General features: G+C 40.7%; 6 protein-coding genes across 8 annotated transcripts; 4 read left to right on the forward strand and 2 right to left on the reverse strand.

Annotated features, from left to right (window-relative positions):
* Positions 1–340: 340 nt before the first annotated feature.
* camk1gb (calcium/calmodulin-dependent protein kinase IGb) lies at positions 341–7848 on the forward strand. Of its 2 annotated transcripts, none has more exons than XM_042004399.1 (13): positions 341–471; positions 1987–2098; positions 3655–3780; positions 3868–3942; positions 4025–4163; positions 4751–4874; positions 4983–5058; positions 5140–5252; positions 5332–5410; positions 5493–5580; positions 6866–7215; positions 7292–7387; positions 7469–7848. In XM_042004399.1, the coding sequence occupies exons 1-12, from the start codon at positions 348–350 to the stop codon at positions 7347–7349; spliced, it is 1464 nt and encodes a 487-aa protein (XP_041860333.1). In that variant the 5' UTR covers positions 341–347; the 3' UTR covers positions 7350–7387; positions 7469–7848. The 2 variants fall into 2 exon arrangements, with proteins under 2 accessions (XP_041860333.1, XP_041860334.1); XM_042004400.1 differs by lacking the exon at positions 341–471 and adding an exon at positions 538–611.
* A 7419-nt stretch (positions 7849–15267) lies between these two features.
* On the forward strand, positions 15268–16331 carry g0s2 (G0/G1 switch 2). 2 transcript variants are annotated; one of them, XM_042004425.1, is made up of 2 exons: positions 15268–15515; positions 15646–16331. In XM_042004425.1, exons 1-2 carry the CDS (start codon positions 15467–15469, stop codon positions 16017–16019), a joined length of 423 nt encoding a protein of 140 aa, XP_041860359.1. In that variant the 5' UTR covers positions 15268–15466; the 3' UTR covers positions 16020–16331. The 2 variants fall into 2 exon arrangements, with proteins under 2 accessions (XP_041860359.1, XP_041860360.1); XM_042004426.1 differs by having other exon boundaries at positions 15306–15515; positions 15649–16331.
* Positions 16332–17202: 871 nt separating this feature from the next.
* taf8 (TAF8 RNA polymerase II, TATA box binding protein (TBP)-associated factor) lies at positions 17203–26551 on the forward strand. The gene is made up of 8 exons (XM_042004415.1): positions 17203–17357; positions 18936–19095; positions 21936–22034; positions 22112–22174; positions 24141–24265; positions 24586–24733; positions 24819–24961; positions 26096–26551. The coding sequence occupies exons 1-8, from the start codon at positions 17310–17312 to the stop codon at positions 26234–26236; spliced, it is 927 nt and encodes a 308-aa protein (XP_041860349.1). The 5' UTR covers positions 17203–17309; the 3' UTR covers positions 26237–26551.
* Positions 26503–29646, reverse strand: LOC121651945 (protein pitchfork-like). Its single transcript, XM_042004424.1, has 5 exons — positions 29386–29646; positions 28460–28555; positions 28253–28389; positions 28067–28184; positions 26503–26636 (listed from the first exon to the last, which is right to left on the reverse strand). Exons 1-5 carry the CDS (start codon positions 29533–29535, stop codon positions 26598–26600), a joined length of 540 nt encoding a protein of 179 aa, XP_041860358.1. The 5' UTR covers positions 29536–29646; the 3' UTR covers positions 26503–26597.
* Positions 29647–32774: 3128 nt separating this feature from the next.
* LOC121651934 (V-type proton ATPase subunit S1-like) lies at positions 32775–40282 on the reverse strand. The gene is made up of 10 exons (XM_042004407.1): positions 39982–40282; positions 39172–39292; positions 38890–38964; positions 38614–38807; positions 38487–38524; positions 38313–38398; positions 36529–36761; positions 36407–36442; positions 33688–33925; positions 32775–33604 (listed from the first exon to the last, which is right to left on the reverse strand). The coding sequence occupies exons 1-10, from the start codon at positions 40101–40103 to the stop codon at positions 33392–33394; spliced, it is 1356 nt and encodes a 451-aa protein (XP_041860341.1). The 5' UTR covers positions 40104–40282; the 3' UTR covers positions 32775–33391.
* Positions 40283–40951: 669 nt separating this feature from the next.
* gdi1 (GDP dissociation inhibitor 1) lies at positions 40952–50904 on the forward strand. The gene is made up of 11 exons (XM_042004408.1): positions 40952–41243; positions 42093–42200; positions 42326–42425; positions 42590–42724; positions 42826–43024; positions 46670–46801; positions 46894–46993; positions 47074–47245; positions 47625–47769; positions 47874–47928; positions 50751–50904. Exons 1-11 carry the CDS (start codon positions 41199–41201, stop codon positions 50901–50903), a joined length of 1344 nt encoding a protein of 447 aa, XP_041860342.1. The 5' UTR covers positions 40952–41198; the 3' UTR covers position 50904.
* The last annotated feature ends 1507 nt before the right edge of the window (positions 50905–52411 follow it).

The raw sequence follows: 52411 nt of genomic DNA on the forward strand, positions 1-52411 counted from the left end.
TTTCAACAGAGTCTTTTCTTTCTAATCGATGAATTTAAAATAAATATGTAATTCAGCTGAACAGCAGTGACACTGACACTGGGAAAAACGGGGGGAAGCTTTCAGGACAATGTTCTCCTTCACCTGCAGCTCTTTCCTCATTTATCGGTTTCTGTTTTCACAGATTTGTTGTTGTTTGTGTTATTTAACTTGTCTTCAAGGTAAAACAACCTAAAATAAAAAAACATGTCTTCTAATTGCTCGCGGATATAAATGTTTTCCCTCATATTTCTGCGTGGGACAGACCACACCTGTGCCAATATGAATGACGCAGCTCGGTAGCTAAGCCCCGCCCCTCCGACGCATCCATGGCTGTAATCTCCGACCTGACAGCGGTTATTTGTTCTGTTCCAGACGAACTAATCTGTCCAGACGCCGGTGAGCTTTTGGCAGGAGAGTCCGAGCAGAGCTCGTGCAGCGCAGAGTCTCTCGGTAAGTCTGCGAGATGCTGAATGAAGAGACTGTTTGTGATGTTAGATGGTGAAGCTGCGGTCTGCGGGTGGTTGCTGTCAGAGCAGATCTTCTCTTTCTGTTAGGATCAGAATTGTTTTTGGGTTTGGACTCAGCTGCAGGTAAGATCAGAGCAGAATCTCTTTTAAAAAAACATCATCTCGGTGCTCTGACAGCTCCGATCACTGCTGCAGGTTCAACTTTGGTGTCAGATTCTCATGTTGGGCGGATTTAAATTCATTAATTATGTGGGAAAAATGAAAAGTGAATCTCTGAGATGTGCTTCCTTTCTGCATGGTACTTGGCTGGCTGTTTATGATGGTGAGGATTTCTGCCATGAAATCTGCTCCACTTTAACCAGGAATTAATGTTCACCTGAACTTTATTTACCAGGAAATTTTATAAAGTGTCACAGTTCTGTAAACAATTAACAACTTAAATGGAAGTGAATTTATGTGAAGCCAAGAAGTGCATTGTAGTGTCTCTGATGCCCCTCTTCCTGTGACAGGTGGTCTTTGGAGATGAAAAGCTGCATTCACCTGGAAAAAAAATCACAGCTTGCCTTAAAAAAATGAAACAAACTTATTTTTTTAATAATTGGCCACCACATTTAAACCATGTAGACACATCTCTTACACCAAGTACTTAGTTTCTTTTTTATTATTATTATTTATTCATTCATTATTCTTCAGTGTTTTTTGTTACTCATGTTAAGTTTTGATGTCGGCATGTTTGTTTGTATTCAAACATAAAACTAAAGCTTTTTCCCTTCTCATCTGTCCAAAGGATCTTAACGTTTTTACCGTCACCGTCATGTGTTGAATCATTGTAGAAAAAGTTAAGACTTTTAGTTTTTCAGTAATCTCCAGAACCTGTTTTCTGAGAAAGGGTCAGGATCCAGATCAGGTCTTAATCCATTATATAAGAGAAAAGAGGGCAGGAAACCAAACTGGGTAACCTGTTCAGTTTAAGTGTTCTTAATCCTGCTTCAGTTTTATTATTGGATCAGTCATTCAGTCCTGATCCCTGATCCATTCACATCTTCAGGACACGCTTTTATTTTTACTATCAGATTTAATTCCTCAAACTGTTTTCTTAGAAATAAAACCTACAAGTATTTGAAGTTAAAATTCCCCTCACTTTAAACTTTTTGTGACATCTAAGATGGAAAAGCTGAAGCACAGCAGTCTGGGCCTGGTTCGAGCCCGGACCAGGTCTGGACCAAACCTAGACCAGGTCTGTCTTTACCGTCTGCCAGACACAGACCAGTCTGGCCTCCTGCAGACTCACCAACCTTCAGACCTGCTTTGTCATAACTTCAATAATCCCAAATGACTGTCTGGCTGAGATTATGATGAGGAGCCGGGACATGAAGCCCAGATTATGTTTTGCTCTGGCGTTCTTCCATGCAGCACTCGGACGCTGGAAACAAAGCGGTTTGTTGGGTTTTTGGTGACTCCTGTGTTTGTGTGTTCTGTTTCTCCTTCGCTCTAAAAGAAATCCCTGCTGGAGCAGCTGCAGAAATGGGTCGTCAGGAGTCCGACTTTATCTGGAAGAAGAACACAGAAAACATCCAGGAGGTTTTTGACCTAATGGAAGAGTTGGGAACGTAAGTACATTTAACTCCTGAGTCTGGTTGAGAATATTTTACACAGCTGGACAGATTGATAATCTGCTTATCTAATCTAGTTTTAGTGAAGTTGCAGCAAGATTGCCTTGATTATAGTTAATCTGATTTTCCTGAGAAAGAAAACTTAAAAGAAAAATCCATAAAAATTAACTATAAAATTCCAAAACTAATCTGATCACAGACTTATTCATCTCCTGTTTTTCTGACATGTTAACAACAAAACAAAACATTCAGTGATAAAATAAATAAGATAAATAAATAAAATGAATCAATAATTTCACCTGTGGAAGGAGGAAAACTGATGGAAACTAGCTGTGGATCATAAATCTGACCAGCTGTCGTTTTTGATGATGCTCTGATTTTATGTACAGTTTCGTGCTCAGCCTGATTTTTTTTCCACATCGGTGGTAAAACATCAGCAGGTCTGTTAACATTTATGTGCTGTCAGCATGGAAACTGCTGAAGATGCTGCTCATTGGTGATGCTTGGAGGCGACCAGGATCCCTGAGGACTGAACATGATCTGATGTGCGCTTCAGTTAGATTGAAGCAATTATCTTTATTTCCCCAAACACCTGAAAACAAAGATGTGACTTTCAAGGCAGATTAGGTGAAGACATGAGGAACTCTGGGTTTTTCAGTGGAAGAAGGAGTCTGGATGATGCTGGATGTTTTCTGAATCATCTTTCCTGGTTCCATCGCTGTAAACAGAAGAGAATCCAGGAGGAAACCAAACACAGCTGCTCCCTCCGGCAACATCACACACAACATAAACGAACCCCCTGGGTTTCATGGTAATAAAGGCCCAGCTGAAGAACACAGGAAGGAACGGAGCCTGATGAGCTGTGAGGATGTGATTGGATAGTCAATTCTGTCTGGATATGATGGTAAATAATAATAAATAAAAATGTGACATCAAACAGTCAACTGGGACGTAGAACTGGAAACGGCTGCAGTCTAAAGCAGTTGTGTTGTTGTTTATCCAGCAGACATGTGTGTCACCTTCTGAAAAGATATCTCATGTCTGTCACGCCTGTCTGAGACCTGACCTGGACAGTATCTGACCGTTAATGCCGTACATGCTCAGTGTCTACACACAGAGGGCTCAGCCAGCAACAGTTTCCGTTGCGTCAGGGATAAAGATGCTAATCCAGCTGGTGGAACAACTATTCCCAGACCGCGCTGAAGATAGCGTGAGCCCAGGACAGCAGTGGGCAGAATAATAAGCTCCTGGCAAGTGAACAGTTAATCCTCAGAGATCCTGTCAGGTCTTCCAAGACCTTCACCTTCGGGAAGCTTCATTCCTTGGTGATGCAACGAGGCTGCATGAAATCCTTTTTTCTTGTTTAGAGTTAATGTAAAATCTCATATTTCAAACATCAGGGGTGTTCTTATGGAGGCTGGAAACATCTTAACAATATGAGCTATGAAGTGGATGAAGGCTTTGATTGCCTCAGAAACACATGATCCTCTCAGGTAAACAGGTTCAGGACAAATATCATCACTCATGGTTTCCTTCATGTTTTTTCTGAACAGAGGGGCGTTCTCAGAGGTTTACATGGTGAGGGAGAAGAAGACCGGAAAGACTTTTGCCATGAAGTGTGTGAAGAAGAAGAAGAAGAGAGACATCAACCTGGAGAATGAGATCGCCGTGCTGAGAAGGTATCTCTTCCTCATCTTTCATGTCTCTGTGTTTGGTTGTTGGGTGAAACATCGGATCAAAACCTCTTCTTTTTTTTTTCCTAACAGGATCAAACATGAGAATGTCATTGGGATGGAGGATTTCTACGAAAGTCAAACTCATTACTATCTCATCATGCAGCTGTGAGTTTCCACACTTATCATAATATCTGATAATCAGAAAGGATAAGATCAGATTTTAACGGAGGTTCTGTCTCTGTTTCAGTGTTTCTGGTGGAGAACTCTTCGACCGGATTCTGGACCGGGGGATGTATTCAGAGAAGGATGCCAGCAGAGTGATTCAGCAGGTGCTGCAGGCCGTCAGCTATCTGCACCAAAACGGCATCGTGCATCGTGACCTGAAGGTAGGACTCAAAGTGGCTCCATGAAGGAGCTTTTATAAAAATAAATTAAACTAAATAAAACAAAAAATCCCATGTAAAGGCAAAGATTTAATCATTTTTTTCACTGTATTTTTCTGGCTGCTGGGAAAGTACAGGTCTTTTTTACATTAATTTTTTTACAGTGTGGGGCTGTGTGAAGCCTCTTCTTTTGGGTTTAAAGAAGCTGGGAGGAGAGCTGAGCTAGCAGCTAAAAATCAGGACAGTCGAAGAAATTTTTATCTTTTGAAAACAATTTAAATCTTATGAAGTTGAAGCTTTTACAAATTATATTTTGTTGAGTAACTTTTGCATCCACTGGTTGTTTTCTTGCTCAGTGTGGCCACCGGTCAGCGGTTGGTGACTCACCTAACATGGCGTTCCTCTCTTTAGTAGTGTGTAAATATCCACCAGTTTCACACCTCTCCTTGATATACAGGCTGTAAAACTATTGATTTTATTTTTACCAGGATTAAATCATGCTGTTCCTTTAGCAGGATCAATACTGTTATTGATCTAAAGATTTGAGTAAAGTTGAGTAAAGTGCTCTCCTGTCTGTTTGCCCCATGCAGCCGGAGAACATCCTGTATTACAGTCAGGACGAAGACTCCAAGATCATGATCAGTGACTTTGGTCTGTCAAAGATGGCCGACAATGGGATCATGTCGACAGCTTGTGGCACTCCGGGATATGTCGGTAAGGAAACTGCTGTCTCTAGCTGATGATGTCTGGAAACTGACCAGTTAGGAAACTTTGGATCACATTGTTTAAACTTTTGGCTTCAACCTTTATTTTGACTTTTAGCTCCTGAAGTTCTTGCACAGAAGCCATACAGCAAGGCAGTAGACTGCTGGTCAATTGGAGTTATAGCCTACATCTTGTAAGTATCTGCTCCCAATATGGCACCATTATCACAGCACCGTTGACAATATATTAGTTAACGATGACCTTTTTATTGCAGACTCTGTGGATACCCCCCTTTTTATGAAGACACTGAAACCAGACTCTTTGCTAAGATCATGAAGGCTCAGTATGAGTTTGACTCACCCTTCTGGGATGATATATCTGAATCTGGTAATTATACAGAGCATAAACACAGACAGGTTCAGTATTTACAGAACGCAGTCTGATGTCTTTTTATTCATATCTGCAGCAAAGGACTTTATACGTAACATGATGCAGAAGAATCCCAACATGCGCTACACCACGGAGCAGGCGCTCAGACATCCCTGGTGAGCTTTGTGAAGAACTTTACAGATCATCACTGCACTGGTAAATATATTTCAAATTAACATCTACATATTTCTGTTCCAGGATTATTGGGAAGACTGCACGGAGCCAGGACATCTACTATTCTGTCAGCGTTCAGATTCAGAAGAACTTTGCCCAGACCAAGTGGAAGGTCAGTCATGGCTGTGATCTGGAAAGCTCATTTATAAAAGATCTCCGGCAGATTAATTATGAATTGCTTTAAATCCTTTCTGATCAAGGCCATTCAATAAGAAGCTAATGGAACATTAGCACAGATGAGGAATTAACATCAAGTAGGGCTGAGCAATAAATCGAATTTGATTTTATTTAGATTGCAAATGATCACAAAAACAATGATATATATAAAAAAAATGCTTATTTTCAAAACAAATTTGCCATATTAAGCTCTTCTATTATGTCACGTATTGAAAATGGCAAAAATGACCAGAAGTAGACCTTCTGCCAACATGGCAATATTCAGCAAGTATTGAGACCTCCCTGGAGACTCTTTTTCAAAAAGTGACATCTTCTGGTGTTACTGGAGACTTTTGGAGACAGACATGAAAGCATGTTAAAAGCATGAAAGCATATAATTTTTAAGAAAATTATAAAGCAGAGATTCTTAGAGATGAACTATTGATATTTATTTATTGTGTAAAGAGTATTTTGTTCTGCATGGTTCTCCATTATGATAATGTTACTGTATATTGCTGTTTTTTACAGTTATTGAATAATTTTACATTTTATGTATTAATAAACTGTAAAATTGTATGCTGATTTTGGACCCCAGGAAGATTAGCAACCACAGTTGTGGAAGCTAATGGGGATCCAAACAAAATAAACAAAATAAACAAATGCATCATTCCTGCACTTCCCAATAAGCAGCAGTGCTGCCATAGTGCCTCAAGCACTCACAGGCCGGGTGTTGTGGAGAAATAAGCACCCATTACACCACAGTCCTTCCCAGCTACAGTTGAGCTGGATTTATAGGGCTGGCGAAGTTGATGCTGGTGAAATGCGCTCTTGCACTCGAGCGTAGGCTTACAACCTCATGTTTCAGTTTCTTTTCCAAATCTAAAGATGGCAATAGAACAGGAGATGTTCACCTCTGCGCCGCACGCAGATTGGAAATGAATTGCGGGAAGCTGCCACTGGCTGATCCGCCCTGGCTTACAGTCAGGTATTAATAATGTCTCATGACCAGTCCATGCAGTGGGCTGCAGGACCGCATAAGTTCTCGGAAGTTATCAGTTAAAGGCACAAGAGACAAGCAGGGGTGGTCCTGGTTTGTGTTGCACCATGGGCAAGTCTTGGTGCAATGATTAATCATGTAAAATAGTCATGATGTTCAACATCAACCGTGGTTATAATTTTTCCATAATCGAGCATCTCTAGCATGATGCCCTTAGATCTCAGCCTCTTCTCTGCATCCACAGCAAGCCTTCAATGCTGCTGTGGCCATCAACCACATGAAGAAGCTGCACCAGGCCCACACGGAGCTGGTCCTGAGGCGGGCCAGCGTCCCGGACATCAAAGTCGTTGACGTGTCCTCACCAACTAAAGTTCACAAATGTCTCGATGTGGACAAGTCACAGCCCAAGGAGACTGATGTCAACGGGAACCTAAAGGTGACGCATCACATGACCCTGCCATCAAGCCATGTGGACCTGAAGAACCACTGCAACCCACTGAAGGCCAGTCAGAGCCAGGTGGGTGGACACCATGCCCCCACCATCGCTGAACAGGGAAAACACGTCTACCACTCAGAACCTGCCAACCTGAACGGGTTTGTACTGCCGTCAGCTCACCTTCTGGCATTTCATCACGGGTCTGATTTCTCATGGAACCATTTCTCCTTCCAGGTACGCTAAAAACCAGAATGGGAAGATTTTACAGACGGGAGTTTGTTCCATCATGTGAAGGCTGCGTGAAGCTTTCCTGGAACAAAGATTTTATCGGTGAGTTCGATGTTACAACCCGTTTAAACCAGTTTCTGTTCCAACTTCTACTTCAGTGTCTGATCCAACTTGTGTTTGCAGATCAGAGCTGCTGATTTTCTCCCAGCATGCACCTGTCTGCGTCAGCAGATCCTCGGGTCTGACAGTAAGAGGTGGTTGACCCTTTGATGGAACCAACTGGTCTTCGTGGTTCAGTCCGTAGGACTTTTGTTTTGAAAATAGTGCCTGAAACTTCCAACAACCAGACTGAAGCACACACACGTTTAACTCGCATGCACGGCTCAACATTCTAGACCAGACCTGTCATTCAGAGGGGGATATGACGGGTCCGCTGACTCCTGGTCTGGATTCTGGGCTGAGTGAGGAAGTCCCTGATCTGGATCCGCATCCAGCTCAGTCCCTGATCTCTCATCTGATTGCGGCTTTAGATCCAGACCTCTGTTTATCTTCTCTTTTTTTTTTTTTTGTCCTTAGGAAGTTTTTGTTTTATTTGAGCATTTTTCTGTTTTCCTCTTTTTTTAATGATTGTTGCTTCAGAAACGAGTCTGGTCTAAAAATTAACTTGATCTTATTAAAGCGTTATTACAAAGCTGATTTTGATAGAATATATGAAAAACAAAATGGAAAAAATGCCCAGCTTCCTTTTTTTTTTTTTTGCTTTTGTTTTCTTCTTCTTTATTTTTGTTGAATTTTCCTCAATTATTTGCTTTTTTGTTTAAAAAAAAGTAAATAATAGAAGCATATGAGAGATGATTGCCAACGTGTAGGTCTCACAAGCCATCGATTCACAGTAGAATTAAAATATTATTTTTATCTGAAACAGATTATTTATCTGTAAGTGTTGCTTTTTTTGTTTGTCTCCCAGAATGTTTTTGTTGATGGATTAAACAGATATTGAACTTATCAGTGTATTACTCTGAGATCCTCCTGAATCTACGTTTGTTTTCACTTTTTTAATCCTGTTTCATTTTATTTACTTCTTTTTCTAAAGGGACAGGGCTGATTTTACGGTGATCAGTAAAACTTAACATATTTCTCAAAAATGAACAAACATCACAGAATCTATAACTATATTTAGTGATAGCTATTAGATTTTTAAAAATGGGGGCACCACAAAACAGTTATGTTTAGGGCAACCAAATGGCTAGCAGCGGCCCTGGGTAACAGGTTAAAGCAGCTGTGTAGTAATCCATCAACTTTTACTAAATTTACAAATGAATTCTTAGTTCAGTGAATCAAATAAAAATAAAACAGTTATAATCCAACTCATTTTTCATTATCAGTACATTCAATTTCCTCTTTCCTGTCATGTACTTGCAGTTACATTTTAATCCTCTTTTCTCCTTGTAGTACACAAGGTTTCCAGCATATTAACCTGATTATATGACCTGACTTAGTGTCCCCAATTAAACTGACCTCCAAGCCAATTACCTGCTGTACTTCATCGGCTTAGACGCCACACCAGCGTCCAGCAGGCAGGATTACTGAGATCAGACGGAGTCGGTTACAATGAGCCAGAGGGCCTGGCGTTAGAAGTTTCTGTTTTTAAAATCTTGAATGAGAGGTTGGGAGTCCTCATTGATGATTCAGAAACCATGTCTCTGTAACAATGGTAAGCAACTCAGGCTCAGCTTCATCATCATCAAAACCATTTGACATGATAACAAGGAAACAGTTTCTCATGTCTCAGTTCAGCGTGGCTGCTAAACAATGCATACGAAAGAGCAGAATTAAACCAGAATAAAATAACAAGAAACCAATTAAATAAATGTAGAAAATTTTAAAACTCTTTGTAAAACTCCCCGTAATAAATGTACAATACAGCAGAACATATGGGTGGAGCAGCATGAAAAGATGGTCGGTGCACAGCAACATCAGCAAACATCAGCAGCAGAGTGTCTGACGCATTCAGCTGCTCAGGAGAACAAAACAAAGTCATTTTGTTTCTGTGGTCCTGATTTAAGAGTTCTTGCAGCTTGTTATCAACTCGTGAGCTGAGCAGAACTTTTTTCTTTTGTAACATGTAAGAACTATTGTGTGAATGTTTATAAATATGAAGAGGGTGTGGTTAATGCAGGAAAGCATGAAACAAAAAGTTGTTGCTTCCATTTTTCCACTGATGTGAGAGCTTTAACAATCCTGAACCAATTATTTTGATGAACTGGTCGAGGTGGTCGAGAAAGTATGAAAATCTATACAACATGGAAGGATAAGGACACTGCCTCATGCACAACCCTGCCCTGCCACAGCAAAGATTCTCATTAAATATGAAATAACCGAGCCAACTGAACATTGTACATAACAACATGGATACCCTTCTGCATAAATCCCAACCCCATCACTTATTTAATTGTTTGTTTGTTTATGTCGTTTTCATTACCTTGAGAAGAACAACAAAGTTCTCTGTTCTTTCAGAGTGTCTAACAAGCTTTATCCATCCCTTTAGGCAGTGTTGTGCCTAAACGAGTTCATGTTGTGGTGAACGTGAACTGAACGTACCATGTGAGCATGCTCATTCTGACGTTTGTGAACGGCATTCTCTCACAGTTTCACTTTAGTCAAGAGAGAGACAGATTTCCATGGAGCCTTCCAGGTGAAATCCTGGCTAAGACACACTGTAAACAGGTCTTAATATATAGGTGGAATCTGGCAACACCAGCCACCACAGAGTAGCACCGCCCAATAGTCATGAAACTGCAAAGCATGGAGGCAAAATCCAATGAAGGCAGCAGCACCACCTCTGCCTCAATGATTAATATGGCATCTTCATGTGATCACTTCAAAGAATATTTTGAAAAGGTCAGCGATGATCTAGGAGGGAGAAATCTTGCCTTTTTGTGTAAATTTGGCCCGCCGCGTGTCAAGCAACTCCGGCAAACCTGAAACGGCGTCCTGAAATAAAGCCTTCCAAGGTATGTGAGCTACACCCCTCTAGGGATTAATGGGACTCTGGTGGAGAGGGTGTGCACATCACCAAGGATCTATCCTGGACTCTATACATAGATAGCCAGGTGAAGAAGGCAAGGCAGCACCTTTTCCCATCTCAGACAACTGAGGAAGTTCAGAGTCTCTCTGAAAATAATCCAGATCTACTCTGGAGTGGTGGAGAGTGTTCTGACTGGTAACATCACCCAGTGGTACGGGAACAGTACTGGTCGTGACCAGAGGGCCCTGCTGAGGCCAGCAGAGTTTACCATGAGTACAACACTCCCCATCCTCCAGGACATCTTCATGAGAAGAACAACTGCCGGAGCAAACAGGATCGTGACAGACCCTCATCATCCTAACAACGGTGTGTTGGACTGGCTGCGCTCCGGTCGGCGCCTAAAGCTCATTAGTCAAACACAGAGAGACTCAGGAGGAGCTTCTTTCCTCAGGCTGTCAGAACTGTGAACTCAACCCTGTATGACACTGGCCAGCGTCCTACCTTCTGCTGAAAAACATTATCATTTACTCGTGTCATTTTAAATATCTATCTATCTATCTATCTATCTATCTATCTATCTATCTATCTATCTATCTATCTATCTAGATATAGATATAGCTTCATAAACTTAACATATGCAAGACATATGGTCTTGTATGTCTTTTTTGTTTTATTTTATACTAATTCATTTGAGCTGAAAATTGCACCTTGAAGACCTTCTAGAACTTTTCTTTGAGCAAAGAAGTCAGAAAAAAATACATTCACTCTAAAATGTGTTTTTTGAGCTGTAAACAACACAGTATTGCTTATTTATGATGAAAACCACATATACTGTTGATAAAATTAGTCATTTTTTAAATTTCATTAAAAAACGAGATTTTGTAGGTTAAAAACTATTCAAAACGCCCCCATACAGGGTAAAACTAGATTATGTTTTTTGTGATGTAGAGCTGTACTTGGTGCTTCTCCACATCAAGAGAAAATTATAAAAACCCCACAGCCCCTCCCTCCAGATGCAGATAGACAGGTCCTCACCTTGCAGGCATAGAAAACCACGCCCACCAACGCATATGGAGGGATGTAACTTATCTGGTGTAGGTTTGCTAGTTTCAGACTTCTATTCTTTCACAGAGTTTCTAATTAAATATTCCTGCAATGGGACGGATTTGTGCTTCTGAGACTTTATTCTTTACCTGCTGATCCTCATCTGGCAACAGATAGCAGCTCAAATCGTAGCAGCAGCAACTTCCTGCAGCTGCCACAACCTGCCGCGAGTCTCCACACGTTTTCCTTCCTGGTTCTGGTTCTGCTGGAGGTTTTCCTTTCTGGTTTTGGTTCTGATGGAGGTTTTCCTTTGTGGTTTTGGTTTTGCTGGAGGTTTTCCTTCCTGGTTTTGGTTTTGGTGGAGGTTTTCCTTCCTGGTTTTGGTTTTGGTGGAGGTTTTCCTTCCTGGGTTTGGTTCTGCTGGAGGTTTTCCTTCCTGGTTCTGGTTCTGCTGGAGGTTTTCTTTTCTGGTTTTGGTTCTGATGGAAGTTTTCCTTCCTGGTTCTGGTTCTGATGGAGGTTTTCCTTTCTGGTTTTGGTTCTGATGGAGGTTTTCCTTCCTGGTTCTGGTTCTGCTGGAGGTTTTCCTTCCTGGTTTTGGTTTTGGTGGAGGTTTTCCTTCCTGGGTTTGGTTCTGCTGGAGGTTTTCCTTCCTGGTTCTGGTTCTGCTGGAGGTTTTCTTTTCTGGTTTTGGTTCTGATGGAGGTTTTCCTTCCTGGTTCTGGTTCTGCTGGAGGTTTTCCTTCCTGGTTTTGGTTTTGGTGGAGGTTTTCCTTCCTGGGTTTGGTTCTGCTGGAGGTTTTCCTTCCTGGTTCTGGTTCTGCTGGAGGTTTTCTTTTCTGGTTTTGGTTGTGATGGAGGTTTTCCTTCCTGGTTCTGGTTCTGCTGGAGGTTTTCCTTCCTGGTTCTGGTTCTGCTGGAGGTTTTCCTTCCTGGTTTTGGTTCTGATGAAGGTTTTCCTTCCTGATTCTGGTTCTGCTGGAAGTTTTCCTTCCTGGTTTTGGTTCTGCTGGAGGTTTTCTTTTCTGGTTTTGGTTCTGATGGAGGTTTTCCTTCCTGGTTCTGGTTCTGATGGAGGTTTTCCTTCCTGGTTTTGGTTCTGATGGAGGTTTTCCTTCCTGATTCTGGTTCTGCTGGAAGTTTTCCTTCCTGGTTTTGGTTCTGCTGGAGGTTTTCCTTCCTGGTTCTGGTTCTGCTGGAGGTTTTCCTTCCTGGTTTTGGTTCTGATGGAGGTTTTCCTTCCTGATTCTGGTTCTGCTGGAAGTTTTCCTTCCTGGTTTTGGTTCTGCTGGAAGTTTTCCTTCCTGGTTTTGGTTCTGCTGGAGGTTTTCTTTTCTGGTTTTGGTTCTGATGGAGGTTTTCCTTCCTGGTTCTGGTTCTGATGGAGGTTTTCCTTCCTGGTTTTGGTTCTGCTGGAGGTTTTCTTTTCTGGTTTTGGTTCTGATGGAGGTTTTCCTTCCTGATTCTGGTTCTGCTGGAAGTTTTCCTTCCTGGTTTTGGTTCTGCTGGAGGTTTTCCTTCCTGGTTTTGGTTCTGCTGGAGGTTTTCCTTCCTGGTTTTGGTTCTGATGGAGGTTTTCCTTCCTGGTTTTGGTTCTGATGAAGGTTTTCCTTTCCACTGTCTCCTCGTGCAGCTCAGGATGGATTTAATTAGAGAGAAGATTTTATGCAATCCATTGATTTCCTTAGCTAGGTCATTATTTTCATGAATTGGTTTATATGAACACAGTTATAATAGACTAATGTGGATCGTTTAATGGAATTTTTTATTGAAGTATAATTGGACTATAGTGAATTGGATTGTGGAGCTATACAAATTAAGTTTAACTGAATTATACTCACTTGCTCGTTTATGCACCTCTTTTTAGCCTCTATAAAGCTCTGTGTAGTGCCTTCTCATATATCTTTACTCTGTACAGATTTTTTTCTCTGCAAACACACTAATGAACAGATCTGGCACAACATGAGTTCATTACGTTATTTTAGAAACTCTATAAACTGTGTGCCTGCTCTTTTCTCCCCTGAGATCTGAATGAAAGACTTTTCACATTTATCCTCCATAAACACTCCTCACCCCTCTCATAGCTGACTTGGTGATGTGTCAGACAGACGATCTATTCAAGCACCAGAGCACAGAAATGTGGGCCAAAGGTCTCCAAACAGTCTCAACCTTTTCCCAGCAGCTGCCAACACAAATGCCAAGAAGTGAGTTGCTCAAAGTGGAACATTATTGACTGTGCAATCATGGTGATATTATGAAAGTCTGCAGTCCACATCAAGACAAACAGGGTAAGTATAATGTGTGTACTTGCTGTACCTCATATACATTTAGCAGATAGTAAAATAGACTGTAAGGATAACTTTACTCTGGGCAAACTAGTGTACTCAAGCAGTAATTTCAATGGTGGTAGATAGGACAAAAAGAAGAAAGCTCAAAAAGGTTCAAATTTATCTTGAGCTACAGTTACCAAGCAGAGTGCTCAGCAGGTTGATGAACCTGAACTCTGAGGATGGTGGGTGGAAGCAGGAATAAAAAAATGTTTGTTATTTCTTTGTTTGATATGGATTGCATGGGTAGTGTGGTGGTTAGCACCATAGTCTCATAGCAAGAAGGTCATTTGTTCAAGCCTCGGCTGGGGGGAGTTTGCAATGTCTCGTGTATGTGTTCTATCTGAGTACTCTGGCTTCCACCCACCGTCCAACGACATGAATGTTAGGCTAACTAGTTACTCGGTTCAAATAGGGCTGCAATCTAAAAGGTTTTCTGTGTATTCCTGCTTTAACACACCTGAATCAAATTAAAATGGCTGTAACAGCCTATCAAGTTCCGCACAATGACATCAATTTGAGTCAAGCGTGTTGGAGCAGGGATACATGAAAAACCTGCTGGACTGCGGCCCTCATAGGACCGAATTGAGTAGCCCTGATCTAAATTCTCTCTAGGAGTGAAGATGAGTGGTTGTGTGTCTCTGTGTTGGCCCTGAGATGGACTGGTGGCCTGTCCAGGGTGTACCCTGCCTCTCGCCTCTCCAGCAACCCTGTGACCCTGAAATTGAATAAGCGGTATAGTAAATGATGATGATTGACATAGTATTTGTAGGCCATTTACATCATCAATCAATACTACAATTTTGACCTCTGACTTTGTTTTTATTTGCATCACGAAGTTTATTGACGACTAGATGAATTCACAGCTAAAAATGTTCCTGTTTTCAGTGTCATTGCATCATTTTATGATTTGGTCTGATCAGTAAGGCAAAGCTGCAGAGCTCACTTCTCCCATAGTTCCTCTGGATAAATGTCCAACTGGACTAAATTATGCTGAGTTCACATTAAAGTGCATCATGCAGATGCTGATCATCTCTCACGTGCAGTCATTTTCATGACACGTCTTTCTGTGACAAAGATCAGAGACATTTCCCAACTCACCCGCCTGACTTCACGCATTTCTCTGGTGCAGATGTGGTCAAAGGGCAGAAGGTTTGAGAAGAAAATGCCTGCAGACACATGTACAGCGTTGTACCTGCGTCATTGCCAGACAGTCTGCAGGAGAGGAGCCGAAGCAGCTCTGGACTGAGTGATCAAGGTGTTTATCTCCTCGTGGAGGTTATCTGTCAGTGATCAATTAGGGTTATTCCATGTGTGACCCAGTCAAACAATCTTTATGGCCAATAAACAGGACTTTTCTCAGTTTCACACTCTGACTGGACACTGATCCGGCTCTCCTGAGGAACATCAATCACCAATCACAAGCCACACAGAGCTAACCATTCAGTCTCATTGATCAGCATTCAATAAAATATTAAATTCTTTATTCTTTTACACTTTCTCACATAATTACAGAGAATCAGTGACTGTGGGAACATCTTCATATTGTTTACAACATCTGCTGCATTACATCTATGATGTCGCATGCAGAGGATCACGTCTTAGTTTGTCTTTCACTTGTTGTCCTACAAACCAATGCCCTTTAACACAAACACAGACATGCTTATCTGGTTAAAAAAACACACAGAAAAAACAACAGCAGCCACATGAATATGCAAAGTGGGAGTTGACTCATCACTCCTGGTGTTTAAATATCAGAATCTACTGCTGCTGCTTTGCCTGATGGTTCAAACCTCTGGGAGAAAGTTCAGGATCTGCTCTGAGCTGCAGCGTGAGTATCTGCTCATCACTGTTATGGAAAGTCTGGTTTTACTTTAGCCAAAACACTGTGTTTTCTAAAGGAAATTAGTTTTTTCTTCTTTTTTGTTCCATTTTCTCAAAGTAAAAATGTTTTCTTTCAGCAGTCATCAAATATAAGAAGATGGAAAACAGTGACAACATCATCCTGTTTGCTAAGGAAATGCTGAGACAGGGGCCCAGCAGGAGCATGCTGAAGATCTACATGCTCGGCTCGACTCTGGCAATGCTCGGAATGGTTGGAGGGCTGGTGGAAATGGTTTTCCTGCCCTTTATGGACAGCCATGTCACTGAAGAGGAACAAGCCAAGTTTTTCCTGGAGAAGAAGAAGGAAAGGAAGCAGGTGTTGAAATTGCAGTCTACCTTGGTTCATACTGAAGCTGAAGCCATGCTGGGAGTGGTGTTGTCTGAGGCCAAGGCCAAACATCTGGGAACAGCTGTGCAGAGAAGCTCAGCCAACCGCCTCCATGCTTCTTAAAAACTCCCTCGTCAATGTAGACGGACACTGGTGGTGAAATGCCATATCTATGGTGAAGTGGTCCCTCTTAACCCATTAATTTATTTAAGATTTGATAAACATGCAGTTTGCCCCCACCCCCCTCCCCCTCCCCAATGGCAAAAGGGGAAAAAGTACAGATAGTCGAGTTCGATACACTGAAAACTGCAGAGACAGTAAAGTCGAGCTGCTGGGCAGCAGGTTTATAAATACAACATGGGATGGATTTGTTGGGAAAAATGTGTGTGTGTGGTTTGGTTCTTTTTGCACTTTAATAAACACATTTTTATGCGAGCAACTGACTCAGGCTGTGATTTTAATATTATCCCTTTAAGAAATTAAAGAAATGTTTCCATAACCACATAATACTTTCTCATAATTTTTTAAAATCAAACTTTTTTATTCCTTTTTATTTACTAATTATTTCCTTCCTTTCCATGAAGAAAAGAAAAGAGCATATTACAATAAAAAAAGAACATTTATCCTTTAAAAAAAATTATGTGTGACATAAGTGTGAGGTACATTAACATTACCTGTGTTTAATAATACCGATAAAACACCCACACTCAGATTTATGTGACTCTTTTTTTTATCAATCAAACATTATCACAGACTCAAGGTCCAGGATAGTAATAAAAAAAAAAAAAAAACAACAAAACAAACAAACAAACAAACAAAAAAACATAAATAACATAATGCAACACAACACTACATTTAAGTTAGTTTCTCACCAGAAGACAACTTTACAAATGTCTTCACAACTGTGGTTTGTATTGTATAAAATAAAACTTAGCATATTTAGACCCAAAATAATTTAATTAGGCAAATAAATACATATTTTAATTTTCTTTAAAAAGTCTAAAATTTTCCATAACCATAAACCATAAACACCAAAAAACAGAGAAGACCATCCGGTCTTCTTAAATACAGTAGAGTATGCTGGTGTTTCAGGCAGTATAAAGGTGTACAACGTGCCCTTTTCATACACCGAACTCTGTCTGGATAAATCATTAACACTGTGTCTTTGTCGCGATAGATGACCTACAAAGAGTTTTGTACACTCATTTTTAATCACGGGTGCTTTATTACAAATGACCACCAGAGGGCACTCACAAACGTGAGTGGGATAATTACAACTTCCGACCAGATGCGGAAGTGACGTAGTTTCTTTCCACTGTGTTTACTAATGGCGGCTAAATGCCCGTCGGATAAATCAAGTAGTGGTCGCCGTCAATCTCCTTAAGTCAAAGAGGAAAATAAAAAGAAGTGCTGATGGCGGATCCCGCGGTCGCGTCGGGAGGGTCGCTGAATTCAGGCGGAGTAAGAAGCTAATTTTACAGTCACCGTCCGCAGCAAACTGCGCCAGCTTCATGGTGTTTCAGCTAGCATTTCCAGCAGGCTGTGAACCATAAAGTGACATTTCTACCCATTAATTATTCAGTTAAAACAGTTATAAACTATATAAGAACCAGCTGGACTTTATTATGTAACGACTGTTTAACTAACGTGAGAGGTTAAACCATTTTATTGAACACTATCACCACAGTGATAGTTATATAAACCTAGGATCAGTTACTGAACTGAAGAAAAAAACACTGGACATAATTATATCAGCTTTTAAACAGTTTAAATGTGCTAAACATTTCTTTCTCTTTTAAATTAATGCATGAATACTAAGAATTGAGATTAGTCCAAAATTAACCCAATTGTAAATATTTTGACGACGCCTGAGTTAGCTTCCCAGTCGTGATTCAATTCAGCTTTATTTGTAAAGCGGTGATTCACAACAAAGTCACCCGATATGTAAAAAAACTAGCAGTTACTCTGCTTTTTGGGAACCTGCTCAAAAGCTACAATATTTTGGATGTTTTTATGACTAATAGAGTTTTTACATACAGACTACAGTTTGTGGGAGTAAAAGGTTATTACATTTAAAAACCCAGGAAAAACATCCAGCTAGCTTTGAATTCCGGCTGTCCTTTAGCAAAATAGAAAAATAATACTAATAACAAATAATACTAGAACAGTGGAAATAGATAACAGACCATTGCCCACTGACCAACTGGTTGTGACTACCGACACATGCCATAATCATGTTTGAACAGCAAAACAAACTAGACTTTTTCATTTTTTTCCATTCATATAATGAAAAGTTCAGTGAATGCCGTTGAACTAAACTCCGCTGTAAACCCAAACAGAGTCATACATAATTAGAAAACTGAAATTGTTGCAATTACATTGAAATTCAAATGTCCATCCATCCATCCATCCATTTTCTCGATGCTTATACGGGATCTTCCAGGGACTTTCCTTTCCCCAACCACAACCACATTTGCCAGAGTTTCCAGGGATCCCGGGGCATTCCTATGCCAGCATGGTGAATTCCCTCTCTTACATCCTTGGTTCCATGGGGTTTCCTCCTGAATGGACCTTCCCGAAACACCTCACCCAGAAGGCATCCTAACCAGATGCCCGAGCTACCTCATCTTGCTTTTCTGGATTTGGAGGAGCAGTGACTCCACTCTGAGCCCCTCCTGAATGACCTGGATGATGTTTCTCACCCTTTGTTTTTGCCTTGCTTTACAGGCTGGTCAGCCATCCTCCATAATGACACCTTGCTCATTATTTCTAGAAGCAAAGAAAGCCAACCAGGATGATTTAATCTGTTAGTTTGGCAGAAATAACTTTTCCTCTGTTGCACTTTCCCATAAAAACACAATTAATTAATTGTGGCATTTAGTACTATAATTAATTGTGAAATTAAGTAATCGCAACATCCCTAAAAATCAAATCAGAAGCTAACTTCATTGTTGTATTTCCACTGTAAATGTCAATCTAAAAGGTGACTTTCTAATTCAGATTAAGAAAAGGCATTTCATCATCTGTCTTGTCTTTCAGCGCAGCGTTGGAGCCAAAGCAGCATCCAGTCCGGCAGAGAACTACCTGTTGGCCCGCCGCCGCACGCTGCAGGTGGTTGTTAGCGCGCTCCTCACCGAGAGTGGCTTCGAGAGCGCAGAGAAGGCGGCGGTGGAGACGCTCACAGAGATGATGCAGAGCTGTATGTATGAACTACAGTAGAACCCAACCAATATGGATTTTTTAAAGCCAATTCCAATATTTGGCAGAATAAATTCTGATAACCAATTAAGCACCTGATTAATTTAAAAAATATATATGAATTTAATAACTTTTGATTTATTTTATTTTAAATTTTATCGTTATTTATTTTATTTTATTTAAATTTGCATTGTGATTCTTTTCTTTCTAAGGACGCATTAACATAGCTACCAGTTGTACTGATGAATTTATCTTTAGATTTAGGCCATAGGTAGGCCATATATATGTGTATATATATATATATATATATATATATATATATATGTATATGTATATATATACAGTGTGTGCAGAATTATTAGGCAAATGAGTATTTGATCACATCATCCTCTTTATGCATGTTGTTCTACTCCAACCGGTACAGGCTTGAAAGCCTACTACTAATTAAGCATATCAGGTGATGTGCATCTCTGTAATGAGAAGGGGTGTGGTCTAATGACATCAACACCCTATATCAGGTGTGCATAATTATTAGGCAACTTCCATTCTTTTGGCAAAATGGGTCAGAAGAGAGATTTGACGGACTCTGAAAAGTCAAAAATAGTGAGATGTCTTGCAGATGGATGCAGCACTCTTAAAATTGCCAAGCTTTTGAGGCGTGATCATCAAACAATCAAGCGTTTCATTCAAAATAGTCAACAGGGTCACAAGAAGCATGTTGAAAAAACAAGGCGCGAAATAACTGCCCATGAACTGAGGAAAATCAAGCGTGAAGCTGCCAAGATGCCGTTGGCCACCAGTTTTGCCATATTTCAGAGCTGCAACATCACTGGAGTGCCAAGAAGAACAAGGTGTGCAATACTCAGGGACATGGCCAAGGTAAGGAAGGCTGAAAAACGACCACCACTGAACAAGACACACAAGATAAAACGTCAAGACTGGGCCAAGAAATATCATAAGACTGATTTTTCTAAGGTTTTATGGACTGATGAAATGAGAGAGTCTTGATGGGCCAGATGGATGGGCCTGTGGCTGGATCAGTACAGGGCAGAGAGCTCCACTCCGACTCACACGCCAGCAAGGTGGAGGTGGGATACTGGTATGGGCTGGTATCATCAAAGATGAGCTTGTGGGACCTTTTCGGGTTGAGGATGGAGTCAAGCTCAACTCCCAGTCCTACTGCCAGTTTCTGGAAGACACCTTCTTCAAGCAGTGGTACAGGAAGAAGTCAGCATCGTTCAAGAAAAACATGATTTTCATGCAGGACAATGCTCCATCACACGCATCCAAGTACTCCACTGCGTGGCTGGCCAGAAAAGGTCTAAAAGAAGAAAAAATAATGACATGGCCTCCTTGTTCACCTGATCTTAACCCCATAGAGAACCTGTGGTCCCTCATCAAATGTGAGATCTACAGGGAGGGAAAACAGTACACCTCTCTGAACAGTGTCTGGGAGGCTGTGGTTGCTGCTGCACGCAATGTTGATCGTGAACAGATCAAGACACTGACAGAATCTATGGATGGCAGGCTTTTGAGTGTCCTTGCAAAGAAAGGTGGTTATATTGGTCACTGATTTGTTTTTGAATGCCAGAAATGTATATTTGTAAATTTTGAGTTGTTATATTGGTTTCCCTGGTGAAAATAAATAAGTTAAATGGGTATATATTTGGTTTTTGTTAAGTTGCCTAATAATTATGCACAGTAATAGTCACCTGCACACACAGATATCCTCCTAAGATACTAAAACTAAAAAAGCCCCACTCCAACTTCCAAAAATATTCAGCTTTGATATTTATGAGTCTTTTGTGTTCATTGCGAACATAGTTGTTGTTCTATAATAAAAATTAATCCTCAAAAATACAATTTGCCTAATAATTCTGCACACACTGTATATATATATGTGTATATGTCTGGAACTCATGTTACTCCACAACAACACTGTGTGTGTGTGTTGCTGTTACAGCCTGGGTTGCGTCCGAGTATTTTCTGACAAAAGTGATATGGCATCATGGCAGTTGCTGAAGACAGTAATCTTCATCAATTTAACTTTTCCCTCCTTTCTGCTTCACATCGCTCCTCCTAAATGCATCTCAACACGCAGCTGATGGCGAGATGAACACTCTCTAATATTTTGTACACTTGGGTTATTTCTGCAGTTACTTACTGGCTTTTAGGCTGTTAGCTAATGTTATGCTAGGTTGGCATAACCACAGCGATGTTCTTGCTAACATAAACAGACAGGCAATAACTTACGCTAGGTTAGCAATGCAGTGTAAATAAAAAGCATGACCGACGTAACAAAGCACATGTCATGACACATGGCAAACAGAGTTAAACTGAAACTGGAGACGTGCTGAGTCATTATAAATTTCACAACGTTGTTATGAACGTATCTGTTGTCAGGCTCCCACCCCTGTAGTGCTGCCTGGCTGTAGCTACTGCTGTAAGTTACTGACAGCGGTGTGGACTGAGGCTTGAATAGAGTCAGGGCTCCATCTAGTGGACAAGCGGTGCAACAACATCATCAGCACAACTCCCGACATTTAACAGTATTTACTGTTTTATGAGTTATTAGGAATATATCAGCATTTAATCGCCTAAACTCTGGCCGATTATGGTTATTTTAAAAAGGGCTATAATCGGCCAATTTAATTGGTCAAGCTTTAAACTATAACTCTTCATTTTCCTTCCTCACAGGAAGACAACACTTTTCCAGTGTGTGAGCAGATATTTTTAAACTACAGCTGGTCTGTTTCTTTGTTGTAAATAAATCAATTAATTGAGAATTCTCTGAAATCCTAAGGTTTCTCTCTTTTTTTTTTCTTTTTTTTTTTTTTTTAGATATAACTGAAATAGGTCGATGTGCTAAAGCATATTGTGAACACACAGCCAGGAGTATCCCAACCCTGTCAGACACGGTGGTGACCCTCATCGAGATGGGTAAGCTCACAAAAACACCAACATGTGGATTATATACTGTAAAACTCAGAGATTTAAACGTTTTTGTGTCACTGAAGGTTTCAATGTGGACACCCTGCCTGTGTACGCCAAACGATCTCAGAGGATGGTCATAACTGCCCGTAAGCGGAAATCTACTCCTTATTTCTAACTTTGTCCATCTGGGTTGCAAAATTGATGCTGATAGTTTTTATACATAAACTGGTTTAACCCTTAAAACTCTGCGAGATCCCAGGGAGATCATCACACCGTCAGAAGTTTCTCAGGAATGGTAGTGTGTAAAGCTGGATTTATACTCACACAGCATCTGTGTAAGGTCTGTTACGGCGTCACCACCTGTGCTCCGTGTAGGTCACGAAGGCTTGACTCGCAACTCTTCCAGACCCGACGTGGACCCTGCTTGCAGCACGGTTACGTGGTTGTGAAAACAGATTTCTGTGTTTCTGAAGTGTCTCGCTGAATTTGTGCGGTAGAGAGAAACTGCAACACGGTGCTGTAACCCTACGCTCAAGTGTAAGAGCACATTTCACTAGCGTCAGCTACGCCGGCCCTACCATATGCAGATCCTTTAGGTGATCTATGGAAGTTTACCAGGCATTTATACCCCAGCCAAGAGGTTTACAATCCAGCCACAAAATGTAGTGTTTATGTAGAGACTATCTGGTAAATCCACAATGATCCATGATAACACCATTATTTATCACATTTTAATCATAAAAAACATCGCTGTTACTACTATGTTGCTAAGAGACCTTTATTATGACCCAGAAATGATGATGAAGCCACTTCCTGTCAAACATTCCACCAATCAGAGAGCTTAAATTGGCGGTAATGTCCAGTCAGACGCAGCCAGTGTGTCTGAATAGAACAAAAATAATGCTCCTCTATGGCTGGAATAAAGCCAAGAAGATGTTTTTGATGCACGGTGGCACCAAAATGCAGCTGATTTGGAGTTGGCTTTGTGAGGATAGAAGGTAAAAAGTAACAGAAATAACTGGAAATGGGGCGGGGGACAATGCTGGAGGAAAAAGTGTAAATATGTAAATAGTTTGTTTCAATTACAATATTTTTTTCCTGCAAGCCAAGACTTAAGACAATAATATGCAGATGAGAAAAGACTTGGTCACCACTGAATGTGTATTATTGATTTGTTTTTGGTTTACACGCTACCATTCCTGAGAAATTTTGGTTCCTAAAGGCAGGACTAAAACCTGGTTGAGGTCTGCAGGATTGTTGCCATGGGGATGGCTGTGGTGTGGGTGGCTAACGGCCCTGCACTGCAGCCCAAATGGCTGTGGTGTAGGCCCCAGCCTGCCCGGACCTGGGCTGTCCCATGGTAGCAGCCTCTGAGGTCATGGTGGCTCCTGGTGTGGACGGATCCCCAAAATATAGTTTCCTCACCTCACTGTAGTGTCAAGCCAGATTATATTCTGATTTTGTCTTTGTCTCCTCTGCCTTTTTTTCTACTTTCCTTTTTGGTTCTCTTTATTATTCTCCTTTTTTCTATCATCGCCGGTCAGGTCCAGCAAGATTACATCAATTCCATAATACAAAATAAATAAATAAGATATAGATAAATAGATGAAAAGAATCAGATTATCAAGAGGAGCATAAAGCTCCCCTTGGCAAAGCAAATTTGTTCGGCAGAACACAGCAGCCAGACCATCATTCTGCTGCTACCGTGCTGGACAGGACAAGTTAGAAAAGAGAAGAAAAAAAATGAGTGTGTGTGTGTGTGAGAAAGAGAGAGAAAGAGTAGGTGTGAGTAGGGGTGATTTTTAATTGCTGTTTTATATTCTTTTTATTTGCAAACATTGTTTTGTGTGCATTTTATTATGTAAAGCACTTTCTGCTACTTATGTATGAAATGTGCTTTATAAATAAAATTTTATTTGATTATTTATTTAAGACTTTATTAATCCCACAACTGGAAAATCTGTGTGTTACTACAAAAAAAACAGAGTTAAAAAAAAAGCAGATTAAGAAATATTAAATACAAATACAAGATTGGAGTGTTTGGAGTTTTAATGGTTAAATATGTAATTTGGTTCTCGACTGGTTTCTCATGGTTGTTCATGTGGATTTCAGCTCCCGTCACCAACGCACCCGTGACTCCTAAATCGTTGTCAGCTGGGCAGAAGCGCACGCATCCACCGCACATTCCCAGCTACTTCCCAGAGTTCCCAGACCCCCACACCTACATCAAAACACCCGTGAGTAGGAACCTGACAACGCTCTGGTTTTCAAAATAAGTAGCCCCTGGGCAAACCCATGATTGATGGATTTATATAATGGTTTGTTATTGTTTACATAAAGGTAAATAGACGTTAGCAGACATAAAGAACACACACAAAAGATTAGAAACAACACAACTGCTCTTGCACAAACAATTCTAAATTTAACAGCCCCACTTGGCTCGTTACCATGGTTACCATAAACCGCAGGTGAACGATGCCCTAGAAGACGTACCGGTTCCTTTGGGAGGAATCTTGACTACACGCTAACTCTGGAAGGTGTGTTTTCCTTCATGCAGACTTTCAGGGAGCCGGTGTCAGAATACCAGGTGGTGCGAGAGAAGGCGGCAACCCAGAGGAGAGACGTGGAACGAGCCCTCACACGATTCATGGCCAAGACCGGAGAAACTCAGAGCCTCTTCAAAGACGACGTCACTGCCTTCCCATGTAAGTCATCCTCACAGAACGACCTCTGTCCAAGTTCAGCTACATCCCCACCATCCCCCCATAACACAACCTTTTTTTCTCTTAGTGATCGCAGCGCGGCCAAGCGTCATCCCGTACCTGAGCGCCCTCTTACCCTCGGAGCTGGAACTGCAGAGTCTGGAGGAAACTGACTCATCTGAGCAGGATGACCAGACGGACGGCGAGAACGTGGCAGGAAACATCATCACGGTGAGTCCTCCCTTCTGACAAGCACGATAAAAGTCCTGTGTTACTACCTGTCCGGATCATTCTCATTTTCTCACAGCATAAAAAATTAATCCTTCAATAAAAAAGCATTGTAGAGATTTCCAGACCCGCTGGCGCTGCTCTATGCTTTCAGTTTAAATCCTGGCTAAATCTGCTGGAGGTTGTTTATGAAAAGTTGTGAAGTAAATTTGCTTTCGTACAAACATGAGAAATTTGTGTTTCAGTGTTTGGATCTGATCCACCCAGTACGCAGAAGCAGTTATGTGGGGAATATTTATTCTATCCATCCATCCATTCATTATCTGCCGCTTATCAGGAGTTGGGTTGCGGGGGCAGCTGCCTAAGCAGGGAAACCCAGACTGTCCTCTCCCCGGCCACATTCACCAGCTCATCCGGGGGGATCCCGAGGCGTTCCCAGGCCATCCGCGAGATTTAGTCCATCCAGAGTGTCCTGGGTCTGCCCCGGGGCCTCTTTACAGTGGGACGTGCCCGGAACACCTCACCAGGGAGGCGTCCAGGAGGCATCCTAGCCAGATGCCCGAGCCACCTGGTCTGGCTCCTCTCGATGTGGAGGAGCAGCAGCTCTACTCTGAGTCCCTCCCGGATCACCAAGCTTCTCACCTTATCTCTAAGGGAGAGCCCGGCCACCCTGCAGAGAAAACTTATTTCGGTCGCTTGTACTCACGATCTTGTTCTTTCGGTCACTACCCACCTTTTCCGGCTGAGGAATATTTATTCTCAGATTTAAAAACAGCATTTTGTTTACATTTCTCCCTCTGCTGGTTGGACAGAGTGGCACGAACATGATCTCAGATCTTCTGTTTTCACCAACATGAATTAACTCCAACAATTTGATTTTCATAACTGAAGAAATCAGCTCGTCCAGCTTCAGAATTACATAAGCCTCATTTAGTTTTTTTTGCTCTGTGTTCAGCCCATATATACATTATATATATATATATATATATATATATATATATATATATATATATATATATTTTTGGATGTTTATGCATCTTATTGTTTTTGCTATTAATTTTTTGCTGTTACTAAGCTATGTACAGTCCATGTATATATACTTTACCATGTTTATGTCTCCCTGTTTATTATTTTCAGGATGATCCAGGCGCTGACAAAGAGAACTCCATGCTTCCTCCCAGCGGCGTCGTTCCGTCTTCCAAGGCCAGCGAGGAGAACATGATTGACAACCCGTACCTCCGGCCGGTCAAGAAACCCAAAGTGAGGAGGAAGAAATGAGTCTGGATCTGCTGGAGCCAACAGACTCATGTTTACCTCAGCAGTTGGTGCTGGACTCCACAGAGAGGAGTGGAACCTACTGGGATCACAGGGCTGGACCAGTAGGACCAGTGCTGCTGACTGACATCTGTCAAACAGGACTGGGTTACCTTCGCAGAACTTTCTCACATTGTATATAATTAGTCTGAAGTCATTTTGTTGAACATGCAGAACATACAGGACCTGCAGGAGGAAAAAAAAAGTTTGTTTTTTACTTTTTTTTTTATTTGAGTTTGTTTCTGTTTTATTGAGCAGTAAAATAAGATAAAAACAGGGCTTGGTGTCGCTGTGGTCAGTGATAGTATAAACTCAGGTAGGCCAGTCAGCTTCTCTGTTTCAGGAAGTCCCTCTCACTGGTCAGCTGAGGAGAAAACCAAAAACAACACAAGAATTCAGTCAGATTTACCCAGAAAATGATGGCAAGTGTTTTCAACAGCAGCTGCAGGAATGTATGGAGGCTGGGAGCGGTCGTATTCACGTTTTCACATGATAACAGGGTCATTTGTCTGGAGAAAACTAACTTTGTTCTCTCAAGGTAACCAGAAAAATGATCTGATTGTTACGAGAAAACGGTCCCGTTAATCTCGAGATAAGAAAATTAACTTATGCTGCTGTAACTATTAAAAAAGGGACAATAATCGAGCTACTCTGCTTCCGCAGAGATGAAATCTAAAGAAATCTGAGATCTCTTTTCCTTCTCTTACTCCTTCATTAAAATGCTCATCAATGGCTTTAACATCATTCTGATTAATTCCAAAATCAGAAATGGTCTTTAGGGAATCCTAACTTCTCAAACTCATCTTAATGTTGGTTTTGACTAATATATTTAGGTTTTCAGAACTATGTTTACATTAAATGGGATCCATAAGTATACTAAATTAAAATAACCATTGGCTCTTAAAGTAGTAATCTTGGGTAAAATTAAGGCTAAATTTATAAAAGCTAAATTGTTTTAAAAGGACAATTCATCTTTAATTAAGTATGTGGTCATAATGAAGACTTAGTGTGATAACTGTATTCAACAGTATTTAAGGCACATTGATCAGATTTTCCCCCAAAAAATCCCAGAGACGATCACCGTGGTGGTACTGAAGGAATAAAAAGATCAAATTCCTGGTAAGTGGTGACTTTGTGGTTCACAGTCACTACAGTCATTTTTTCAAATTAGCTTCCTGGTTTTAATGGAAACAATTTATTTACTTTGCATCTATTTCTGAGATTCTGTTTAAAAAAAAAAAAAAAAAAAAATGGATTCTGTTTTTTTTTTCTAGATTTCTGAGACTTATCTGTTTTATGGACTGATAATATATTTAATTTTTTAAAAACTATGTTTTTCCAAATTTTAGTATAATTAAAAAGAAAATATTTTCTAAATTAAAAAAAGCAGCATGGTTTTTCTGAATTTATGAGACTATTCGTTTTTAAAGACGTTTTTAATTTTGTACAAGAATAATTTTTTTCTTAAGTTATTAAATACATTTAAAAAGTAAATAAAATATTTTCCAAAATTAATATAATAATTCAGCCCCCACCACCCTCCGAAAAAAACATGTTTGCGTTTTCTGAATTTATGACTATTAAAATTAATTAAACTGAAACAAAAAAAAAAATATTTCGAAAAATTAGCTTTGGTTTGTCGAAATTTAAGTTTTGTTTTCTTTGTTTTTCTAATTAGCTACATAATTTTAGTTCCCAACAAGTTTTTTTTTCTGAATTTTATAAGTTTTTTAGATATAAAAATATTTGTATTTCAAGTTAATGAGAAGAAGTAGGACGTCTGGCTTCCCTCACCTTCCCCCTCAGGGACTTCTTCTCTAAGGGAGGCAGCTTAGACCAGTCCGGCCTACCAAAGCACATGGGCCAGCTCACTTTCTTGTGGGTCACTTCATGGACATAGAAGACCGCTGGGCTGCGTCATAGATAAAACATCAGCTCGGTTCGGTTGTGTTTCGGTTCGGTTGTGTCTCAGTTTCTCACCCTGGAGTCTCCTCAGCTGTTCGTGGAACACGTATGAATCTCCGTGCAGTTGATCCGAAAGGTGTTTTTCCAGGAGGAGGAACTGTGGACCGGTTCTGGTCCGGCTGGTACTGCTGTGGCGAAGGGGTCACCGCCTGCTGAGGGACATGACATGTTATACGGGTTTCTGGTCCTGTTTTATTAGACCATAATGCACTAAAAACGGACCTTTGTAGGTATGAAGCGGGCCGCAGTGTTGGCACAGGAGCCATACCCCCTCTGACTGCCAGGTTTGTTCTGGAGGGCTTGAATGATGGTTCCAAACTGAAGAAAGGGGATCTATGACAAACTTTCTGCATATGAAACCCAAACTTCGTTCATGAGGAGAGGGAAACACAATGGCGGCTTGAACGTTACTTTTCTGAGGCGTTCAAGAGTTTGACTTTGCAGTTTCATTAAAAGCACTCAAATTACCCAGATTTAGCGCAATGAAACCTGCCGTGTTTACACATGGTTTTTACTGATATTCTGGAGTCGAAACTCGACATCTGCCAGTCAAAAATAATTCTTTAAAATATTATGGTGTCACTTCTGAGAGTTTTAGGCCATAAAATTACACGACCCTGTAGACCAGTGGTTCCCTGCCCATTTTCCTTTAAGACCCCCTTAATACAACTACCAAAAAGTCGTAACCCCAACATATCCAGGTTACATAGATAACTAAATTTTATTCTTGAAAATTACCATAAACTTCATAAATAATAAATAAAGTGTTTTAGTGGATTCGGTTCACCTCTGTAACAAAGCACCTATGATCGAGATAATGCTGATTTTAGATTTTAAATATGGTATGGGTAATACTATTTGTTGTGTATGCATTAATGCGTTAAAATGACTTCCATAGATTAATCTATTTGCATTAACTCATTAATTTTTAAAGCCCTAATAAATGTCCCAAATAATGACCTTGGGACTCTCTGGAGGTCGGGACCCCCAGTTTGGTAAAAGGCTGCATTAGACAAAGTGCAAGCTAAAGACAGTTTATTGAGAGCTTAAGGTACATTTATCTCTTTATATTTACAATGTCCATGTTCAATAAAGTTATTTGGGAGAGGGAAAAAAAACTTTGCTTGTGAATGTTTCCTCACACCAACCTCATGGTTGTTGTAGCAGCCCGGACCCAGATGAGGAGCGTCCGGCCGAGAGAGCTGGTTCCCCATCCGGTCTGGAGCATTCTGGACTGGAAATATTCTTCTCTTCTGGGAGCTGCCAAAAACAACTCTGCCAGGAGGGGTTGGTTTCATAATGGGGAAAAACAAAATAGAAAAGAAACAGAAGAAGAAGAAGAAGAAGAAAATAATAAAACGGAACAGAAGCTTCGCCTAGACCCGTTTTCAGTTGCTGTAACCATGGCAACACTAAGCGTTTCCTGGTTGACGTCATTCTGCTGAAACGAAAAGGTTTAAGTTAAACACAAACGTTTAACATTTTCAGTGTTTTTTAATCAAGTTTTATTTTTTAAATCAGTAAAACAAGTTATTCTGCTATAATGAATACACTTCAAACCACAGCCGTAGACCCAAAATATCTCAGAAATATGAAATAACGGGGCACCCCATATATTGACAATGAAATTATTACAAATATTCAGTCCAAAATAGCCTTTACCTTGGTAAACCTTAGATAGCTAGGTGCAAGTAAATGCAGCACGTGATGTACTTTCATTTGTTCTACATTAACATAAACCAGGGGTGTCAAACATACAGCCGGAGACCCAAAACCGGCACACCAAAGGGTCCTATCTGGCCAGTGGGATAAATTTGGTATGTGAAAATGACAGACAAGACATTATCTTTTTCTAATTTAAAGTAACTAATTTCTACCTGTATGTATGTATGTATGTATGTATGTATGTATGTATATATATATATATATATATACACACACACATACATACATACATGCAAAGTGAGATATTTCAGGCATTTATTTGTTACCATCTTGATGATTATGGCTTACAGCTGATTTTTACAACCCTGCAGGGTCCAGGGGGAAAAGGGATGGCAACACAAACTATCAGACAGTTATGTACAATGAAAGCAAAATTATTTACAGAGATATGCATAAATAACAAAGGAATCACTCCATTCACTTAGTAAACAAAAAGGCATCCAAATATCCTATTGCTTTGAACAAAAGTACTCAACACAAATCAACCTGTGACAGGAGCAAAAAGCCCACAATGGCAGTTAGCAACAACAAAGGAAACAAAAAGACAAAGATCTGTAATTCTACAGCAAACAAGCTCCAAGACAGCAACCCAGTCCTCAGTGGTAAACTGAGCTGTAATCCCGCTCAGTTCCTATCCACATTGGCAAACTGTGCCCTAATCTGACACAACTGCCCAGAATCAAGATGAACAGGCGCTTATGAAGCAAGGAGTCTTCATGACTGGCCAATCACAGAGGAGACGGAGCTGCCGGCAACCAATCCTGGAGATGGAGGACGGAGCACAGATTCAGCAGCCAACCACCTGTAAGCACTAGCAGTCAATTTACATAAAGACTGACAGGCACAGGGCGGTCACATTTATGAAAACCCAAAAATCAAAATGTCAGAAAATTAGAATGGAGTGAAAAGGTTCAATGTTGTGCCCTCTAAGTGCCACACTCTAATCAGCTTATTAATCCAAGGCACCTGCAAAGGACTCCTGAGCATTTAAATGGTCTCTCAGTCTATTTCAGTAGAATTCACAATCATGGAGAGAAATCAAGAGCAGAAAACCATCACTGACACCCTCCACGAGGAGGGAAAGCCTCAAAAGGTAATTTCAAAGGACGAGGGATGCTCCCGAAGTGCTGCATCAAAGCACATTGGTAAAAAGTTGAGTGGAAGGGAAGGGAAAAGTGTGGAAGGAAAAGGTGGAACAACCAGCAAGGATGACGGCAGCCTGGAGAGGATCATCAGGAAAAGGCCATTCAAAATGTGGGGGAGCTTCACAAGGAGTGGACTGAGGCTGGAATTAGTGCTTCCAGAGCCACCACACACAGACGGATCCTGGACCTGGACTTCACGTCGTAGTCCTCTTGTCAAGCTGCTTCTGAACAAAACACGTCAGAAGCATCTACCTGGGCTACAGAAAAATGAACTGGTCTGTTGAGCAGTGGTCCAAAGTGGTCTTTTCTGATGACAGCAAATTCTGAGTCTCATTTGAAAATCCAGGTCTCATAGTCTGGAGGAAGACTGGAGACGCAACAATCCAAGACACTTAAAGAGCAATGTGAGGTTTCCACAGTCGGTGGTGATGCGCGAGCCATGTCATCTGCTGCCGTTGGTCCACTGGGCTTCATTAAATACAGTCAACGCTGCGTCTACCAGGAGATTTCAGGAGGTTCCTTCAGCAGAAAAGCTTTTTGGAGATTCTGACTTTATTTTCCAGCAGGACTTGGCACCTGTTCACACTTCCACAAGCACCAAAACCTGGTTCAGTGACCATGGGATTACTGTGCTTGATTGGCCAGCAAACTCTCCTAATCTGAACCCCGTAGATTAGAACATCTATGAGTCATTGCCAAGAGAAAGATGAGACACATGAGCAACGCAGAAGAGTCAAAGGTCACTATTGAAGTATCCTTGTCTTCCAGTACACCCTGGCTGGCAGGGCCACAGGCGGACAACATCCATGCAACGCTGCTTAGAGTCAGTAATTCATGCAAAAGGGGCTCAAACCAAGTACTGAGCTCATATCCATGACTAAACTCTTCAGTTGGTCAACACTTCTGTATTCAATACCTTTTATTTAATTCCATGTAATATTCTAATTTTCTAAGATTATGATTTTGGGGTTTTCGTAAGCTGTAAACCACGATCATCAAAATTATAACAAATAAAAGCTCGAAATATCTCACTGTGCATGTATACATATATATATATGATATATATTTTGAGGTGAGTTAGTTCAGGTGGCCCATACATACATTTAAAATAACTTCTCATTACTCTGATCATAGTGTGAAATACTGGATTTTTCACTTCCAGATACCTGGGAATAAATGCTTTGGAGTTAGCTGATACATTGTGGTCTGGAAGTTGTGATAAACGTGTAAATGATAAACAATGTTGAAATAGCACTTAATTTTCTCTAGAAATTTCAGGTTATTCATGTTTTCTTAAAGGATAGTGAATTAAATATAAATATCTGACACTTGTTCTTTGCACAAAAATAAAGAATTTTTTCCCCATTATTTATAGATTATACTGTTATTTTACTGGTCTGCTCCACTGGAGATCAGATTGCACTGAATGTGGAACCTGAGCTAAGATGAGTTTGACTCTCGGGATCTACACCATGATGCAGTATTCATACAGCATCACCTCACCGTCTACATGGTGATGGTACCCGTCTGTCCAAACTGTTTATACTTGATGAAGAGGATCAACATGTGACAACTGAAGTTAAATAGCCTTTTCATAAGGTCTCATTTACATGTGTCACCCTTTTCCTGGTGTTCTCCCCAGTATTACAGATTAGAATTCACCTCTATTCAGGAAATAGTTTTTATTCAATCATCAGGTGGAAATAGATTTATTTGTAAATTAAAGGTGTACATGCAAACTGCACATCAACATGTCTGACAGTCACTTCAACAGCTGATGATCCTCAGACTTCAGGTCATCTTAAGTTATTCACACAAATCCTGGTACACAAATAAATTATTTTATTCCACTTTTAACTCCTGTGACTGAGCTGTCATTAGTAAACGCAGCAGGAAGCATTAAACTGATTCAATGTTACAGGCGAACAGTGTTAACAGGCACTTTCTTAACAGGCACCAGCAGTTGTTGGGAGAAGTTCCAACGTAAAGAATGAGGGGAAACAATCATTTGGAGAAAAAGGCATTCTTTGGTAAGAATGGTAATAATTTTAAAATCAGCAGTAAATGGTTCGATCTACAAACACAGGCACTAAAATCATAAAATCAATGTTGGCACATGTGAAAATATCAGCATCCAAACACCTGGAAGGAGTTCGGTAAAGGAATCACAGAAGAAATGTCCACATTTAGAAGGAATAAGGCAAAAACCTTAAAAACAAGGGGGTCCAAAAACAACCTAATGGCACTTATAGACACCGGAGTGTGTTTGAGAGTTCGGACAGCTTCACTCCGACTGAGGCACAGAAATGGACGGACCTTTTGGATCATCGAATCGATCCATGGTGTTCAGCTGCAGGATCATGTGAAGTCCATACACAAAGATGAGCGTCATGAGCAGCGCCGTGAGCAGGCCCATCCAGATCCCTGCCGTGAAGAAGCTGGCACAGTCGCTCGCATAAGAGAAGTTAGTTCCGTTGGCCAAACCAAAGCCCTGAATCTGGAACAGAAACAATGAAAACATGTAAGAAGTGAACATTGGACCAGCCTGGCTGCAGCAGCAGCAGCAGGAACACTGGTTACCTGGAAGTCGATGAAGCTGAGCCTCCACCCAGATGAGTTCTGACTGGTGGGGTCCGGGACCAGCAGGGCGTCCTGGAAGCTGCTGACGGACTTGCAGTGGAAGGAATACTCTGCAGGGGCGTAGATGCTGCGCCTCCCAGTAAAGGATGCAGCCAAGCCGTTCGCCTGCAGCTGCACAGAGTCCAGGCTGAACCAGTTTCGAGCAGACACCGGATAGAAACGCTGACTCATGAAGAAACTGCAGAAGGACATTCAGTGTTTTCATGAACATAAAAGAGTAGCATTTACTTTTAAAACTGGAAAAGAGTGTAAACCATCATGACACAAGAGCTGGATTGTTAACATCTGCCTCTGGGAGCTTTAAAACACAGATGACCAAAGATCATGACATCGATTCATTCTTTTAAGAAACATACAATTCTGCTCTTTACTGAGAATTAGCTGTGGGCTAACCTGATTGGCTAGCCCACAGCGCCGTATCTGCCTCATAGGAAGCTACAATCAGAGGACTGTTGTCACTTCTGAGTTTAAAGAGAAAAGACTCTGATGGGTTCAATATCTGAAAGAAATGTTGTTCCTGCTACTTTCACTCTGATTCCCAGTTCTCTCATATCCTCTCCAGTGAAACCTGCATCATGACTACAGTACAGTACGAACACAGTCTATTTGTAAGTAAATGGACTGAAAGCTGTGGCAGCCTACCAGAGGCTCCAATCTAGCCCACAGTAAACGTATAAACATCATAGATATTAACTGTAATAGTTTAATAAGAGTAACTAATTCCTAAGGTGTCCACGTAAGGTTTAAAAATGTCCTCTTTAAATGTGACGCATTTCCAAAGCAAGGGAATAAGGTTTTTATTAGTTATAGATAATTAAGGTGTTATTTTACAGGTCCGCCTCACTGGAAATCAGATTGTGCTGACTGTAGGGGTGTGCGGATCAATACTCTGGAGTCGATACTTTGATATCAGCCAGACAAAATATCAGATTTGATTCTTTTTTGAGTATCGAGACACCACTGCTGACACAAAACATGCCATCTGCTTTCACTTCTGAGAGTTTTAGCCACTAAAATTGCGTGTGAGGCCCAGCCACAGTGTATTCCTCCTGTGTCACATGATTACGATAGCCTATCAGATGTCTCAAAAATGCTGCAGCTGTTTTGTTTTGATATTTCCATGTTTTAATGCAAGTTATGCATTATGTTTCATTTTATTTCTCATATTACTATTACATTATTATACATTTTATTTTCCATTTAATCATTAATTTAATCTTTTTGGTTTAATTTACTCATCCGTATAATTTTTTTATTGTTTTAAAAACATTTATTTTAAATATCGATGATGTTCTTGAGTTTATTGAATTTATATAAATTTCATACTGCTTGTGCAATAAAGATATTTATGCACACTGTAAAATCGTGATTTTCTTTCAGGGGTCAAGAAGTATTATTATCTGTATTGATAAAATAATGTACCATGAACTAATGGTATTGACAGGTAAATGTTGGTATCATGCATCCCTAGGTGAACGTGGCCCCTGTAGACTACAACTCCTTTCTCCGTTCACATCACCACTCCACCAACATTGTGACTTTAATTCTTCAGTAAATTCTGTCCAATAATTTTAGCTTCCAGCAGTGGTTGTTGGTGCTGATCGGCAGCGAGAACAAGCAACAGTAAAAACTATGTTTATTCCTCTTTAGAAATACTTGTTTACATTTCCCATGCAAATCTTAATGAAGTCTGAAAACAATTCATTAAAAATGTCCCTCTTTAGCTTCCCTCCAAACCTATCATAACATGAACTCTTAGCATCACTAAACCCTGTGTTCCAGGACTTTAAAAAGGACCAGAACGTTCCGTCCTTGTCTCATGTGCAGTGGATACACACCACAGCTGACCAAACAGAGGAAAATAAATAACACCTGATTGGCTGAAACATCAGCAGCTCCAAACATAATGTGAAAATTTCCTCTTCCAGAAAACATGGATTTTTGAGAGATTTTTCTTTACTAGTTTGGAAGCTGTGCTTCCTGTGTGGTTTCTCCTTGAACTTCTAACAGTTTTTTATTATTTGTTATGATGACCTACCAAAACCTTTTCATTTTTCCGAACCAACCAGAGCAGCTGACTGAGCTTTCTTAGACCAAATAATAAGAGGAGAAAACACTGTAGATGGTCAGGCAGGAGGGAGATTTTTATAGAAAGTTTAAACCATTTCTACCCTGCAGCAAACTAAGGGATAGGACATACTTGCTGTTGGCAACACGTCCGCATCATGGCTGCCTAGCGTTCATTCTAGGGATGGGTGATCGATACTCTGGAGTCAATAATACGATATCAGCCAGTCAAAATATCGGATTTGATACTTTTTTGAGTATTGAGATACCACTCTGCTGACAGAAAATATGCCATTTGTCTTCACTTTTGAGAGTTTCAGACAATAAAACTGCATGTGAGGCCCAGCCACAGTGTATCCCTTCTGTGTCACATGATTATAGTAGCCTGTCAGATGTCCTAATGATGCGGCTGCTGTTAGTGATGAGGTTTTGTTTTTGTTCTTTCTTTCTGCATTAAACCAGGTGTTATCATGAAAGCTCAGAATTTAATAGATCCGATTTAAACACAATGGCGGATTGTTCGTTGCACAGTGACAACCAGCAAAGGAAATACCTAAATCAATCATTATGGGATGAGTAGTTCTGCTCTTACCTCAGAACGTAGCCCGATGCATAATTCAGCACAAGCCTGTAGTGAGAGAAAAGAATCTTATGGTGAATTACTTTTTATATACTTTTTTATTTAAATTTTTCATCATAAACCAACCATCTTACACTGAGTTAGTGCCATTACACAGGGATCCTGTCAAAGAAGGGGTTTGTGCAGCAAGGTCAATCCAGTTTGAGGAGGGGGACCCAGAGAGGCTGATGTTGAGATTCTGGGCCCACAGCATTATACAAGGGCTACCAGACTGATTAAACATGATGGGCGGCTTCACTTCCAGTTCTACCGTCTGCAGTAAAGACCGGCCCACCGGCTGGCTCGGCACAGACGTTTCTGAAATGACCTGGAAAACAATACAGGTGATTATGTCCTCACAAGCAGGAGTGTTTGACCTCCAACTGGTCACAGTCACAGCAAAAACAAACAAATCATCTGGTTCTCAGCAGGTGGTAAAAATGAAGCCATAATATTAACATGACAGTTTACAGCAGGTTATTTATTCAATACATCTAAAATAGGAGTTATGAAAAACTGCATCCACCTCCTGATCCAGCAGAAAGAACTGAATGAATGGTTTTTGTGTGACGTTAGCAGCGAACTGGACCGGGGATCTTTGCAGCTGGTTTGTCTTTAAGTTCTTTGTCAGTAATATATTTCATGACTTTTATTAATTCCAGAGGGTGTTTTTGGTGGTTTCTGCTTGAAAATGACATACCCATAATGACTGATTATTTCTCTGTAAACCCAAACTGTGTAAACCACGTTGGTATGAAAATAAAGCTAAGACTGATGAGATTTCATCAGCGGTGAAAGCATCTGTATGCCGCTGTGTTAAAGTCACTGAGGATGGAACATAGGGAAACTACATTTTCTTTTGAACATTATAGATATAACCCCTTTAATCATCTGATGCAGTAGAGAAAACTCTGGAAAGACAAAATGTGGACATTATCTGTGCAAGGATTCATGGAGCTGAAGTTAAACAGAGCAAAGTTACAGAGGTTTTAGTAAATAGATACAGCAGCTAGATGATTTCCAGTCAATTTAAGCTCTCTGATTGGTGGAAAGTTTGACAGGAAGTGGCTTCATCATAATTTCCAGGTCTAAATAGAGGTCTCTTAGCAACACAGTAGTGATAGGCAGCCTTTCCCCAACCATTATATTGCGCATCACGTTGATCTGGTTTTCTATAGAAACACAAGTCTTGTTTAGTCTAGAGCAGGTTTAAACTGTGTTCTTTTAATAAAAACTAAACAGTCTGATGTTATTTATCTGATTTATATGACGTGATGTCATAGCTGCTCTGTGTTCACGGTGGAGTTCCTCCCTGATGGCACACGCATAGACACATGCGCACACACACAGGTGAGTGCGTGTTGGAAAACAGAGTTTTTTTAACCACTGCATTTCGGTCATTTATCCGCAATAAAGTATGGAAACGTAAAGTGACTCCACAGCTGTCATATAATCTTTAAATTATTTAGATATGGGTAGGTTACCTTTACGGCTACAGAGTTCATGAACAGATGATCCAACAGCTGATTTTAACATTGCTATTGCTACAAGGCTGTGTCATAAGTCTTTAGGTAATTGACACGTATGAAACCAAAGAGTCAAAACAGAGTAATTATTATTAGTCTGGATAGATGTCGAGTCAGCGTTGGAGTTTTTAAAGTTTATCTGACCCTCTGAACTCCAGGATGGACGCAGCTTTCCACTTTGAATGTAAATTTCAGTTTCTGTTTTGTTTCAATAATAACATGCTTCAATAAGTCATGTTGTTGTGATTCAGCTACTGGAGCTCATTTAAAGACCTGGTAAGAACAACATTATTTTATAACGTGTTGAACCTGTAAAACCATTAAAGGGGAAGTGGATAATAAACAGATCTTACTCTTGAAGGCTGAAGTCCTGTGTATATGGCGGTGTATGGAAGACCTCTTGACTTCATGAAACTCAGAACTTTTCCAATAATTTGATCTGTGTACAGCAGAATATATTCAAGTAAAACAAAAACTTTGTTCACCATGAAACAGCTGATAATAATTTAACACTGATTTAAACATACCATTGTCCTGTAGGACTTCTTTGCATGATTTGTACAACCTGTAAAACAAAAGACAAAAACGTCAAATACGTTGACATTTCTTATTTCTAAGTAGCAGACAGATCAGCTGACATATTCAAAGTCTTACTCGTTGCAGTATGGCAGACTGATGAGCAGCAGGTTGCTGACGGATGTGTTGATATTTAGGTGGAAAAGAGTGTCTTCATCTACGAGAAGAGGTGAAGCAACGAGCGTCTCTTGCAGCATAGCGGGGATGGCAGAGAGCCCCGCCCACTCCAACGCAGGAAGTGTCACTGATGCAGCAGACGACTGGACTGCAGCCTGGAAGGAGGAAGTGGAAAGAGTAGTCATCAGTATCCATCTTTGTTTAGGAACAATTACTGGATTATTAATATAAACCTACCTCAAGATTCTTAAATGCACTTTCCTCCTTGTTTCCAAAGACTCCACCAAAGACCGTGAAGTCATCCTTACTTAGCTGAGTGTAAATAAATGACATTTGTACAATTAGTTTGTGCAAACTACAAAAATACTACACATTCACCACAGACAAAGAAAAAGGAAGTAACACTATTGTGGTGTCAGGTGAGACTGCAGTGCTGCTACTACTCATAATTTACTGTTGCTACAACCTTAACTACCCAGCAGGAATCTGCTTTGTGGTTTTCATGTGACAGACCCTGACCTTGTCCTGCAGGAACAGCAGCACCGTGTGGGATCCAGACCCAAAGGTGGACGTCAGGTAGACACCCAGTTCTTTACTGGATGTTATATGACCAGCTGTGGGTGAGGCCAGTGGAGGTAAACTTGGAAAACAAGAGGACAGGAGTATATGATTACTGTTATTAAACTGTTTCAAACACATTTGAGCATAGCTGAATTGAACACAGTCACCACATCCGTTTGTGGTGTGAAACAAGATGTCATGTCAATGCAATTTTCCATTCAGACTGAGAAAAAAACTGAACATAACGTCTGAATACATCAATAATATTTTTCATGTAGGAGATGTAAACAGTTAAAAGCTGTTAATTCTGCACTCGTAGCCTAAAATCTCTTCCCTCTCTATCCTTCCTCTTCCTGATTAAACCACCTCATACAGTTTAGACGTACATATTCTTCTTTTATTGATGTTGTTGTTTGCACATTAAAATGTAAAGTAATTAAATTAAATGGATGAATGAAAACTGTATTTGTCAGTATATATCTTGCGAGACAAAACGCAATTAGCTCTACGCTTTTAACCCATGCCTAGGCCATTTTCCGACGCCAGCGGAGCAGATGGGGGGTTAAGAGCCTTGTTCAGTGGCCCGCGGTGGGTCACATCTGCTGCCAGATCGGGGGCTTAAACCCAGATTCTCCAGACCCAAACCCAGCTATGTAACCACTAGCCAACCACTACTAGGTAATAGACACCCAAACAGCTACTAGTGCTAACGTTAGGATGCTAGGTAAAGCGACTCTTGTGGACTAAATAAATAATAATAACTATTACCTGTGGCTGGACCACATAAGAAAAGGCACGTGTGAAGTAGCACTTCCTGAGGTTAAACAGGCAACGAAAAAGAAAATAAACGCCATTAAACTTCTTCCACTGGACGACGTCGGCCCTGCCATTTTCTTTAGCTCTTCCGCGATGTTCAGCTCACGTGACTGTGATCAGCTGACAGTCATGTGCGGCGCTGTAGGACTTCCTGCTTCTTTCATTCATCCTGACCAGCCCGCAGCTGTTTGCAGCACGGCGACAGACTTCAGTTTTGCTCCTCTTTTCTACTTCTTTCCGCACCAAAACCTCCCCTGTGGTTCTATGTTTTTTCAGGCGCGTAGACTTCTTCCGCGTGCTTCCGGTCTGTTGTAATACTGAACTTCACCACAGTGCAGGACATTTAACATGCTGAACAATGATTACTGCGAGAATAAACATTCACGCTGTGTATGTTAATGGTCCCTCAAACACCGAGGGTCTACCTGGCAGCTGTCCATGGTGCTGATGTCATATCATGGTATAGCTACTGACATCTTACTACACATATGTCATTATAACACGTTACTCTCACAGGACACTTTGCTAAGAAATGTTTAACTTAAAGTAGAAACAGACATAATAATATATTTTTTTAAAGTGTTGGGTGTTTTAAAAGACCTGCGTGTATTCAGTGAAAGTAGCTCCCATCACACAGCTGTGGCGGCGGAGGGATACCACTGCCTGCAGCCGCGCTGCGCTGCGCCTACAACTGGGAACGAAGGATAGAAAAGAAATAGAGACCACACACTTTGTCCACCTCAAATTTACTAAACAATTCTTAAACTCAAAATTAAACTGTTGAAAGAAACTGAGCGCGAATACAAAAAGCGTGCGGTAAAGCTGACGCAAAGCGACATTTCCGCACACACCTTGACTCCATTGTGCTGCAAGATGAGAATGGAGAGGAGGATGCGCACTACTTTCCGACGCGCAATGACGTTGTAGAGTGCTCCACGATCAGGGCCATCTTTGGTCGTCCTCGCCGGTGACAGTGTGGACGATATATTCCACTTGTCATTAATGCCAAATGATTTATAAATAATCTTTGCATTTATAACAACTAATTAACGCTGCAGCCTCAGAAAGGGAGAATAATTTCCAGTTTTGGACTCAGTGGCATTCCTTTCGTCAGTATCCTAATTTCTCAAGGCAAGAAGAGGGCGAGACGGGAGAGGCGGTGATACAACATGGATGAGGAATATGATGTGATCGTTTTGGGCACTGGACTCACAGTAAGTATTCCAGCTGGTGTTGGTGTGTAGGGAGTGGACATAAGATGGTTTTACCCCGCGGACAGACTCAGATCCTTCTGCATAATAAAAAACATGATCAGATCAAGAAACATAGCTCAGATATTACAGATGGGCCTCGGATGTACCCCAGTTCTCCAGGAGTTCTGGATTTTTATCTTATTTTAGTTTTTCTTCTCCTGGTTTTTCCCATTTTCCCAGCCGGATCATGTTCCACCCTCTAGCATCTTTTAGGCGGAACCCTCACAGCTTCAGACAGGCCTCCATCCCGAGGATGGCGCAGGCCGGAGCACCGCTTCACCTCCAGCAAACACACCCAGAACCAAACACACCCTGACATGCGACAGAAATGCGACAGAAACATCCAGAAAAACGCAGAAACGCACCCACGCACGCGGTACATGAGAAAACGAGACATTCATCTCTGTTCTTTCAAACTCAAAAACAAAAAATAAATTCTGGTTTTTATTTATTTATTTATTGTTAAGGTGTCAGATACCCCCTGTCTTTGTTTATTACATGAGATTGAATGTATTATTATTATTCTTATTATTCTTATTAGCCTTTTACACATATGCACACTGTTGGACGAGCCCTTTAGCCCTCTCTTGAATCCATACAGTTTCTTCATGGACTTTGTGTGTAAAACTGAGCTGAGTTATGCGTGAATGTGAAGGAAATGTGAATTTCCTGACCAGTAAGTAGCAGTTTGGTGGATTTAAACTGAGCAGACTCTTATTTTTTTTATTAGATTTGAATAATTAAAGATGACGTTTCCTGTCTCATCTTTGTTTGACCACTTTAATCTGAAACGTTTTGGTACTTTTGCAGGAATGCATTCTTTCAGGGATCATGTCTGTGAATGGGAAGAAGGTTCTGCACATGGACAGGAACCCCTACTATGGTGGGGAGAGCTCTTCCATTACACCCCTGGAGGAGGTATGGATCCCCCGAGATCTATAAAACCAACAAATATCTGTTTTTATGTCCTTGTGTCTCATTTAGCTGCTGTACACAGAGCTCATTTGCAAACAGCCTGTGATTGTTAATGTGTCCTCCCACAGCTCTACAAGCGCTTTAATCTTCCAGATAGCCCACCTGAGTCCATGGGCAGAGGAAGGGACTGGAACGTCGACCTCATTCCCAAGTTTCTCATGGCCAACGGTCAGCATCATATTGCTCACTAAACATAGAAAAGCAACCTTAATCCTTCTTTACAATCAACACATTAAGTTAAAAGTATGAACTGGTGCAACTCTTTAAATGATGAAGGCAGAATGTGTGAAGGTTGATCAGAAATAATCACATGTTCATTTCTGTGACTGCAGGCCAGCTTGTGAAGATGCTGCTGTACACAGAAGTGACACGGTACCTGGACTTTAAAGTGGTGGAGGGAAGCTTTGTTTACAAAGGAGGGAAGATCTACAAGGTGCCGTCAACTGAGACTGAAGCGCTGGCATCGAGTAAGACGCCTGATTACACCTTGGTTCATAGTAATATATGGAGAATTTCCGTTCAGGGACAGGGGATAATTTTAATGCTGATTGTTTGTTTGAACTTCCAGATCTGATGGGAATGTTCGAGAAGCGAAGGTTCAGGAAGTTTTTAGTCTTTGTGGCCAATTTTGATGAGAATGACCCCAAGACCTTTGAGGGTGTGGACCCTAAAACCACAACGATGAGGGATGTTTACAAGAAGTTTGACCTCGGTCAGGATGTTATCGACTTCACTGGCCACGCCCTGGCCCTCTACAGGACAGATGAGTAAGATCAGAAACATTCCATAATGTTCATGATCCAGCCTCAATTTTTAATGTATTTACAGGGAAAACAGGATGTAGCTGCAATGATTTATTGAAACATGAATATCTGAGTCAGAAGCAGAATCGGTCCATCTTAACGTGATTTTTTTTCTTCATCCCAATCTGAACCCTCTTAAGACTGGTACACACATAAGGATTTTCTAAATCTGAAGAGATTTTTTATCTGTTAGAGACCCCACACATGAACATAAAAAATCACACATTTAACAGTTTTGATCGTACTGTGTGTGTGATGTGCTCCGATAATCTCAACACAGAACAACACACACACGATTCTGTCCCGCAACCAATTCGAATCTAGTCCTCCGAGCCGGAAATCTTGCTTGTTTAAACATGATTGAACGAAAACGAAGAAGAAACATAGCAACAACCGGAAAAACAAAGAAGAAGAAGAACCATAGCAACAACCGGAAGACACAGCACCCAGCATGGCAGAGGACATACAAGATGAAGTAATGATGGTGGTCTTGCAACTATTGTTAACAGAAAAATCCAGAACTGATAAAAACGACAGACTGGAGACGGCGTGAACACGGACTTTATAGCCTTCCTTGTTCCCCAGTCAGTTCGCTTTCTGATTGGCTACATTCCGTTCCACGTCACCAACCACAGAGTCACAACTCCGGCGTCGTGGCTTTCCCCACACACGTGAAGACTTGTGATCGTAAATATTGAACATGTTCAATAGTTCTGATTGTGGGCCACAACCCATTTAGGAGCTGACTGTTGGGACAAATTAGCTCTTAACACACCTCAAACCACAGGATAATTTCATAGGATAATCTTATATGACTTAAGATAATCAGGCGTTTGCCATCCTTGGTCGGGACGGGGAAAATTGGGAGAAAAACAGCCCGATAATCTTTGTGTGTATACCCAGCTTTAGAGGAGCTTTCTGTTATTTCTTTAGGGAGTCTTCAAGAATAGTTCTCCAGTCTTCTTGAAGGACTTTCCAAAGCTCTTTTGGATGTTTTTGTCTTTCTTTCCATTTTCTGTCCAAATGATCCCACACTGCTTCAATAATGTTGAGGTCCGGGTTCTGGGGAGGATCCATCCCTCCATCAGACCTGCTGCTACAGAATTTCAGGCCAGTTCTTGTGTCATGTGACCAGTGTTGGGGTAGTTTTGAAAAAGTAATTAGTTACTAGTTACTCGTTACTTCTGTAAATTGTAAAGAAATTACTTTACTCGTTACTGCATTTGAAAAGCAACACCACTACTTTTTACTTTACTTTACCATTTCTTCATTCACCGTGTAGACATGGACAAAAATCGAAGCCGAATCCTCACTGCCTGTCTGCATAGTGTTTACTGCAGGGGTGCCCAAGTTCGGTCATGGAGAGGCCTGGTAACGAGCCAGTCATTTGATTCAGGTGTGCTGGAGAAGGGTTGCATCTAAAAGTCGCAGGATGGTAGATCTCCAGGACCGGACTTGGGCACCCCTGGTTTACTGTATATTGTAAACAAAATGGCTTTAAAACCACAAGAACAACATCCCTGTCTGTGGGAAGAATTGGCCACACTTCATCATCATTTTAGCTAGCATTTTTCTAAACCTGGTCGATTCAGTAGTCGACAGGGAGAGCATGTCTCCTACAATGAACCCTGCAACTAGCTTGTTAATTTCTGTCTTACCGGCTGCTGCGTTCCAGGAAATGTTGAAAAAAGCTTAGCTTGTTTATTTACTGACCAGCGAGCAGGATCTTTCACCACAAGTTTGGACTGAAACTGAACTGAAATGAAAATAATGCGAATATCACCACTGACCAAAAGCCCCTGTCTCCGACTCTCCAGCTTAATTTTTCTTTAGTTAGCGCACAATCAGCTACGTCATGCAAATCGATCTCTATGGCAACGTGCCCAGGCAAGCACACACACAGGCAGCAGCATGCGCGTACCACTTAAAACAGATCAGAACTTTACACATAGACAAACACGGCTCAAGTAACACAGAAAAACACGTTACTGTAGTCCAGTAAAGTAATTTCATTACCAATATTTTAAGTGCAACACATTACTTTACTTCGTTACCCAAAAAAGTAATATGTATGTGACATACCTCAGCCTTTTCCCCCTGTTTCCCTTTCTTAAAAATGGCTTATTGAGAGCCACGTTTCCATGGAGACCATTTCTGATGAGGCTTTATCCAACAGTAGATGGATCACCAGATGCATATCTCAGTTCCTGGTTCAGGTCTTTGCTGGATTTATTTTTATTTCTTCAGGACACCACTTTCAGATCCTGTATTAAAAATAATATAGCTAAATCTCCTTTGCTGTGTAGAAAATAAATGAATCCTACATAATAACTCTGAATTTCTCTCAGAGAAAACAGATAGAAAAGGCTACAGGACCTCTACCTGGACTTGAGACTCTTCTTCCTGGAAACTTCATTATAAAAATAATTTTGAACATTTCTTTTTAACCTGAGTAGAAAAGCTGGGTTTAAAAAACTGATTGATCTATTTGAATTTATTCATATTTACACTTGGAGATAATTTTTTTCATGTTTCCTTTTTCGGTCACATGACTTACTGATGCTCGGCGAAATCTTCCTACATGTGCACAACTGAAAGGTTGCCTGTGTCGCTTCTGTCCAAAATCTCGCCAAGATAAGGCCAAATTCACATTTTGTATCACCACTGGATTACATTCACCAGTAAACTATTTAGCATCTTATTAGCAGCTTATTAGCAGCTAACGCTAAGACAACCCTTCCATCCATCCATCCATTTCTGCTGCTTGTCCGGAGTCAGCGGGGGCAGCTGCTTAAACAGGGAAGCCCAGACTTCCCTCTCCCCAGCCACATTCACCAGCTCATCTAGGGGGATCCAAGGCATGGTCCCTACAGCTGAAAAGGTTATCCAGGTGGATACCCAGATACCTGTAAGATGTGACCTGTTTGATCTCCTCCCTGTGTACGGACACTGGAGTGTTATTCCCCCACGTTAGTTAAACATAAGCATCATTTAACCCAGTTACTGAACCTTTTCCTGTACTTTGTGCTGCTGGTTGTCCTGCTGGTGGGGAAACTTATTGGATGGATTTTCTCTTTTTATGTCGGCTTTACTGGCTGGTTTGCTGTACTACACAATGACACCTTTTTCATTTTTTGTAGCCAAGAAATCCAGCCTGGATGATTTAATCTGTTAATTTGGAGGAAAAAACTCTTCCGCTGCCATATTTTCCCTTAAAAACACGAAAAAACAAACAAAGCAAGACAAGCAGTTACACGCATGTTGTTCAACTTTGTTTTCTTTCCTGCTCTTGTCATGTTGTTGAGGATTGTTATGATTAACTAAGTATAGCGTTTGACGGCGTGATTAATTGTGAAGTAATCGTGACATCCCTTGGCTGGACTGAGCTTGTGTCCAAAGAAAACTGGTAAAGATCTTCAGAAAGACAGGAAACTGTTTCTGATGACACATCAAAAGGTTAGAATAAAATCTGGCTGCTGGGAAGAGAAAAATGAAGAAATTCATGCTTCCTGTTTTATTTATGAGTGTCACGGCTGGTCTGATGTCTGACCAGCCAGTTACAGTCTGTCACCAGCAGTTATGGGCTCATGGTTTCCTCTTTGACTTCAGCTATCTGGACGTTCCCTGTTTGGAGACGATCAATCGGATCAAACTCTACAGTGAATCTCTGGCACGCTATGGAAAGAGCCCTTACCTCTACCCTCTCTATGGCCTGGGAGAGCTGCCGCAGGGATTTGCCAGGTATAAAAATACTGAATATTATGATGGAATTAATTTTTTTCTTTACTAGAAAAATAATTGGTTGAGCAGATCTTCTTCATCTATCATCTCAGACTGAGTGCGATCTATGGAGGGACCTACATGCTGAACAAACCAGTGGATGAGATAGTGATGGAGGGTGGCAAAGTGGTTGGAGTCAAGTCTGAGGGCGAGGTACAACCAAGATCATCTGTTGTTTAAAAGTGTTGGAACAAACGTCCTGCATGTTCATGACTACCTCCTTCCTGCTACAGGTGGCTCGCTGCAAGCAGCTCATCTGTGATCCAAGCTACATCCCGGACCGTGTTCGTAAGGCGGGTCAGGTGATCCGTGTGATCTGCATCCTCAGCCACCCCATCAAAAACACTAATGATGCCAACTCTTGTCAGATCATCATCCCTCAGAATCAGGTCAACCGTAACTCAGGTGAGCATCACCTGGAGCAGAGTTAGCTTACAGGAAGTGGAACGATAAAAGTGTCTGCTAAAATTTCATTTCACTTTATTTTAGTAGTTTTTACTCTCCTTTCTCATTAGATAAATCAAGTTATGATTATATGTTTTTACCCATTTAAGAAATTTTAGTATTTTTTTAAGTGTGGCTGTGTTAAGTAATTATGAGTCTTACCTGCAGTAGACAGGTGAGCTTAAAACTACTTCTACTCGAAGGGGAGAGAGGACTTTTTTTTTTTTTTTAACCTACGACAAAATGACAAAGTGGACATGCTTCCATGGAAACAAGTTGCCAGCTGATGTTACAGTATGTTCACTTTATTGTTTCCTTCCTCTTCTACTCTTTTCTCCAGACATCTACGTGTGCATGATCTCTTATGCCCACAACGTGGCAGCCCAGGGAAAGTACATCGCCATCGTCAGCACCACAGTGGAAACCAGTGAACCTGAGGCTGAGATCGAGCCGGCCCTGGAGCTGCTGGAGCCTATTGACCAAAAGTCAGTCCCATCTTCACTTATTCAGCATTTTACGCATGTCTGGTTAATTCAAATTGGAAAATGTATTAAATACTGTTACAAGCGTTTCTGGTTTGTTTTTACAGGTTTGTGGCAATTAGTGACCTTTATGAGCCCACAGATGATGGTACTGAGAGTCAGGTAAGATGTTTTTCTGACACAGTGCAACCAAAAGAAGCATGTAAACCAACACCATTACACCGGGCTCCAAATACCACCTGGATGTGCCTTCTTGGGCCTCTAGCTGTGATTGCAAAATTTGAGTGGTGCATCTAATTTTTTACCACATATGCATCTGTGCAAGTATGGAAAAGCTAACTTGAGGTGTAGTCAACTTTGCACCTTTGTTGTTTTATGTAGTGAGTATTCAGAACTCTTACACTGTAAGAGACATTCTCGTTAAATACCAGAATGTCCTGACAGAAAATTACCAGGAAATTTTACCGTTTATCGTACAGACACTTCCATTGATCCAAAAACTTCTGAAAAATTCTTCCACAGTACATGCCCTGTTGCATTCATGGACATGTCTGTTAATCTGAAAACTGACGATTCTGCTATTTCAAAGCCAAATTCATGGAATTATGCCACACTGAACAAAAATGAGACTACAGTTGAACCAAATTAAAATATTTACTTGAAATGGCAACAAATACTTGAATTAAGTTTGTCCAAGATCAGTTATCCAGTTCCAGCATCATTTTAATTCCCAGTGAGACACGTGGATTCTTCTTTGGTTTAGGCAGTCTAGACACGACAAAGGTGTGTTGCTGCCATCTACCACTTGATGGTGAAAAACATAGATTAGAGGCGGTGGTAGGTGTCACTTCCTGAACTAAACATATCAGCAACACCGTCTAAATGTAAACATAACACAGGCAGTAAAGAACATAACTCAAATGAAGAGGGTAACAATCACAAAAGGTTAAATTCCTGCTAAATATGGCTTTCCCATGAGCATGCTTGCTACCGTGGATCTGATCTGTGAATCTGGAGAAATGGTATATCATTAGGAAACTAAAGCTATGTTAAACTTGCTCCAGAGCACATGTCGCCAAATATTTTCAAGTTTGAAAAGTTCTTGTTCTTAAGATGCAAAAAAAAAAAAAAAAAAGGTAAAACTACTATAAAATGTTATAACAGAAAATTCCTTCACATTTTTACAGTTCATTTGGTCCTACTTTTACTGACTTTTCTTAGAGTGTAGCAACTTTTTCTGGTATTACTGAAGATTTGTAGACTGGTTTAACTTGTAGGCACCTCCCCATCAGAAAGCACTCACAGGTGTCCCAGTCATGGTGCAGTCGTCCCTCCCAGCTGCAGTCAGAGCAGATGTTCACCTCTGCTCCCAGGCTGAAAATTATTCGTGTACATGTGAAGCTGCCGCTGGCAGATCGGCCCCCTTACAGTCAGAGATTATTGTCTGTTAATGTAGACAAAACATTTAAAAATGCTTTACTCTAACATTTTATGGACTCTTAATTAAAAATAGAACCTGGCACTTTAATTCAGTATCAATTTTACCTTTAATTAATTAACTCTGAAAGGTATTTTATTGTGTGTTAACGCAAGTTTTTTGTTTCTAACTTGTCTGAATACACATCCAGACAATTCGACGTTTCTACACCAAGAAATAAGCACAAAGTCGAAGAAAGTGTGTTTCTGGTGTACTGTGACTGTTTACTTGAAATTACTATGGAAATTTTAAAGTAAAAAAAAGTTTAGTTTTAAAAAGTAATTTATAATATGTACTGTAATTTCTGGACTGTAAGTTGCATCAGTCATAAAATGCATCATGAAGAGAAAAAACAAAAAAACAAAAAACAAAACATAAGTCACACTGGACTATAAGTCGCATTTATTTAGAAATTTATTTCACAAAATCCAAGACCAAGAACAAACATTTAATCTGGAAAGGCAATTTATTCTCCTACACAACAGCACACGGAACAACAGGCTGAATATGTGTCCAGTATGTTAGCGTAACACCAGAGTTTCCTCCAGGATTTTTTTAAACTGTGAGGGAGAGCTAGTCTCCTTATTACACTTAATGAACAGCTGATTGAGGCGCTGAGAAAGTAGGAAAATGTGTACATCACGTTTGCCGTTTAAAGACAGTGACACCGCGTGTGCAACCCCGCCATGCCACGGAGCACGTTTCATGTTAATAATGAAATAACCGGGTCAGTTGTTCATAAAGACACAGACAAACTAGTATTGTCACTTTTTAATGGGGATGTCAAAATTTATGTGTTAATTATTTTATGCAGAGTTAATTATATGTGGAATAAATTCATATTTTTTAACACACAAATAAAGTTTTTTCTCAAACTATAAAAAACAGAATTTGGCATCATCGCGGCGAGAGAAGTTGATTTTGGGGATGTAGGTTTCTTGTCACAGTGGTGAAACAAATCTACCAAAAACCACTTTATCCTCCTTATTTATGACGTTTTTAGTTTTCAAGCTTTACATTAAGGTATCGATGTTATCACAATAGTATCGATAATATCAATATTTTGATCAGTCTGCTCACCGCTAGTTCACACAGCTTTGAAATTCATCCTTGTTAACCTTTAACTAATAAATCCTAAAACTTTCATCCTTCTTTAATTTAATGACTACTGTGTAATAAGAATGCTACTGTTAAAAAACAGGTTATTTGATTTTACAAACCAGTGGTTTTAAAAGTTATTGCTCTTTCTTGCATATAAAGTTACTTTCAATATGAACATTAGCAAAACCCCAGATTTAAATCATCGAGTTTCGCGCGTAATAATGTGATTAATCAAGATACTAAATTTTAAATGTTTCACAGCACCAACTGGCTTGTGTTACTTTTGGTGCAAATAATTATTTTGCCATGTGGACCAGTAAACATTTACTCTAAAATGTGTTTGAGCCCTGTAGCATCCCAGCGAACTCAGGGTAGATTCTCATTGTGGCTGTTTTGTCATTGCCAGGTGTTTGCCTCCAGCTCCTACGACGCGACAACTCACTTCGAGACCACTTGCAACGACATCAAGGACATCTACAAGCGCATGACGGGGACCGACTTTGACTTTGAGAACATGAAGCGCAAACAGAACGATGTGTTTGGGGAGGATGAGCAGTGAGGGGTCGGGGGGTGGGGGGGTGGGGCTTCTGAGGAAGGAAAAGGAAGTGGGGGTGACAACAGCTGAGAGGCGGCAGATCCTGCAGGAGACGGCCGGACTCTGCCTCTCTTCAGCCGTTGTCTTCCATGACCTTAGATTTGTCTTTCTCTCCACACATTCAGACACACAAACGCTCACAAACACTCACCTTCTCTTCCTGTCACTGAGAAGCAGGTTCATAAGGTCTTTAATTCATCGTAGAACTTACAGAATAATCATGTTATTATCATTAGACGTGAATTTATTACTTGTTGCAGATTTTTAGAGCATTTCATTCTTTATTTCACGTCTTTCTCCTCATATCAGATGTTGGGTGAATGGAAGTTTGTGGCCTAATGTAGAATCCTCTGGAAGGACGACTTCCAGCTGACATGCATGCATCTTTTACACACAGTAGTGTTGTACATACAGAACCGACACGGCGGTTTGAAGACTGGACCGCTCAGCCCTGCTTTCACTTCTCTCCTGCTGTCTTTTTCATGTGTGGCTCCTTTTTGGGAAAATCTGCTGGTGGAGTGAAATCCCTGATGAACCAGTGGGCTGCTCTGTTAACTGATAGTGCTCATTTTGCAATGCTGTTGTGTTCCCTGTGCTAGCAGGCAAGCTAACAGTGGCTACTACCTGTCCCCCCCCTGCCCAAAAAAACCACAAAAAATAAAAACAGATTGTTTATGTTTATCTGTAATGTCAGTTTAAATAGTTTACTTACTAACATTTTAAATTATTGAAGGATTTAGTTTTAGTGTGACGGGTGAACGTCTCACTGGCTGAAGTTATGAAGTTTACGGAGCAGTGGTCCGAACTGTGGTCTTCACGTGGAAAATAAAAAAGGGAATGTCTGGAACATTTATGAAGTGTGAGGTGAGGATTTCTATGCAGTGCTTTGGAAGATGAGGGAGGTGCTGAGATGGGAGGAAGTGTGACATGGCAATCAGGACGTAGGTGGGAATTCTGTGGATTTGACCCGGGACGAGGATGAAGACTGAAATTTGAGCTCACAGTGAAAATCACCTGATTCTGTGTTTTTGTTGTTTGAACCTATGTTTCTGTAGTGAAGATACTGTTTTATCCTTGGAATTAAATGGGAAGTAGAAGGAGAGGCTGGAAAACTCCATCATATAAAGAAGTCTGAAGCCACAGTTACAGTTCTGCCCCCTTCAGGATGGACCGAGATGGTTGCGTTTGGTTTTTAGCCTTAATTTGGGGTCTGCATCAGATGTTTGGACCCTACTGGAAAATTTGAAAAATTTGTTTGAACTAAAAGTTCGCGGCAGGTCGGTCTGGTGCCAAAAATGCCGTTTCTGTGATTGGAAAAAGTTTAAGTCTGTGGTGTGTGATCTGATGGGCGAGGGGTCCTCATATGTCTGCAACCCTGCAGCCAGATTCATCTGTGGCTCAGCTTGTAAAGAAGACCAGATTGTTAGTGTTGACCCCCAAACTGATCCCTCAGCAGCTCGGGTTCGGATGCT

This window comes from Melanotaenia boesemani, chromosome 13 (assembly GCF_017639745.1).
Source record: "Melanotaenia boesemani isolate fMelBoe1 chromosome 13, fMelBoe1.pri, whole genome shotgun sequence".
Classification (NCBI taxonomy): Eukaryota; Metazoa; Chordata; class Actinopteri; order Atheriniformes; family Melanotaeniidae; genus Melanotaenia; species Melanotaenia boesemani.

Excerpts from the sequence above, each read along its gene's own strand:
- taf8 (XM_042004415.1), top strand. The coding sequence starts at position 17,310 with ATGGCGGATCCCGCGGTCGCGTCGGGAGGGTCGCTGAATTCAGGCGGA. Across the intron at positions 22,035-22,111 it reads GGTGACCCTCATCGAGATGG|GTTTCAATGTGGACACCCTG; the intron begins GTAAGCTCACAA and ends GTGTCACTGAAG. Across the intron at positions 24,734-24,818 it reads CGACGTCACTGCCTTCCCAT|TGATCGCAGCGCGGCCAAGC; the intron begins GTAAGTCATCCT and ends TTTTTCTCTTAG.
- LOC121651934 (XM_042004407.1), bottom strand. The coding sequence starts at position 40,103 with ATGGCAGGGCCGACGTCGTCCAGTGGAAGAAGTTTAATGGCGTTTATT. Across the intron at positions 38,965-39,171 it reads TGCTGTTCCTGCAGGACAAG|CTAAGTAAGGATGACTTCAC; the intron begins GTCAGGGTCTGT and ends ATTTACACTCAG. Across the intron at positions 36,443-36,528 it reads TGTAATGGCACTAACTCAGT|GCTTGTGCTGAATTATGCAT; the intron begins GTAAGATGGTTG and ends CTCTCACTACAG.
- g0s2 (XM_042004425.1), top strand. The coding sequence starts at position 15,467 with ATGGTTCAAACCTCTGGGAGAAAGTTCAGGATCTGCTCTGAGCTGCAG. Across the intron at positions 15,516-15,645 it reads GATCTGCTCTGAGCTGCAGC|CAGTCATCAAATATAAGAAG; the intron begins GTGAGTATCTGC and ends GTTTTCTTTCAG.
- camk1gb (XM_042004399.1), top strand. The coding sequence starts at position 348 with ATGGCTGTAATCTCCGACCTGACAGCGGTTATTTGTTCTGTTCCAGAC. Across the intron at positions 2,099-3,654 it reads CTAATGGAAGAGTTGGGAAC|AGGGGCGTTCTCAGAGGTTT; the intron begins GTAAGTACATTT and ends TTTTCTGAACAG. Across the intron at positions 7,216-7,291 it reads GAACCTGCCAACCTGAACGG|GTACGCTAAAAACCAGAATG; the intron begins GTTTGTACTGCC and ends TTCTCCTTCCAG.
- gdi1 (XM_042004408.1), top strand. The coding sequence starts at position 41,199 with ATGGATGAGGAATATGATGTGATCGTTTTGGGCACTGGACTCACA. Across the intron at positions 47,246-47,624 it reads TCAGGTCAACCGTAACTCAG|ACATCTACGTGTGCATGATC; the intron begins GTGAGCATCACC and ends TCTTTTCTCCAG. Across the intron at positions 47,929-50,750 it reads ATGATGGTACTGAGAGTCAG|GTGTTTGCCTCCAGCTCCTA; the intron begins GTAAGATGTTTT and ends TGTCATTGCCAG.
- LOC121651945 (XM_042004424.1), bottom strand. The coding sequence starts at position 29,535 with ATGAAACCAACCCCTCCTGGCAGAGTTGTTTTTGGCAGCTCCCAGAAG. Across the intron at positions 28,390-28,459 it reads CCCGCTTCATACCTACAAAG|CAGGCGGTGACCCCTTCGCC; the intron begins GTCCGTTTTTAG and ends CATGTCCCTCAG. Across the intron at positions 26,637-28,066 it reads AGAAGTCCCTGAGGGGGAAG|CTGACCAGTGAGAGGGACTT; the intron begins GTGAGGGAAGCC and ends TTTTCTCCTCAG.